The 72089-nt window shown below is 35.7% G+C and overlaps 1 protein-coding gene across 1 annotated transcript; it reads right to left on the minus strand.

Annotated features, from left to right (window-relative positions):
- Nucleotides 1-20906: 20906 nt before the first annotated feature.
- LOC129241438 (knirps-related protein) lies at nucleotides 20907-40542 on the minus strand. Its single transcript, XM_054877739.1, has 2 exons — nucleotides 40465-40542; nucleotides 20907-23155 (listed from the first exon to the last, which is right to left on the minus strand). The coding sequence occupies exons 1-2, from the start codon at nucleotides 40540-40542 to the stop codon at nucleotides 20930-20932; spliced, it is 2304 nt and encodes a 767-aa protein (XP_054733714.1). The 3' UTR covers nucleotides 20907-20929.
- Nucleotides 40543-72089: the final 31547 nt, after the last annotated feature.

A 72089-nucleotide genomic window follows, 5' to 3' on the forward strand; every position in this document is an offset into this window, starting at 1 on the left:
CGATTGTTACACATTTTTAAATTGAATGTTGTATTGAGAAAGTCAATTGAAGGAACCGCTGTGTCTAATGCAAAATTTACGTTAAAATCGCCACTTAAAATCATTGGAACTTTATTGTAATCTTTTCTAAGTATCCGCGATACTTCTGGAGTATACTTTATTAAATTTTCGTGAATGAATTCCGTGATGCTATTTATTGATTTTTTTTCTGTCGATATTCACGACACTTTTCTGCATTATTTTTCGGCATAATTGCGGTAAATATTTAAAAATGAAAATATTTACGAATATAAAAATACACACGCGGTTGCTATTATGAGCGTCCCCAGCAAAACCTGCGTGACCGAAACTCTAACACAATTACATTTTTTTGAATACATATGCACGCAGGTTTTGCTGGGGCGTGACCGAAACTCTAACACAATTACACATATGCACTCGTATTTGTTTGAAAATCGACTTTTTTTTTGGTTTTCCGTCACCTTTGGAAAATGTGTAAACAGTAAGCATATATTTTTCCTCATTTTTGCATCAGTAAAATTAAACAAACGCCGTAGCCGAATGGGTTGGTGCGTGACTACTATTCAGAATTCACAGAGAGAACGTCAGTTCGAATCTCGGTGAAAACACCAAAATTAAGAAAAACATTTTTCTAATAGCGCTCACCCCTCAGCAGGCAATGGCAAAACACCGAGTGTATTTCTGCCATGAAAAAAAGCTCCTCATAAACATATCATAAAAAAAAAAAATAACTGTATAAAAAAATTTTTTTTCTTGTGATTCGAACCAAGGATTTTGGATCGGAAGCTCACATTGCTAGTCGCTCGGCTACCGCGCCATGCTGTCGGTGCTGGCCTTAAAGTTATTTAGTTCGTCGCTACGTTTATATCAACATATAATATAACGCTTCGTAGCTAAATAACTTTTAGGCCAGTGCCGACAGCATGGTGCGGTAGCCGAGCGGCTAGCAATGTGAGCTTCCGATCCAAAATCCTTGGTTCGAATCACAAGAAAAAATAAAAGTTATTTAGTTCGTCGCTACGTTTATATCAACATATAATATAACGCTTCGTAGCCAAGAGGGTCGCTATTTCCGTTTCACTTTTTCTCAAATCACTCCCAACGATTCTAAAGAAGTTTTCACTTCAAAAAAATTTTTTTTAATGAGTTTTGCTGAAAAGCTGGCTTCACAAAAGACGTCCATAGACTATATAAGTCGTCTGAAACTCCAAAAAATGTGCCGAACATATGACAACGAAAATCACAATAGTAACGCAGAATTGGTAAAATGGCTACTAGCAGTGTTTATTAAGCACCGAAAAGAAGCAATCAATGAGTTAGACCAAAATTCATCGTCTAAAAGCTTCTGAACCCATATTTCAGACACTCAATGGCGAAGGTCCATTTAGTCTAACTGACCTAGCAGTCATTTCCATGTCGAACATGCCACTTCGACGACTAGCCTTTGGTGTTGTGTCAACACAAAAGCTATGAAATATGTATATATGTGTATGAATGTATGTGAGAAAAAAAAACAAAAAAAAAAAACAATAAAAAAATAAAAAACAACGAAAAAACCTAAACCAATTTGCCTACTATTGACGGCCAGCCTACGAGTTAGTGACGTGAGCGAGTTGAAAATTGCCTGCAGACGGCAAAACCCCAAATACAAAAAAAGAGTCCGAAATGTAAAAGAAGCTATAGTTAAAACATTTTTTAATCTAATTTTGTTTTTCAAAGCAGTGCAGTATTTTTAAAGTCGAAAAATGTTTGAGGAACAAAAAATGCTTAGTCGCTTACCCAGCGGCACTGCGCTCAGCTTTCAACCGTGTTTTGATTTCAGTTCAACTTATATGGCATTAGTAGCCACCCTAAGGCTATGACCACAACCACAACCACTAGCACCAGCACAAACACCACTGCTATACGAGTATGCCCCTTTGAGTAGCGCGCGTCAGCGAAACAGAAGCGTTACCGAATTGGTGGAACGCAGTGGGCAGTCCAGCGTGCGTGCGTGTGCATGTGTGTGTATTTCTAATGCTCGTATTCATTTAAGTGTAGCTTTCGAGACGCGGTCATCTTTTTATTGTATTGTTAATTTTCATCTTTTTTGTTTTGGTTTTCTTGTACATTAGATTTTTCGGTAATTGTGATTAATGGCTTTGGTCGCACCAGAAACTGCCGCTGATTGCTACTAGTTGCTTCTATTATTATTTTTAAAAATTAGTAACCAGGGGCTTTCAATTTAATTTTAATTTTGCTACGATTTTGCCATTTTGAAAGCAAGTACGTACTAATAAAATGATATTGTTGTAGCGCACATAGCCTTGGTAGGTTCTCGCTGATCTTCCGCGCTCCGCCGTATAATACCACATTGATCAAAAAATTGGCAGAATATATTCAGAAAATTCAAAATAAAAGTTTTATTAACGCTTCAAAGTACTCCTTATCAACTGCAACGGGTTTTATTCAGCTCTCGAAATATTTCTGGAAGTTTATTTTTGGTATAGCCATCAGAGCCGATTCTTCCATTTTTCCATTACTTCCCTTTGGCTGTCAAAATGCATTCTTTGAAAAGGTTTTTTGGCCCAAACAAACAGAAAAGAAATAGTAGGGAGCCATATTAAGTGAATATGATGGCTGTTGAATGGCATTCGTTTCGTTGTTGTACAAAAATTCACGAATAATGTTGGCACTGTGCAACGGTGCGTTATCATGGCGTAAAATACGCAAGTGGTTTTCCTACAAATCCTTTCTTTTTTGTCGAATTGCTTAACGTAAACATCTCATAATGCGCAAATAATAGTCTCTATTAACTGTCTGGCCTTCTGGAAAAAATTCGGCGCAAACCTAAATCATTCATTACAATATCTAGAAGGAATCCACAAGCAATGTTCAAGCTTTCTGTCAGTTCTCTAATGGTTAATTTGCGGTTATTGATTAACTTTTCTTTCACTATATTGATGAAACTGATGACAGTTTTCAATGTCGGTGGCCTGCCACTCTGTTCATCTTTTTTCTTTCATTCAACATTTTTAAGGTTTTCGCAACATTGAATCCATTTGTAACTCAAAATTTGATACAAACTCGTTGTTGCAAGTTCAAATCCATTTTTGAAATTGTGAAAAATAGAAAACACGTGCAGAATGCTAATCGCCGATAAGGCAACCTACCAAAAATAAAATAAAAATGGAACTGATATCTGAACCTTAGAACGTCACCTGGCGGTTGTTCCGGGAACTTTTTGATCAAGGTGGTATTGTGACACTCCAAACTAATTTAAGGTCAGTTTATATTCCTAGTGGAGGCAGAGAAGCCAACGCTTAAGTACTGGCTTAATGACATTTATTATTGGAGACTTCGGCACACCAGGTTGTGAGATTGTACGCAGTCATGATTAAAAAAGGTAAAATATTATCTTTGCTCATTTTATTTTGTATAACAAAAACAGTGCATAGGCATAATCATAAAACGTACATTTCAATTTCAGTACTCTAGAAATTTGAAAATGTATAGTGTGTTACTATCATTGATCTGAGGGTATAAGAAATTAGACGAGGGAGAAGAGTGTATCGCAAGTACAACAAATCTGTTTCTAAGTTGCCGAAAGATAAGTCCACCCTGGTTTATTACTTGTTCCTGGTATAGCCACTTAGTGTAGTTTGAAAAGAAATAAAAATATCTTATGTAACCAAGCTTTTGAAACTTTCAAAGCTTTTTTTTCTACTTTTTGTTTAAGTCTGGGAGCAATATTTCTCGGAAACGCCTAAAGCGATTTGTCTAATATCTCAAAACACTTTGGAAATAACTTTTTAGTAATTAGTTAGTTAACCGATAAATATTTTCTATTTTGTTCTTTATTTGAAGCTAAATTTAAGAAACAGTTTTTTAAAAATCCTCTTTTTGCCCTGCTGCCTACATATAACCAATTAAAACCAACTAGATGTGGGTGAGGCCGCCAAGAAAAAGTATCTGCCGCAGCCTGTTAACATGCATTAGTCTTGAATAATACGTCTCGAAAGTTTCTGCACATTAACTGGTACAAAAACTTTGTGCCTCGTATTTCTAATTAATCTTAAAAAGCTAAAAAGTAGAAGATATATTTTGTCGCTGCCTTTTTTGTTTAATATCAGGCCAGCCCGTTCGTTTGTAAAGGTGATTTTAAAATTAATAAAAATATATTTAAAGTATTTATTAATCAATCATATATGTTCCTTCATTATTTACAATATCTTCCCAACGTTTAAGCACATTTTTGATTCCCTGCTCAAATAATTTTTTGTCCTTGGAGCCAAAATACGGTTCGATATCCTTTTTTATAGCTTCTTTCGAGGAGTAGTTCTTGTTACTCATATGGGATTGAAGTCCAAGGAGATGGTGAGGGTGCAATATCCGGAGAGTATGGTGGATGCGGCATTAGCTCCCATCCGAGCTCGTTCAGCTTACCTAATGTTTGCCCTGCGGTATGAGGTCTTGCGTTGTCGTGGTGAAACAACACTTTGCGTCTATTCACTAAAGACGGTCGATTTTTGTTAAGTGCCTCATTCAGGTTTAATAGCTGATGGGAATAATAATCAGCAGTTATCGTCTGGTTTGGTTCCAGAAGTTCATAATAAACAATACCGTCCATATCCCACCAAATAGACATGAGAACCGTCTTGGGGTAAAGGCCATCTCTAGGGGTCGGTTCTGGTGTTTCATCTTTATCTAACCATTGGCGTTTGCGAACAGGATTATTGTAAAGGACCCGTTTTGTATCACCAGTAACGATACGGTTCAAAAAACTTTAATTTCCAAGCCGCTGCAGCAGCTGAGAACACACATTCACTCTCTGCTGAAGTTTGGCGACGGAAACTCTATGCGGGACCCATTTCCCCAGCTTTGAAACCTTTCCCAACTGAACCAGGTGCCTGTGAACTCTTCCATGCGATGAATTTAACCTCTGAGCTATCATAACGACTGTCAAATTTGGCTTAGCTTCCACGAGTTCCAGCAAGGCGTCGGAGTTAAAGACTTCAGGGCGACCAGCGCGCGGGGCATCCTCCACGTCGCAGTTACCACTTCGGAATTTTGAAAACCACTTTTGCGCAGTCCTTACACTCACGGTATCCTCTCCGTGAACGGTGTTTTTTTCTGCAGCAACAGTTGTTGCATTTTTACCACTTTTATAACAAAAATAGAAAATATGTCTCTTATACGCGTTCGATAAATCCATTTTATTTTTTAACAACACGTCGCGGATAGAAGCGATTAAAATCACTTGTTGAATGCACAATATACCAAAAAAAATTTAAATAGTTCCATTATATTCGGCCAATACAAAAGTGAAATTAGGGGTAAAATACGGACAAACTTGTGGACTGACTTGATATTATCATGGGGGAAATCGGTCCCTACCAGGTCTCTACGTAACAAGTATCCGTTCCATTTGAATAGGTTCGGATCAAATTAGCCAATGTTTCTATTGCTCGCTCTCTTTATGAACTCAATGAGGTCTCGAATTCTATGTAGTAAGTAGCCAGTAAGAACAACTGTTTTCTGATTTCAGAATAAATAAATAAATATCGATAACTGAACTCTTTCTTATTTCCTAACACCCATTTAAATGTAAAGCTACTAATGTAAATCTACGGAGTAAAGCCTCGAAACTCTTTGCTATAATATCCTTATGGTTTATCCCAAAAATAGTAATATTAGTCGCATACGAAGTGAATTATTTTCCACCATTTTCCAAAAAGTCTTTAAATTCTATTATGGAAGAACGTCGATATATCTCCATTCGCTGAAAATGTCATCACACGCACTTCATATATTACCTTAGACAGATTTGCATAATTTGAACGCAGAACCTCGAAATTTACCTAATCCCAAAGCCTTTTAGAGATTGTAGAATAAGAGAATATCTCCATAGCATCAGGGCACTCGAAGCTGCTGCTTCCTTTGTGAGCAGATTAATGACTTCTGGCAGTTGATTGTGTATAATGGACCAAATTTGGGGTGGAATACTTTTGTGGTTCGAATAGTGACATATGACAGCTGAGAGGAAATATACTACATTCAAAGCTGAGTACTTTCGTATGCTGCTTTCTGAGCGACTTTTTGTTGCTACGCAAGTAGAACGCTGCATTCTGTGGAACACAGTTGCTATATGTTTCATCTCAATAGGCTTCATCCAGACCAACCCAATGTAAGATATTATAGAAAAAACATGCCTCCAGTAGTTTTGAATGCTAACTTCAATTCTCAAAGAAAATTTCAAGAATTCCAAGAGTAGAGAATACCGAGACTCTCTCAAACCGTGGTCCAATATTCGATGCTCAAAAGAACAAGGGCTGACCGAGGATAGAAAACAGATTCAAGTTCAGAATTTTCATTTTGATTAAATTTAAGTAAAAAATGGGCGTTTTTTTTGTTATGATATTTGGGTAGATAAGATGTGTGGGAGAAATAAGCAGAAAATGTAAAAATAGCGAAGATTTGTAAACAAAAATGAAAAGGTTGGTTTCGTTAATCTATTTTGATTTCTGACAGGGTAGGTGATTAGCCCGCCGCTACCAGTCCTAAGTAGTGAGAATAAATGCCCACCTGTCGATGCTTAAGAGCAACGCCTTCTAACTGTTTAGCGCGCCAACTGTGTTTCACATTTTTCTGTCAGAAGGATCACACAGATGGTTGAGGACTTCGCTAAATTTTGGTGTCTGCGCTATTACCACGATTGCCCGCTTCCTCTTGCTGGCGCCACTGATGCAATCTGTAACTGTGTATTTTTCTTTGTTTTTTGCTTATTTTAGCAGCCACAATGCAAGTAATGCGCTGACTTTTGTACAAGGATTGGAAGGATACGGTTTTTGGGGTTGAAGAATGACATTTTTTTTGTTTTTTAGAAACTAGAAACTAGGAAAGTAGGTAAGTTTGGAAAAGTGCGAGGACCGTGCTTTATGTGGGATTCGAACCCACAACCTCCTGGATGACGGGCTACTGCACTTACGCTACACTACCGAGGCCGCAATGTAAATAGGTTAATGTAAACAAAGAAGATGTAATCATAAAAGATAATAGCAATAATAGCAAGAGAGGAACTATGAAATAAAATTTGTTAAAAAAAATTATAAAATTACATCAGCCCTCAACAGCTTCTTCTTCTTCTTGATTGGAGTGGTAACTGCTTTAGTGATTTTGGCCGAGTTTAACAAAGTGCGCCAGCCGTTTCTTTCTGATACTAACCGGCGCCAGTTGGAAACACTAAGTGAAGCCTAAGTGTCGACTGTTTGCCCGAGCTCCTCCTTCTGTTTGTGGTGTGGTGCATCTTTATGTTTTTCCACATGTGGAAGGACATACAATTTTGTGCCCCCTCCGATGGTAGATGGTTGTGTTTCGGTGAGAAGCTTTTTCATGGCAGAATTTCGTTCGGAGGTGTGCCATTGCCTGTCGAGGGGTGACCGCTAGTGAAAAAAAGTTTCTGCTATAATTTGGTGTTTCATGCTTGGGGTTCCGAACTAATACGCCATCGAATAGAAGGCATGCCTTGACCCATTCGGCTACGGCGGCCGGCGCAACAGCTGATTTTCTCAAATTCACTGAGCGTCGAGTGGCGCCCCGCAAAATGAACAACCTTCTATATGTTCTCAACCGTGGATCGGTCTTTAAGGGACTTACATTCTGTTTGCAGCTTTTTGATTTGTTTAAGGTGGCGGCGAATCTCTTCTACGTAGACTGCTCTCCAAAAATTTTAAATATTTAAATTGCGATGGCGAGTAATAAATTCAATTAAAGCCATAATTTTCACGAATTGAACTAAGTCGTTCTTAAATTATAATAGGAAAAAACTAAATTTTTATTAATATTAATAGCGAAAAAATAAATCAGTGTACTGAAGGCTCAGCCGATTTTAGGTATTCCATATTTCTATATCCGATTTCACTTGTTTTCTGCAGCATTGCGACAGCATTAGCTTTGTAAAAAATTGCACTGCAAAGCCATCGATGCGCAAAAGAAATGAAAATTCGAATGCCCCACAAGGCTTCGCACAGCTCCCAGCTGCCAATGAGAGTTACAGTAATTGCAGTTGCTGGTGTCAATATTTGGCATTGTTGTTGCAGGTCTGCAATTATTATGCTGTGCATTGTTGTTATTGTTGTTGCCCATTCCACGTCGCTTTACTGCACTCACGCCAATCAATCGCAAATCTATTTCAATCAATCTTCGCGTAATTGCAAATACTTTCAACATTTTTGTCAACAAAGCGCGCCCTGCTGCCAATGCAAAGCACACAACGATCAGCATAACAGCTACCATTAATATTGTTGCTGACTGTTCTTGTTGTTACTGTTGTTGGAGCCGTAGCTGCTGTTTGCTGTCAATGTGCTGCTCCCATTGTTTGTTCAGCTAGGCGATGGCGAAGACGGCGGCTGGCAGCTACTTAGTAGAGCTGCTCTTGATCTTCTCAGCGCACAACCTCCGCATTCTGCTAAACGCCAACATGCTGCTGGTGCTGTTGCTGCTGCTGCTTGCGAACTCATTGCTGTTACACTTCTTTGCTTATTTTGCAATGTGATTGGTTTGCTACGCTGACTTGCAAATGGTGCCAAAATTATAGCAGAAAGTCGACTGCTCGAATTGTTCACATTGCGCTTACGTACTCACTCTCCTACCCTCGACTGGCTCAATCGTCGCACACTCATCATCAACCCACCCAACTGTCGATGTCGTTTGCATTTTCACACTTGAATGATGCGACTCGTCGCGATTGACATTTGCAAATGCGCGCCTGCGCACTAGAAAACCCAAATCCAAGCAAATGTACCAACAAACATACAACATTCAAGCATTCACCAGCAAAAATAAACATTCGTACAAACGCCAACAATGACAAAATGTGACAGCAACTGATGTTGAGGACGTGCGCGCGCGCGGACTGTTGACTGTTCAATGAGCAATTGTTGCAGTGGCGTTGAGAAGCAGTCGCACGCTGGGTGACGTGCCCATTTGAGCCGTAATGGAAAATGAGCAAAGGAATAAAAAGATTAACCTAAACTGAAAATAAGTAGCAGCGGCAGCTTTGCCAACAACAAAGTAGTCCAATAGTATTGTAGGCAGTGGCAGTTGTTGCTTAACGGGTGTAGCAGTCGTAGCAGCAGCAGCAGTGGCGGTAACAACACCAGCTTTGGCTGCGTCAATCTACTTAGTGCAACAACAAGAAGAACAACCAACACAGCATTGATAGCAACAACAGCTATGCAGCGACATTCACTTTTGTTGCTACGAAATAAATCGCAATTGGAAGACACAATTGCCGATGTTGACATTCCGCTGACACTTCACGGAGCGAACAGTGAGCTGTAAGGTTGGCAATTAATACTTGGTTTTCGAGTGGGTATTTGCGACTGGTTAGGTTAGGTTTGGCAGCGACATCGCACATAGAGGCAGCGATGTCACTTAGACCACGAAATGGGTCCGTTGTGAACTGCAGGGGTTGAGCTACATTTCCCCTTCCATATTGAAGGATCCTGAGATTTTGACGAAGCGCAAAAGGTTGTTGATACTTAAAGTGTATAGATTATCTATATTCATTAAGAAGCTGGATCTTAAATTTCGGTTCCTACTTCTGGCTAGTGCCGGGCATGTCAAAAAAGTATGGAGTTGTTTTCAACTCCTCCTCATTCCGGCAGCTACGACAGAAATCAAGCATGTAAACGCCTAATCTCCTTGCATGATGTCCTATGAGACAATGTTCTGCGAAGGCCCCTATTAAGGTCATAATTTGAAGTCTACTCAATTTTATAATATTCTTGGACAGACGTAGATTTAGCTTTGGCCATGTTTGCTTAGCAATTTCATAGGTATCGATTTTTGATTTACATAACTGATTAGTGCGTCCATAACAAGAAGGTCACAAATTGCAAGAGGTACGAGAAGTAATGATGCGCAAGTAAAAATTAAAAATTCGGAAACAACTGCAATTTCCTAAAAAATTACTAAAATTAAATAATAAACAAATGAAATGTAAGAACTTGTCCATAAGTCTTGTTCCTATAGTTATTTAGTGCAGAATGGAAGAATAACGCCTTCCAAATTCGCTGTGACGTCAGGCTCCGAGAATATACAAACAAAAGTTAGGGGAATTACGTGTTTGTGAAGAGGATGAGGGTTAGGTTTGGTTGTAATGGTTGCCCATAGAGTAGGGCCCACTTGGACGAAATAGTTTGGTTCGTCCTTTGTGATACCGTTGAAGGAAGGAAAGGGATGGGGAGTGGTGAGTGTTTGTGGACTACGAACGGTGACTAGTCCGCGGTTGTGTTAACCTCATTATGCTGCTGATGTAGTTCATCAGATCTTTGTTATCAACACCTGCTATATCAGCAGGCGCAGAAAAGAAGTGAGAACCAAGATACCTGAATCTTAGTCCCGCGAAGGCTGGGCAGCTAAGGAGCAGGTGCTGAGATGATTCCACCTCATCCTCCATACAGCTGACGCAAAAAGGACTCGAAGTAATTCCGAGTCTCACGGCATGTGTACCTCGCGGACAGTGCCCCGTGATGATGCCCACGAAATTTGAGAGATGACATTTTGTCATCCCCAGGATATCCCTCGAACGCCTCCTATCCAAACGTGGCCAGAAGGACTTCGCGACCCTACACGTTCGTGTACTTGCCCAGCGTTCGCTGAGTTGGTGCATAGCCCATCCTTCCAGGAGTAGAGCGCAGGTTGTCAGGGGGATCCCGATCCTCTCCTTTCGCGGACACATTGCCTCACAGGTCCCCTGTCTGGCCAGCTCCTCGGCTTCGCAGTTTCCTGCAATTTCACTATGACCAGGTACCCAAATTATCTTTATGTCGAAGAATTCTGATGCAATCGAGAGTGAGACCAGGCATTCCCTGACCAGCTTCGAATGCATCAAAATGAAGAGGATGAAACAAACAAGTAAAAAATTATACACAGAAATTATATACAAATACAAGAAAGTATACACACACACAAATTTTCTTGCCACGGCGTCAACCGCATAAAATCGTAAAAAACCGCCTTCATTTACCGCTTTTATTCATTTGTGTGTTCACAATTTAACACGCCGCACATCATTTTCATTAGTTTATTTAGTTTGAATGTCACAAATCACAACATTACTAAGCGATTCACTGGACGAAGTTTCAATTAAATCGGTCTACTTCTTTGTGCTTGGCTTTCGTTTGAATCGAAAAAGTGATTTCAATCGAGTGATTTTCCTTTTCCACCACGACAACACACCACCTCTCGCCTGAGCAGTTGTAGTCGTAAAATTGATGAAAACAGAGTTTCAACTCATTTAGCATCCACGCTATTCTCTAGACTTAGCTCCCATCAATCCCACGGACTACTATTTGTTCTCCAATTTGAATTCATGTTTTATTCAAATGATGAGGTGATTGCAGGAACTAATGGCTAATTTTCAGACTTAGCGAATCCAATTATTCGGAAGGGACCAGCAAACTAGAATAGCATTGGACTTAGTGTATATGCCTAAAAAGAGGCTACGTCGAAAAAATAAGGTTTACCTCAAATAATTAAACATTTTTATTTTTGCACGGCCTTTTCAAACAACCATCCTAAGACCAGCTAAGATCACATGATTTTTATTGAAATTTATGCGTTAAGGCAAGATTGCTATAGCCTCAGACAGGGGCACTTGCCGTTTGCTATAAAAAGTTTGAGTTATATCCCTTGTCCGGTATTCTCATCCATCTGTATTGCATATTCGTACATATCTGGAATGAAGTGGTGGAAACCCATTCGATCAAACGTCTCAACCAAAAATTTTGGCTTTGAGCTTCCGAAGCAGATTTCTCTAATTATCCATTTCGATGATTTCACCCAAAAGTCCACGTGTAACAATCAGTGAGTCAATCGCGTAGCCATGTACCTGACAGTCCTTTCCTTCTCATTTCTCTTTTAGCCCCAATTTGAAGTGCTCATGTTGAGTTAAAAGTCCAAATAATCAGAATCTTTTTCTATTCTGAGTCCTACTGTCATTTAATTTCGGACACTTCTCATTGCCGTTCAACGGGTTAAAGCTGCTTACGTAAGAAAAAATCTTGACATTTTTTTCTTTTTCTTTCATTCTGATTTTTTCGCTCTCTTTATACCTTTTCTGCTTTTATTTTTACCCCAATGCAGCACAAACTTTTGTTTTCTTCTTCTTCTTCACTAAGGTTTGGTTCGCTGTGAAAATTTGTATGCAAATGCGTTTTGACGCAATTGCGTTACGCGCCTCGAAGCTACAAACGTATCACTTTGTTTTTGTTGCTGTTATTTTATATTCGTAGTCAAGATTTTGTTTCCTTGTGTGTAAATGTGTAGGAGATCTACATATTTTTGCCGTGGCAACACCCTTTGCCGAAGCAGCAACAAAAGCTGCAAACGGAAGTTGATTTGTAAAGTAGCAGCAACAACAAAAATTAAAGGTATGACTTTTTGCACTTAAAAACTATGAAAATATGTAAATGAAAATAATTTGCATAAGAAATGATTTTGATGGCGTCGCAAAGATAAAGTGTAGAAGTGTTTTGGGTTGATTTATATCTCTGATTTGTTTTTGCTTTTTTTTTGTGTACCAAAAGGGGGCATAAAAGTGAATGAACGAACAAAGAGTAAATGAAGAGTTAGTTACATTTTTTAGTTCGGTTAAAATATTTTGGATTATGGAGACATTTTTTGGTAGTCTAGAAGAATTTTCCTTGTATGCGTAAAATTAGTCACCGTACCAGACGATTTATAATTTTTGTAACTGGCGTCCTACGTCAATCCTATTTGACACTTGTGAATTAGAAAGCTAAGGGCATACAAACAGACAAGCAATAGAGCGCATAAAGGTCAAAATAAATATTTTCATCACTCAAAATATTTTGTTTATTTATTTTGTAAAAAAATTATTCAAACTTAAAACTGGATGGTTAATTTTGCGTCTTCTTGTATCAGTGGAATTATTTTTTTTTTTACTATTTATCAACGACTGAAATTTACTTGAAAAAAAAACAAAAAATGTATCGTTCTTATGTTAATTGAAGTGCGATTTACACGATAAAGAAATTTGAAAAATTTTCAAACAATTTTTTTTTCAATTTCAAAATTTTCCAAATTTTTCAATTTCAAAATTTTCGAAATTTTTCGATTTTAAAATTTTCAAAAAAATTTAAAAAAAAAAAATACATATTTTCAACTAAAAAATAAAAGAATTTTGCAAAAAGTAAAAATAAAACATTTGCAAAAACATATAATATTTTTTAAGCATTTTTAAAGTAGAAAAATATAAAAAGGTTAAAAAGAACTGCACACATTCCACTTAAAAAAAATTTTCAAGAATTAAAAAAAAAAAAATTTTGTCTTAATTTCAAATTTTACAAAAATTAAAATCAAAAAAATTTTTTATACAACTTTTCGACTAAAAACTAAAAATAAAAATGTTTGCAAGAAGAAAAAATGAGACGTTCCCAAAAAAATGTTTTTTAAGCATATTTTACCGTTAAAAAATCACCACTTCAAAAATTCCACAAATTTCAATATTTTTCCCAAATTAAAAAAAAAAAATTTTTTTTTCAATTTCAAAGTTTTTCATAAAAATTTTCAACTAAAAAATAGAAACTTTTACAAAAATTCCAACAAAATATTTTTTAAGCATCTGTTACCGTACAATAATATAAAAATTTAAAAAATAACCGCACACATCTTCAAAAATTCGATACCACAATTTCAATATTTTTCCAAAAATTTATTAAAAAAATTTTATTCCAATATCAAAATATTCAAAAACTTTGAAAAAAATTTGTTTCACAAAATTTTCAACTACAAAATAAAAAATTTTTCAAAAAATAATAGTACAAATTTTTACAAATAATAAAAATAAAAATTTTTGCAAAAATTTTTTCTAAACAAAAAAATTTAAGAAAATGTTAAAAAGAAAATGTTCCACTTCAAAAATTCTATACCAAAACTTCAACATTTTTCCAAAATTTAGTAAATTTTTTTTTTAAATTTCAAAATTTCCAAAAATTTTCAAACAAAAATTTTTCATACAAAGTTTCAACTAAAAAAAAAAAATTTACAAAAAAAAAAATAAGTGTTTACAAATTTTTTTGTTTTTAATTTTTTACAAAAAATAAAAATAAAAATGTTTACAATATTTTATTTTGAAGCAAAAAAAAAAATCTTAAGATGTTAGAAGGAATCTCATATATTCTACTTAAAAAAATTCTGTACCAAAAATTTCAACATTGAATAAATTTTAACTTTATTAAATTTCAGTTTACTTCTTAATACGCCCGAGCCTACAAATAAATAAATCTTCAAGAAAATTGGCAACAATGTGCTAAATACTTGAACCACCTGCTATGAATCACTCTATCGAAACCCCTCTCTATCATGGAACCCCTTTGCAAAATTGTCCGCCGAAAAATATTTCATAAATTTGAATTTTAACAAAAATTATCTAAAACCCTGTGGAAATAATCAAGCACAGTACCTACCTGTTTCATGTTTCCCTGTGCCCATGGTTGCCATTTCCATTCCCAGAAAGAGAGTTTTTACTTACTTTCCCTTTAACTAAAATATCAGTGTCTGTTCTGTTTTAAATTTGTCTACATAAATGTGTGTTTATTTAATAATTTAAGTGCAGTTCAACTAAAACAAGATAAATATATGTATTAAAATACCATTTTGCTTGCTATTTGTTTGCGTAATTTTTCAACTAAAAGTAAATTTTTGCAGTAACTAGTTTTTGCAAAATAATGGCTAATAATTTAGGCTAATAAGTTTACAATAATAATATCTCATTTATTACAAAATTCTTACGTCTATGGGGCAAATTTTCATAGTTTCAAAATTACAATTGATTAAATATTTTCTAAATATAAATAGAGTGTTTTTGCGTACATCCTAAATTTATTTACTTATCTACAAGACATTTCAAATTTTTATATCTTATTTTTGTTAAATAAGCAACTGTTTACATATTAATTTTTATTTATATAATGTAACATATTTTATATTTAATAAAATCATTTGAAATTCCATTAATTTTAATTTATTTCAATTTATACGCATTTATAAATATGTTTACAAGCATTTCACTAATTGACTAAAATCAGTTAATAGTACTTGAAAGTTGAAATGTTTAAGGGAGAAGTTAATTTGGATCACAAAACTTATGAGAAACTTATACTCGTATATAAAAAGTGATTTAAGTAATCGCTTAATCATGAAAGTCGAATTCGAGTCACATTTTCGCGCGAGATGAAAATTACTGCATTTTCAATGTAGTTTTAGGCATTGCATATGAGTTAGAAAATTGTTTGGAAACCAAGGTGAGTATTGTAGAATTTTCAATATCACTTTCCAAATAAATTATGCGTGGTGTTTCAGATAGAATATTCCCTTGATTGATCTGAATAGTCAGTTCATTCTTAGGTCAATTGATAGGATTGGTTAATCAATTTGCTACCTAGATTCTTTCAGCTCTAACCTGAAAACCATAGAGTTTATAATAAGAAAGATGGAACGCTACTCTGAAGTAATGCGAAAGCGGTTCCAGTGTGGGCGACGATCTTAAACGAGAGGGAGTGTTTTAGTCCCATGATATACCACTGCTGCGGCGGCAGCTTTGATGATGCATTAAGCATTTTAAGCCCCTTTTTCCACAAAAAAAGAAGACCCGAAAAGTATGCACGCTTTTGAGAATTATGCCGCGAAATAAGTTGACGATCATTAATTTCAATTTGAAGGTGTTTTATAAAATTTCTTGACACAGAATAATAAACTTAATGCAACACTCTTTATCTAGGGCTCTTATGTCACTGTCAATAGGGAATGGTTCTCATGTGTTATGATGAAAGTACTTATTAAAATGTGGAAAGTGGTTTGAGATATAGAGAGCAGGTTTTAGCTATGATAACAGCTCCAATAGTAGCAGAGAAAATTGTACGGGTAATGGGTATTTCGCACACAAAACAGCGACTAAGTAGAAAGTCTTAAAAAATTCGTTTTTCTTTCACAACAAGAAATAACTAAAAAGAATAAACGAAAATACTCCGAAACTCATAATTTCTATCTTGTTTACTTTAAAGCGCACTAAAAATATATTAACATTAAGCATTCGTCGTTTTAAGCCATTTCCATAAATAATTTTTTACGACACTTTTGGCTGCCTCAAATTATTTGTCATTTCGGTAAGGTCATATAAACTTTTTACATTTTTCCATTTATAACTTCCCCACATACCAAATATGCCAATTGATACCAGCCCAGCAGCGTCTTCTTGTGTGCCGCGAAAAGTAAACTGCTTTGAAAAAATCCAAAAAGAAAAAAGTTTGTATTGCGAACGCCATAAATATATTAATATTTTGTTATGCCATAAAAACGAAAATTATAGCAGCAGTGACATTAGCGCTAAATGAGCAGAGCACAATCGGCAAGCAGCAGAAGAAATATTTACCTATTATAAAAATTAAAACAAAAAAAAAAAAACACAATAACAAAAAATACCTGCATATATATTAACAATAAATTTGTATACTTCACATATTAATTTGGACAAAGCGGAGCAGTGGAACAACTCAATATACGAACGAGGCGGAGTACAACCAACACTACGGCGAAATGAAACGCTTCGAACTGATTAGGCCGCCTGCTGTGCGCATAGCAAATTTGGCATGCAAATCATCGTTCGCCTGCTAGTTCACCATCATCGTCGTCACTTGCTAGCCACCGCTGCTCGCGCAATTGAGCTGTTCAGCTGTTTGTATGCTGGCTGTTGTTGAGCTCTGCTGTTTTTGCCCTTGCCTGCTTGCTTAGAGTTGATATTCAATATTTCTTTATTTTAATGGCAATGAAGTGATAACATGACCGAAAAATTCGTTAATTACCAACGTTTGTTCGAATTTGAATGCCGCGCATATGACAGCCAGCTGAACTCGATTTTGTGCGCGCGCAGCTACGTTGCTATGTCTTGCAGTATTGATGTACATAGCGATTTATGAGTGCAAAACGCGACGCTTTGGAATTTACATTTACGTTGATTCGAGATCGAAGATGATCGTTGGTATTAGAAACTAGACAGTAGTAATTAATTTTGATCATTGTAACCCTAATAAAGTGATGCGTAGCATTTTTTCGGCAGCAAATTTGAATAGTTTTTTATGTGGAACAGTTGATCAGTGATCGGCAAAAACAATTTGGTGATGTTATGAAATTAAACTATGCTGTTGCGTTTTTTTAAACAAATTTTCTACATATCAAGTAGTGTGTGCAGTAGTCCAGATTCCAGGGGTTGGCGGTGCAGACTACCAGAAAAGGGAATAATTTTGAAAATTTTCAAAAAGAACAAAAAAATTAGTTATAATCGAATTGTGCCAGAAAATAAACTTCAATTCAACTCCAAATGCGTTGCAAAGTGGGGCACTAAGTCTATAAATCAACACCATTTTTTGCCAAATCAATGAAATTTTGTCCATTTAGGTACACATGCAGCCAATCAAGAAGACGAAGGAGCTACGCCTCCATATATATATATAAATATATTTGGCTCTGGTAGCGGTAGCTACCCTGCTAGAAAGCAAAATAGATTAGCGAAACCAAGGCAAGACGGAGTCCTGTCGAGGCCCTATGCTCCCGAGTGGAGTGAACAAGGGAAAACAAAAAAAAAAAATTTTTTGCGCTATGACCGCGCTTTTCTTTCTAATTATGGCATGCTTTGGTGTTTTTCCACAAGTGGAGAAAGTTACAGTTTTATGCAAATGGTTTTCTATGAGGGTCTTTTTCATGGCAGAAATGCACTATGAAGTTTGCCATTGCCTGCCGAAAGACGACTGCTATTATTAGGTGCGCAACTAAGTTCCCGCTGCTTGTCAATAGATGTCACCAGCAGTGCCTGCTAGTCGATTCTAACATAACCTAAACGTCATAAATCAAGCTTAGACATATGGTAAACAAACTGATGGGCAAAGAATGTTGAACGTCGTTTTTTCGCCTGTAAACAACTGCTCCAGCGGCAAAGAAGGAAGGGGTTTCTTCATCGCATCATGGCGAGTGATAAAAAATGAATTCATTACAGCAATACAAAGAAAAGAAAGTCATGGCGACTGGCCGGACATACTTCTACGTCGTCGCCTCGGCCGAAGATTCCCACTACGAAGGTTATGCTATGTATTTGGTGGGAACAAGTTGGTGTTATTTATTATGAACTGTTAAAACCAAATGAAACCATCACTGGGGATCGGTATCGACTTCAACAGATGCGATTGAGCCGAGCACTGCGCGAGGAGCGGCCGCAATACGCGGAGTTGCATGAGAAAGTGATTATACAACATAACAACACTCGTCCTCACGTTGCCAAACCCGTTAAAACCTACCTTGAAACACTAAAATGGGAAATCCTACCCCACCCGCCATATTCTCGAGATATTGCGCCACCTGTTCCGATCGATGGCACATGGTCTAGCTGACCAGCAGTTGCATTCATATGAAGACGTCAAAAAATGGGTTGATCCGTGGATAGCCTCAAAAGATGAACAGTTTTACCGCGACGGTATACGAGATCTATCAGAAAGATGGGGAAAAGTAGTAACCAGTGATGGGCAATACTTTCAATGATTCACTTGAAACCATTTTTTCAGAATAAAGTTGTATTTTCATCAAAAAAATAGCGAGAACTTAGTTGCGCACCAATAAAAAAAACTTTTTGTATCATTTGGTGACTCATGCCCGCTTGGAACCAGAGCACTGCCGAATGGTGGTCAAACTACAACTCCTTCGATAATGGCGACCCATACTTAAGAACAAAGGTCATAAAATTATTTTTTTTTTTACTTTTTCAACTGCTCAGGACTGTAAAACTGGCTTATAAAAATATTTCTGAAATATAATATATAAAATACATTTCTTTTATTAAAAAAAAAAAAAAAGTCAAGCACAACTTTTGATGTCATTTTCACGTTTAGAATAAAATAATCTATTATGTTTTTTGGCAGTTTCATGGAGTTTCAGATTTTTCCTGAAATATTTTTGAGATATTCGTAAAAAAATAGAAAGTTAAGAAACCTTTTTTCTTTTTCGTTTTTTCTCTTGAAATTTCGTTCTATCAAAAGGCGTTCAACTCTATAAAATTTGTAAAATAGGCTATTACCATATTTGTAAAATAAAAAAAATAAAATGTTTTGGCTATTTTAACTTCTTAGAGTCTTAAAAGTGGCTTCCGGAAATTTTTTTGATGCACGCGTAGTTAGAAATTTTTAATTCAATTAAAAAAAATCTTAATTATATTCTCAAACTGCATGCAGCTTATTTTTATATTAATTGGTCCAATTTTAGAAAAATTTTGACATATTTTATTCGTTAATATGGTAAAACAGGTTACAAAAAATTCTCAGGAAATTAGAAAGAAATATACATTTTTTCGTGCATTTTTTTAACTTTCTCTATTTTAAGCTTTTTATGTTTTTATTATTTTTATTGTTTTCTGTCAATTTCGGTGAATTAATGAAACCTGCCTCTTTAATGGCTTATAATCCTTCTGCTGTCTTTTTAGTTTTGGGAATAATCATCCGTCGAACAGTAGGGATTTTTTGAGCGCACGATTTTTGCAACTTCTAAAAAATAACAGAAAAATCAGAATAAAAAGAAGTTATTTACTCTCGGCAAAGAAGTTTTTTTATTAAAAAAAAAAATTAATGTTTTTTCTTAGTTTGTTATAATTTTCTTTCTTTAGTAGGGATTCAACAAATCAAGCTCGACTGCTGAGTGAGCTTACAGGCTATCGTAATCTTCAAATTTGACGGGGTTAGAAGTAATGTCACGTGTTTTTTTTTTGTGTTTTGAAAAGAGTTGGGGTATAATTCTCAAACTTTATACAGTATGCATTAGGGTGGCCCGAAATTTTTTTGTATAAAGTATTAGTTTTTGCTTAATGCTTGCGATACAAAATTAATAAAAAATCGAGATAATATTTTTAATTTTTTATTTTCTAATTTTTTTATATTTTTTTTAATTTTTGGTGGTTTCTGGGTCTATAGAATGTTCGCAATACAAAATTAAAAAAAAAAAATTTAGGTAATATTTTTAATTTTTTTATTTTGTAATTTTTTTACAATGTTTTTTTTTTTTTTTAATTTTTGGTGGTTTGAGGGTCTATAGAATGCTTACGATACAAAATTAAAAAAAAAAAAAACAAAGTTAAATTTTTAATTTTTATTTTTTAATTTCTTTACAATTTTTATTTCATTATTGTTGATTTTAGGGTCAATAGAAATTAGTTTAACAAATTATTTTTTAATACAGCCTGGAGTAACATTTTTGGATGTATGTGAAAGGAAATTAAAAATGGAGGTTGAATATTATCGATCTGTAAACACTTTATGCTAAATTTAAGGAAGAAAGAAGAGCACTTTTCCCATGCGAATGCAAAAGTAATTTGAGGTGCGTTGGCAGCACAAGTAAATATTAATAAAAGCAAAGTAAAATAAATAAAGAAAAGTAAAAAGTATATGCCTAATTTTTAGGGACAAATCATACTTTTAGAGAATAGTCAAAAAATACATTTTTTGTTTTGGGCCGTCCTAGTATACACACATTCATATATCGAACGAAATGTGAGCTTTTTGCGCTAAAATGTGTCGATTGCTTTCTAGAAAATCTTAATAAAATGGAGCTTAGTACTTAAAGTATCAAGCGCTGCGTAAAAAATATGATTTTCTGTCTTTTTGTATACCTCGAAATATGTAAAGTTTTTCTCATGAAAGAACCTTGTGAAATATTTAAAAAAGTCAAATAGCAAACATAAGATAAGTGCGCGCAAAAGTTGAAGAAACTAATAAAACTAATGGAGAAATAAATATTTTGAAATTTTTTGCTACTACAACTAATTCAATAAAAAAGAAACGTTAACTAATATTTTCACTTATAAATTAAACTAAACCTTCGTAGTCAAATCCAAAGGCGTTGTTGGGGTCGCCACTTCAGTGGACGACGTGTCGCTGGCAATCTTGGACTCTGTGCTTCCACCAACTCCCAGCCTTACATTAGCGGCGCACTCTAGCGTGGTTGCGGTGGCTAATTTCAGGCGTTTGGCATTTTGCACTTCACTTTCAGCTTGTTTACCTGCAACGGCATGCACTTTACGCTTTACCACATCCAACTTCAGAACGCTTTCCTCACTGTCGCTAGAGTCCAGGCGCTGTGATGCATGGCAATAGCCGTAGTTGTTACTGTTATTGCTGTTGCTATTGTTGTTATAATTATTACTGCTGCTTTCATTATTGTTATTGTTATTTTGCTTATTCTTGCCGATATCAGCGCACGGATTAAACGTAACCTGCTTATCTGCCTCCTCCAAATCCACTTGCAGCAGTTCTTCTTCCGTGTTTTCAGCTGTCAGCGCCAACTTTTCTTGTCGTCTCTCCATAGCATCGCTGAGTTGCGGACGCTGCATTTGTTCGTGTTCCACTACGCATTCCAACTCATTGTCGCTGTCAGTTGCTTGCACTGAGCCCGTAGAGCTGCATTTGCTACTTAGCGAGCTGCTCGCCACCGAACTGCTGGTCTTCATACTCAAGTCGATGGGATTGTCTTGCTGCAGCGCTGTTGGCTTGGCGGTTGGCGCTGCAACTGGCGTTGGTGTGGTGGCGGGTGTGGTGACAGTGGTGGCGTCGGGTTCGCCAATATTAGGCGCACGACTATTCGCTGGCGATCGAGGTGGCGTCATCGATACAACCAACTCCTCCTCGTCATCGTCATCGTCTTCGCTGTGGTCTTTTGCGGTGCGCTCGCTGTCACCACCACCATTGCCACCATTCGAGTGTGTGTTACCAGCAGCAGTGGTTGCACTCTTTGTTGTAGCGCGTCGTACATCGTTTTCTCGCGCGTCGCCGTCCTCGTCATCCTCATTGCTTTGTCGACTGCGTAGTCGTTCACGGCCGCTTTCCGAATTTGGTGTCACCAAAGCCGAGATGGAGTAGTCATGTTTCGGATGTTCGGGCAGCTTTGTTGTCGCCGGTGGCGGACTGTTGCGCTGTGATTTGAGTACTGCGTCTAAGTAAAAACGCTTCGTGAGCTCTTCGGCCGCCTTGCTGCCATTGGGTATGTGATTGTTGTTGAGCGCATCACCACTCTTCGGACTTTGCGCTATGCGATCAGCATCCTTACTAGCGTCCAATTTGTTGCTACTCGCAGCGGCAATTGCTGCTGGTAGCGTCGTCGTGGGTGTTTGTAGTGCGGGTGGGAAACGGTTCGGCGTGGTATTACTTGAATTGAAAAGCTGGTGCATGGCAGCGGCGGCAGCAGCCGCTTGTTGTTGTTGCTCAGCAGAGGTTTTTAGCAAACCTTGATGGTGCGAATAGAGCGCGGGATGATAGCCGGGAAAGAGCAGGTGTGAGTGTGGCAGAAATGTAGGCGGCGGCATAACTGACATAGAGCCGAGTCCGGGGAACGGCAGCGGTAGGAAATGTGGCAAGTCTTTGCGTAGTTGTGGTGGTGGCGGCGGCGGAGCTGGGACGCCACCCGTTTCAGCGGCATGATGTTTCCCACTTATATGTAGTAGCGCATTCGCTCCAGCGTTGCCACGCGTACTCACATCCAGTGAGTTATCCGAATTGTGCGAATCGGGCGAGCTTACCGATGGTGAAGCAGTGGCGGGATGTTTTGCAGCAGCTGCAGCAGCGGCGTACTCCTCGAGCCCCAGCATCAGTAACTCCTCTTTTGTACGTGGCGGATAGAGACCAGGATATGCGCCTGCATGGCCCAGTATACCAAGCGCAGCAGCCGCTGCAGCGCTGGAGGGTGGCCCATGCGGCGACATTCCAAGAGGTGGCGGGGGCTTTTGTCCCGGCATGAGTGGCGGACAACCGTGCTGTGCCGCAGCGGCGGCGGCAGCAGCAGCAGCAGCCTGATGTTGATTATTGTGATGCGCTGCCATGGCTGCGGCTGCCTGTTGTTGTTGCTCTTGCAGTAGGCAATGAATTTTAAACCAATTCGAGCGACGCCCATAACGCGAGCCACTTTTCGACATGCCTACCGTCAAACACTTCGCCAGGCGACACGCTTTGCAAGCGGTGCGATTCTTCTTATTGATGATGCACTCGCCGTTGTTCTTGCAGTCGTTTATGGAGGACAGATTGTTGTAAGAACGTCCGAAAAAGGACTGCAATGAGAATATGAAAATAAGTGAAAGTGTTAGGGTTAGTTTTGAACTGAAATAATTTACTAATTTTATGATGTACTTAATCAAAATATTGATAATTTATTCAAATACTTTGAAAATTTTCGAAATTTTATATTTGGCTTATAACAGGACGGCATTCTTAGAGCAGAAAAGCGATTTTATGATGCTGAAAGTTCTGCGTGAGGAGACGAGAGTCGAATTTTTTTTTTTTTTTTGTAGTGGAATAACATTTCCAAATGTTCGGGATGAAAATTTCTATATATTCTGTCGAGAGGCTTAGAAGTTTATTTCTGGCAGGAAAAATTGTGGTTAGTAATGAATATTACATTGAGTGAATACTAAGGAAAGGTATTTCAGGTTAGGATTTTATTTAGTTTAAGTTAGAATTTTACAAGTTATATGTACATACATTCGGATAGCAAAAGCAAAAAAAAATTTGGTTTTTCTTAATGCCACCTCCAAGGTGAAATATACAAAATTAAAATTAAAATAAAAACCAATGCATAAATTTTCTCTTTTTTATTTTTGTCACAATTTTGTGGACATTTCCAAAGAGAAATTTAAAAAAATACAAAATAGAAATTCAAAAGGCGTAGTTTAAATAAAATCGATCTGTAAACATTTTATACCAAATTTATAAAAAATTGCATTTTTTGCTATGCCAAGTCAATGGTAATTTTCAAACGCGTTGGCGGCAGGGTTATATTAGAACACAAAAAAGAAGAAAATAAAGTAGGTAATACAGTTTTTTGGACATAGAATAAATCTGGGAGCAGAATCAAGAGAGAATTTTTTTTTAACCACCCTAATGTACATATACCGCCCCTGAAACTGTTATAAAAACTCCACATATTGACAATATATACATGTTTTTGGACATAGAACCAGTTTGGGATAGCATCAAGAAATTTTTTTTTTTAACCACCCTAATGTTCGTATACATCCCCTGAAAGTGTTATAAAGACACCACATATGGTCAAGTTTTGACTATTTACTTGTTTATTTCTTGCAAAAATATAATTAATTCTTTTATAAAGTTCTTAATAATCCAAGTTTCAAGCTTTTTAGTCAGAGAAAATGAGAAAAAGAAATAAAAATGTTAAGAAAAAAAATATCGAAAAACAACGAAAAGTTTAAGCAGCTCAAACTTGCAGTTTTTTATCCCAAAATTTAATGAGTTTTAAGCCTGCCTTTTTTATTCTTACGAAAAAATTTTTAAATTTTGATCAAATTTTTTCCAAACTTGGAAATAGTGAGCAACTGTTTTATAAAAAAATAATTGAAAGAAATAAATAAATATATAAATATTAAAAATGTGTGGTTATGTGTTGCCTTCGTAATAATTTCCAGCGGTGCATTTAACAATGGGTAGGCAATGATTTCTGCCAATTACGAGCACAAATGTTTATGTTTGCGATTTACCAACTTCGGAAGCCAACACTACAATTTTTTGACAAATATTTTTGCAGATTATTTTAGTACTCAAATAGCCTATTTAAAATGACTGCCTTCGCTTTTCTTGAGGAAGTGTAAAATTTCCCCTTGAAAAGAGAAGCTGTGCGGTTAAAATGGTCAGAAATGTTCAGAAAAAGGCATAACCCTAACCCAGCCAATAGTTAGGTAAACGCACAACTATGTAGTACGAGTATTTCTCCGCCACATACTACTCAAGATACGTAAGTTGCAAAGAGTATTTATGTATGTTGATAATATTCGGGTATTTGCATCATGAAAATGGCATTATGGTCTTCATTTCTAGCCTTCCTGGCCAAATGAGGATGTGCTAACTGATCGCGATTTAAAGACCTGTTTTTTTAGTGTACGAGTAATCTAGTTGTTCGATTTGCAGTTAAAAATCATCAAAGTGAAATCAATAGTGTTCCGAATATACAAATTCTCAACCAACTGAATTGTGTACAAATGCTCCAATTACCTTCGTAGAAAAAATTGAGTACCCAGAAAAAATGGAAATAAATAATGAACTTGTGAACACACCTTGCTCTCAAAACTTGCCCTTTCCTGCAAATCTACCTCACTCTTCGAAAACTAATTAATGCCAAAACAAAGCTATTGTTGTTTTTGTTGGGTTTTTTCTCTTTTTTCTGCTTCAGTTTTATTGGAGCGCACTAATCTTCTTCACACCTTCAAAATTGACAGCCACGACATTGTCAGCTGTCGAAGTGCCGTTGCAGTGTACAGTGTGAATGTCAAAGTGTGCCAAGTCAGGCAACAAAACAAATACACTGTGACAAATCGCAAAACAAAAAAAAAAAAACAAGAAATGCACAAAAACTCATTAATTGCCAATTGAGACAAAAGCTGCAAGCAAGAAGTAGCAAAAAAACCAAGGCAAAAAAAAGAAAAAAAAAACAAAAAAAAACCGTAAATAAAAGAACCCAAACACAGCGCCAAATGCGCGTTTTCGTCTAGCCCTTCGAGTTGTTCCGCGCGCATATCATCTTCTTCTACTTCTATTATAAGCAAATAATCCACAAGATCACTCATACGCCACCTGCACCCACTTGCGCAGCGACGCTCAACGCGCGGCGTACATTCAATGCCACACGCCTTCCTACTTATGATTGTAGATATGTAGACCTAGGTATGTGTGAGTGTATGTATGTATGGATGTATTTGTGTTTGCATGTTTGTATGTAGTCTTGTATGGAGTATTCTTAGTCGTTTGGTGAATTACTTGTAAATACTGACGTAATTGTGGCGCATTGCATGTCTTTGAGTGCCATCGTTGCTGGCAGAATGCAGAGTTGCAACATACTACATTTGTATACTTAGCGGCACAAACGAAACTGAAAAAGCGCATTTCCGACCTAGTAATCTTGATGCCCAATTAACCTTAAAAGCGACGCTACGACGCTGGTGCCGGGTCGTTGATTCAACTGCAATGCTTGGATTTTTATTATGCACTTCTCGGCTGTTGTTTCGATGAATTCAATTTGATTGTTTTTTCTTTGCACTCTTTAGAATGCTAATGTTGGGTTGATGATTTATAGAATTTGCTAAGGGTTCACTCAAGATTTATCCTCATACACGGATTTATATAGATGTAGGGATTTTTCGTTTTTTAAGCATAATTTTTTTCATATATTTCAAAGACTAGATTTTTTTGGTTTACTCTTAAAAACAATTTCACTCTGTATTCATTACATTCCTATAAGAATTGTTGTATCTACCCAATAAAATGTTAATATCTGTAAACTCTTGCTCTTGAGGTATTGGCACATATCAACTGCAGCATATTTTTATAAAACCAAAGCCTTTAAAAAATAAAACAATATAATTAACAAATAAAATTAAAAAAAAAAAATATAATTTAAATAAGACCATCTAAAACCGCCGTTGGACATCTTTTTTTAAATTTTCGGCTGGGTTTTCATCAAAACCAAACAATGACAAAAGCACTGGGCGGGAATTGATTTTTCGTTTTTCATTTCTGTTGGAATGCAGCGTTTGTTGAATTATATGGTGCCAACTAATACCACGTTCTGTATTCGCAATTAAATTGACTGAAAATTTTGGAAACAATTGGACATTTTTTGACGACTTTATCGAACTCATTGGTCCTTGCTATTATCGTTTGACTATGGTATCATTTTTCAACAAACCCAAAACCAACCCTGGGAATATTGCAGTCAACTAGCCAACCGGAGCCGGTACACCCACAGCGAAGACAGATTGTCATCTTTGCCTACAAGAAGGCGAAAACCTTCGTCGAAAAACTTATTTCTATTGTATTGTAAGCAAGAATTCAGTATGTCAAGAGCACTCAAAAATCTCCTCTACATATTTCTCTTGCCTAACACCGAATTCATAAATAAATACCATTTCATATTTTATCATAAATTACCATTAATTGCAATCAACTTTTTTTTCTTGAACCTGCTTCAAAATGGGTCAAAATAAGTAACAAAAGGAAAAATTCTTTTGTTCACAAACCAGAATAGTTTCAGCGTATATTTTGCTTCTGTAGATAGCTCAATGCATACCAAAACCAATAAAAAAAGATAAGAAATTAAAAAAATACCTAAAATGAATAAAAAATATTGCGCATTTGCCACATACCCCCATAAAAAAGTATGTGAATATATAGGCGACCAGCCAAACCTGGGTTGACCAACCGAAAAAGTAACTTTTGAAATCCCCTTTTTGCTCTGCTCGAGGATTCTTTTTAAAATGTTACAACTATAAATCGATAGAAAATTTAATTTTGGTGACCTACCTGGGAGCTCAAGACGTTAGCAATAATATATTAGAAATATGTTAAATTCACGACCAAAGCCGAAAAAAGGTCTGGCCAGAGCGGGATGCCCAACGGAGTGTTAAAAAAATGTATATCACAGGCACGATATATTTTTACAAATTCAGACTATTTGATAAAACTAACTATATTAAAAAAATGTATTAAGAATATATTAAAAAAAGTTTATCTGCTTGATTTTCTCCATTAAATATGCGGTTTTTTATAAATATAAATATGAAAAAAAGTGTCGCAAAATTAATCATCCAATTTTGTTTTTGAATACTAAGTAATAAAAAAATATATTGAGTGATTCACATCTTTATTTTGACCTCTACGTGACCCATTGATTCTCTGTTTGTATACCCTCAGCCTTCTAGTTCGCAAGTGTCAAATATGACTGACGTAAGACGCCATTTGCAAAAATTATAAATCATCGATAGGGTGACTAATTTTGCGCCACTTTGCAATATGAAAAAATTATAAATATTCGATAGGATGATTATTTTTGCACCACCTTGCAATTTGAAAAATTTATAAATATTCGTTAGGGTGATTATTTTTGTGCCACCATGCAATTTGCAAAAATTATAAATATTCGTTAGGGTGATTAATTTTGCGCCACCTTGCCATTTCCAAACAATTAGAAATCTTTCGATAGGGTGATTAATTTTGTGCCACCTTGCAATTTGCAAAAATTGTAAATATTCGTTAGGGTGATTAATTTTGCGCCACCTTGCCGTGTTCAAAGCTTATAAATCTTCCGATAGGGTGACTAATTTTGAGCCACCTTGCCATCTGCAAAAATTATAAATCTTCGACAGGGTGATTAATTTTGCGCCACCTTAAAATTAGCAAAAACTATAAACATTCGATAGGTTGCTTAATTTTGCGCCAATTTATAGAAATAAAAGTATATTAAAAAAAGTAGCCTTTTACCATCACAAATACTATTTTGTGATGAAATTGAAACTACTTTATAAAACTGTCAAAATAAAAAAAAAATAACCTAACCAATCTTCATGAAGGACGTAAATCTAGGAGTAAAATATAATCACCAAAAAAATATTTTTTTTTCTGATGCCACACTCTATTTTTTTGTTTATTTAATATTTACCCGCACCGCTCACGCTTCACTCAAAATGTCATTAAACCACCATAGAAAAATGCACTATTTTGTAAATTTGATGAAAAATATTTAAAGATCAATAACATTTAATTTTTGCTTTTATTTTTCCTTAAAAAATGTAAAAAAAATTACTTTGTTTGACACAAAAAAAGAGGATTTCAACTAAATTTTATAAGAACCCAGAGCTTGGAGCGCATCTGTGTTTCACACTTTTCTGCCAGAAGAATCGCATAGATGGTTGAGGGCTTCGCTAAATTTGGTGTGTCTACGCTATTGTCACGGTTGCCAACTTCCTTTTGCTAGCGCTGCTGATGCAATGAGTAACTGTTTGTACATATCTGCTTGTTTTAGGCGCCACAATGCAAATAATGCGCTGACTATCCTGTGGCAGTGAGGATGGAAACGATAAGTTTTTGGCTTTGAAGAATGATTTTTTTTTTTGGTTTTTAGAAACAAGGAAAGTAGGTAAATTTGGAAAGTAGGTAGCTTGTGGACCGTGCTTTGCGTGGGATCGACCTCTGGGATGGCCGGCTAGTGCTCCTACGCTAGACTACCGAGCCCAGACAAAAAGACAAGAATATTTATCCCATTTTTGTAATTCTTTTTTTTTGCTAACATTTTTGTACATATCTGCAGGAAAGGGGTCAATAAAAGTAATACATTTCGGGAGAGCTGAGAGTCGTCAAGCTCCATAAACCAAAATAATTATTAAAGGGTAATTAAATGCAAAACATTAGTGTGCGCTAACGAATCTTGCGAGCTTTCAAGTTCTAATAGATAATGCCACAATTGAGTTCCCCCTAAAGCTCAGCTAACACTCCAAAATCTTCAGCTCCTCCACGCTGTCTAAGCTTCTCATTATATGAACCATTTTGCTCTATAAAAAAGCTACCACAAATGAAATTTTTTCTACTACACCTCACCAGCACAATGACAGTATATTTTTATCAACATAAAATATTTTGGAAAAAAGGATTAGCCAAGTATTATTGAAAATTCACAGCTTTTAGAAAAATAATGTATCTTAATGGACCTGAAACCAAAAATAAAACATAGCAATAATACGACAAATATTAAAAACATTTTTCCAAAAACAAAAAAAATCTTTACTGAGCTTCAAATCCTATATCCCGCCCTTGTATTGGCAGTAAGTTTTAAATAAAACCAGCATATTCATTTTTTCAAACGCAACAAAAAAGTCAAATCCAATCGAATTGCAGCCATTGCACAGCACTGGCTCAAAAATTATACTAACCCATAGATTACAAAAAAAAAAAAATTTTTTTTTCAAAAACTTAACCCTGCAAAAAAAGTGCATCCAATGTACCTAGAAAAACTTGCATTCAGCACTCAGTAATGACAGTCAAAGCGGCAATCAACTCTTGACGATGCTGAGGGCGACCTCGCCTGTTGCATACAACAACAACATGTAGTGGTACTTTGTTGCATGTGCCGCTGTTGCTACATCTACACTTTGCTGCGTGTTTTTGGTTTTTGAATTTTTTCTTTTTTATTGTTTGTTGTTGTTTTGCTGTAATTAAGTATTTCCACTAAACTAGTGTTGTTGGCTTTTGCCATTTTTGCTCAGTTGCATTGAATTAAATTGTTTGTTTGCTTAGTTGGCAGTAAAACAACAGCAACAAAGACAAGAAGAAAACAATTTTTGTTGACTGTGGCAATGGTTAATGTTGTAGGTGGCACCTTTACGTATAATGTATGTGTACGTAGCATGCCACAAATCCATCCGACTGCAGCGGTGTGCAAAGGTCGCCGCTGACAGTGATTGTTGGTAAAATGAATCATTGTCAAGTGGATGGGTTGATTTTAGTTTTTTTCTTTAATTTAATTTTTTCATGCAACTTCAAAATTACTGTTTGTATGTGTTGAATGAAATCGTAAGTGGAGTTAATCTTAACAGAAATTAATTATTTTATTTGTAAATTTTTTTGAATTGAAAAACATTGATTTTTTGCCATTTCTGATTAGTTCGGTTACAAAATATTATGTACAAAACCTAACCGTTTTCGAGATACTCGATTTTAAAAATTATTTAATTTTTTTTCTGCTTGTACGCCTACTTTTTTCTTAAATATTAGTCCACTGAACCTGAAGAGAGGAAAACTCTTGAACTCTTTCTACTTTCTTGCCCTGCATTGGCTAGAACCCGAATGAAATGCTTCGCAGCTCTACAATATGAAAGGTTAGAATGTCTCTCGGGGTTAAAACTTCAGAGCATACTTAGATTCGCAAAAGATGCAGGTTTATAAAAAGAAAAGGAAACATGAGGGTCAAGCTCCATCTGGTACCTCTAAGGACCAATAGGACTATATGATGGCTTTCAGCCAGTTAACTTTAGTTAACTGATCGATATTTTTCTGTTTTTAGTTAAAGAGCTTGCGAGATGCTTTGCCATGGCTTGATATTTGGGATTTAAGATTTTTAAGTAAGTTTTTTCTACTTTATATCAAGCCAAAAAAAGATGATTTTGTTGATGACTTTTATTAATTCATATACCCTTTAATTAAAATGGAAAAAAGTGGGCTTTTCAAGTAACATGTAAAAAAAGTGAATATACAAGCATATATAAAAATATTTTAAAAAATTTAAAATTTTTTAAAAGAATTTCTGAAATTAAGTATATCGAAAATAAGTTTTGGACATCATATTATGTAACCAAATTTATCAGAAAGGACCAGATATTAATTTCATTAAGTATCCAAGACACCTTTCCCGGTAACCGTGTATAATTTATGAACCTGCTGAATTTTTCTTCTTCTTCTCATATGAAAACTCGACATCTTTGCAGGGCGCTGGACAAAATTTTCATGCGCATCTGTTTACTAGTTGGAATTGATTTCAGGGATCTTCTACCCCATCTTCGGCATCCCCCTGACTGTTGTTAAAAGGGATTTACATTACTTATTTATCCGAAAAGCGCTGAACAGTCAGAGCTCCATTTCCTCGGAGCTCCAGAGTTCGTGTCTAGAAATCGGCCAAGAAGGTTTAGCAGCAATTTTTTGGAATGCGAAAGAAATATTGTTTATGGATTACTTGCAAGCTCGTAAAACAATAAATTGTGAGTATCATCGTAACTTTTGACCAGATGAAGGAAAAAATTCGTGAAAAAAAGACTCAGTTTGCCAAAGAAAAAAATATTTTTCATCAGAACAATGCACCGTATCACAAAAGCATTTTTATAGTGGCTAAACTCCATGAATAAAAGTTCGAAATGTTGGAGCATCCACCGTATTCAACAGATTCGGCTTCTAGCAACTTTCGTCTGTTTCCAGACCTAAAGACATTAATGCGTGGTAAACGTTTTTCATCAAATGATAAGGTCATGACAGCTTTAGAAGCATTTTTTGCAGACCTTCCAGATTCTCACTTCAGGGATGGAATTCTTAAAGTGTATTTTGCAGACCTTCCAGATTCTCATTTCAGGGATGGAATTCTTAAATTTCAATCTCGTTGGAAAAAATGTATTGATGTTCAGGGAGACTATCTTGAATAATAAAGTGTATTTTAAACTATAAAATTGAGGTTTTCCTATCAAGCTGCTAAGATTATTGAACAGCCTATTACATTGAGTTTTTGGAACTGGTTTCATACAAAAATTTGAATACTTTAAGGGGGAACGCCACTGTGGGGGGTCAAAAAATAATCGATTTTTGGGAATTTTTTTTTGTAAGTAGGAATGGTTATTCGAGGATCGGACAAAAAGCAATTTATTATATATGTATTAAACTGTGTTGATGTTAATTTTTATTAAAAAATATTGAAAATGTATGTTATGTAAAAAACGTAACGCGTTAAAAAAAAATTACGTCATCTGGTGGCAGCGATACAGGAATGAATAATCATGTGAAGTCAAAAAACCAAAAATTTTATTCATCTACACAATTGTGGCTATCGTTGTACGTAGCCGTCTTTTTTTGACAAAATGGTGGTGATTCGAATTTCGATGTGGGTTTTTCCCCATTTTTTTGATTTTCAACAGGCCTAAAAAAATAGTTATTTTCAAAATTTAAAAAATCGGCCAATGCGATAACAAAAATTTTGAAAGAAAGAAAATTAAAATCCGTTCATTAGTTTTCGAGAAATCGTTGGCACCGTATCAAAAAAAGTCGTTTCGAGAAAAACGCGTTTGAAATAAAGCATCGTATCGTAAGCGCTACGGCTGACGGGCGCTCACTTAAGTGCACATAGAACCGGGAATAAAGCGGATTTCGCTTTAAAATTTTTACCACATTTTCTTGAGTAGTTATATGTACTAACAATTTATGCAAAAAAAAAATAGATTTTTCGGAATTTTCACAGTGGCGTTCCCCCTTAAATTTTGACTGTGGTTAAAATTTATTTATTTGAAATATTAATTATTCTAACTCCTACTAAATTACAAATTTTTTCCTAGATGTTGCCCATTTTTTACGAAAATCAGGCGAAACTATTATATGACTCACAACTAAATATACACATCAACGACTGCAGTTATCTGGCTCATAATTTTCCTTTAGAAGATCTCCGCTACTATCTCTGCGGTTTTACTTCTTTTATGTAGGTATTTTAATCACTAATGGGACCAAAACAGCTTCGTCGCTTTTAAAAAGTGAAAATAAAGTAATTAATCTGGCAAAAAAATATAGTTTTCGAAAATGACGAATGAAGGTGGCTAACGTGAAATTTTAAGTAAAATTCCCCGAAAATATTTTTGTGTGGCCAAGCATACTTTAAATGGCTTAAATTAAAGTCATGGGATTTATTCATTTTCGGGTCAAACACACAATTTTTTTTCATATGGAGGACGAACGCAATACTGTAAAAAAAAAAAATTATTAAAAACCAACTGTAATTTTTAGCAATTTCCACCTTGCACTTTGTTATACTATCACAAATTAAAGATTGTCTCTAAAACTGCATATCCGAATTTTTCTAAAAATTCGTTTTGCCTCGGAGTGTACCACTTTTTACCAAGTAGTTGTAAATATTACATTACTTTATTTATTAAAAAAATAGTTCACAGTAATTACGTAATTTTTTCATTAACCAAGTACAGTTAAGAGAACATAAATACATACATATATAGCTTTTTTAAGTGCTTACAACAATAAATCAACAGTTTCAGGTTTATGTACTAATATACAGTTACAGACACAATTTTATTTAGTTAATTTACCATTAAGCGTTCATCATTACCATTTACCCATTTGAGTAAATAAAAATAAAAATATTTGCACTTTTTTGAGCCGCGTCTAAATTAAAAACCCAACTTCACAAATATAAAGGGCGCAAAAAATTAGAACGTAAGTTCCAGCTATTAAAATCAACTCAAAAGTAGCGTGCGAAATGCCTGCTTCTGATAATCAAACGGCTGTGAACGGTTCAAGGTAGTGCTTATTGCAAATTTCCGCAATATACTTCTCATTCAGGTTTAACCATTTTTAATCATTTTCGGTTCGCTTATTAGTTACTCGCCTTCTTTTATTAAGCAACTTAAGGGCTGTAAAATAAAGTTTGAAAATGAATTGGGTGTAGTATTCCAGCAGCTTACTATTGCACATACTGTACATGAATTTGTGTGTACACGTGTGTGCAAAATATTAGTAGCATGATTAATTAAGAAGTTTTAATAAATTTTTTCTTTTGCATTTATTTTGTTTTTTATGTTTTTCTAAAACTATAATAAATTCTAAAATAAAAGCCACATAACTTAAAGCTGTAAAAAATCCATTTCTGTAATATTCTAAAAAATTTAAGAGATTGTTTAAAAACATGTTTTCAATTTTTTACTCAGATACTCTATAACATTTTTGGGCATACAGTTTTATAGGCCCTTCAGTAAGAGTATAACGAAGTGTAAGTTTGAATTCGGTCTAAATTAGCTTAGATTTTTGAAAACTTTTTTCACACTGTGTTGAGAACCTTCTTCAATTTAAAAAAATGGCTCAGACCGCAGCGAAAATGTTATCAAATTTTAACGAACGTTTTGAGCGCTTGAAATTTTTAGTTTACTAAACTTAGTTTCAGTTACTAATATTAAATGGACAACAAAGAGTATTTAAGTCAAAGCTCCAAACTTAATGTAAAATTCACAAAAATTGAAAAGGTTTTAAATTTAAGTGTTCAGGTTTTTAATCAGAATCTTTATAAAACTTCTGGGTATGAAGTTTTATAGCACTTTCAATGTTAGTATGAAGAAGTGTAAGTTTGAGGCCGGTTAAATTTTGCCCATTTTTTTAGCTTCCGCTGTTAAGAAATTCCTTTCATCCATATAAAGAAATGCTCCAAACTTCAGAAAAAAAAGTTGTCAAAAATCAACGAAAATATTGAGCAACTTCAAACTTATTGTTCCTTATACTAATATTAAATGAGTTATAAAAGTGCATTCTTGGAATTTTTCTTGAAACTCCGAATAAAAATTTAGGAATTTTGACTAATTTTGTAAAATTCGTAAAATTTTTGTGAATTTTGGGGTTGTTGTTGTACGGTGATTGCTTTTATAAAAACAAAAAAAAATTAATTTCAACTTTTTATTTCCTTCCGCTTTTATTATTTCAAACACAGGTGTATGTATGCTCGTTTTTCAGTAGCTGTCGTCATGTGCAGTGCTTTGATCTGGCAGCCACTGGCTCCAAAAAAGTTCTCATAATTTTCTGATGTTTTTATTATCATTATTTTATTCTCATTGCTAAATTGGATTTCTGCTAAAAACTACAAACGGAAAGAGTGAGACGTTCAGTTGAGCCTCAGTAAGTGAGTAGGCCGCTACTTTATGAGTTTGTTCTCCTTTGAATATATGCATCGGTGCATATACACCGATTAGCTTCGTTTAATTTTTATTTACTAGAACTTAACTTAAATGAACTAACGGTACGCCTATGTGATTTGTATTTTCCGCAGAGTAAACCAACATTTCATTATTAAGACGCGTATCGCCTGCCTGTTTCATACACCAAAACCAAGTTCGTGGCTTAAGTCTTTTGTACTTCGTACGATGCACCCGTGGTTCGTGGCCAATTGTACGAATATTATGAAATCAAGCAAGAAATCAAGAATAAACAGAGCTGAACTGACTGCAAGAAGTGCCAAATCGGAGCGAATTCACGAAAAATAAGCAAAAAAAAAAATAAAACTAAAACTCTTAGCAACAACAACAATCAGCAGCTAACGACGTAAAAGTCACATAAACTTAAAGCAAAAAAATCTACAAAAACCGCGCAAAAATATTAGCATTCATGCAAAAAAAAGCAACAAGAAAATGGAGAAAAATGTAACTCTCAGCACCACAAAGTACATAATGAGCTCTAAGGCAGCAGCAACAACAATAACAATAGCCAAATAAACACAACATTAATTGTTTTATTTGCACAAATACATTCGCGCACTTGCTTACATATACTCGCATCTGCTGGCATATGTGCATAACATTAGCTAATGATGAAGATGAGTTGAAGGTCGTTCGCAAGTCGCATTAACTAGCCGAAAGCAACAACAACAACAACAATTGTATAATAAAAGCAATCACTAAACAAAGCAGAAGAAAAAACAAAACTCAAAAAGATAAAAAAACGTAACAACAACAACAAGCATATACTTAGTGTACGAACTGCTTGTAAATATCTACGCTGCACGAATTGTCAGTGCAGTAGGTTATACTCCTATGTATGTGTGTGTGTGTGTGTATTATTATGCACTTATACATATATTATTGCTGTTATACAATGGAAAATAAGTTTTTCTTTTTTCAGTTGAAAACGAATACAAATAATGAGCTAAGGCGATGGAAGCACAGAAATACACATAAGTTACACTGAGATTGACAGTCTACTAAACTACTAATAAAATCAAGATAGATGTTGTGGCCTCTTCATATAAAGGGTGTTTTTTAAGATGTAAAAGATTACACATTTTTGCGAGTCTCATTAATTTTCACTAATTTGGTGCACGATGCAAGTTTCCATAGCTACTAGACTTAGTTTATGACTCGCTCCATCAACGACTTCGAAGGGCCACTAAAAGGGCTGCTGGCTTCACGTCATGTGCGCTTGAGAGATTGTGAGATCATATTCTGGTTATGGTCCTTAAACCGGCAAAACCTGAAAATCAAATATCCTCTTACAGACCAATCAGCTTATTGACAATATTCTCCAAAATATTCGAAAGACTATTTTTGCGCAGAGTATTTCCAATACTGAAAGAAAATAAGGTCATACCCGAACATCAATTTGGTTTTCGCCGATACCATGGTACACCTGAACAATGTCACCGTGTTGTTAATTTCATAACCGACTCCTTTGAACGAAGGGAATATTGTTCAGCCGTATTTTTGGATGTACAAAAGGCATTCGACAAAGTATGGCATCAAGGCCTGTTATATAAATTAAAAAAAATACTTCCTGCACCATTTTATCTAACACTAAAGTCTTACCTCACCGAAAGATCATTTTACGTTAAGGTAAATGAAGAAATAACTGATATTAGATACATAAAAGCTGGAGTACCACAGGGTAGCGTACTCGGTCCTATACTTTATACGATTTTTACATCTGACATACCCGAAACCGAAAATGTCCTAATGGCTACATACGCTGATGACACCGCTATACTAGCTTCAAGTCCGTCCCCAATTGATGCAACCAATCTAGTTCAGATAGAACTAAACGAGATACAGACGTGGCTGGACCGATGGAAATTAAAAGTTAACACAAGCAAATCTGTGCATGTTTTGTTTTCATTGAGACGGAAAGAATGCCCTTCACTCTATCTAAATGGTAATTTAATTCCCAAACATGATACGGTCAAATACCTTGGCATACATTTGGACAAACGGCTAACCTGGAAATGCCATATTCAAGCAAAAACAACCCAGTTAAAGATAAAAACAAACAAACTTTACTGGCTACTAGGACCAAAATCAACACTTAATCTAAATAACAAAATATTAATATATAAGGCTATACTAAAGCCAGTATGGACCTACGCAGTACAACTGTGGGGAACTGCTTGCAATTCTAACATAGAAATTCTGCAAAGATATCAGTCAAAAACTTTAAGACTTATCACAAGTGCACCCTGGTTCGTCACAAATAAAGCCATACATACTGATCTAGAAATTTCCTTTATAAAAGATGAAATTAAAAAAATTACCACAAAATATTTACAGAAATTAAGTTATCACGATAACCTGCTAGCAATTACATTACTTGATGAAACTAATGAAATTAATAGACTTAAAAGACATCATGTATTAGACATTCCATTCAGAACCTAATAGATAAATCTAATATTAAAATGTATTAAAATCTAACACATAAGTCTGAATATAAGTGTACATTAATCGTAGAATACATATATATTATTATTGACCTCAATGGAGCTCAATAATATAAGTCAAATTGTTAATAGTTAGATAATTTGCTTATTATTTTAAAAATAGATTGCAAATAAACGAAAGTTAAAAAAAAAAAAAAAAAAAAAAAAAATATTCTGGTTAATTTCTGGAAATTTTCTAATAATTTAAGATAAACAAGATGCTGATCTGGCATTTAATAGTTTTTATAGCGGACTGCCAATAATTTTTAACCCATTTTTTATTTTAATTCAAAATTTCATGAATTTTATTGAAATTCTACCAAATCCCATTTGCTATCATCCTACTTATTATTATTACATTGAAATGCTTCAAACTAGAAGAAATATTGGAATTAGTTAAAAACACCTATAGTGGTATTGGACCTTATTTACTGGGTTGCCCATAATCGATGGACCCATGTGTTTTTTTTTTAAATCAAAGAAAAATACAATTTTTTTGATGTTGACGATAATAATAATTTTATTTTGTTCAAGTAGATTTGTTGACATTACTTTTTGAATATGATATTTCTCAAATGGCCGCCTTCAGCCTATACGGCTTATTGTGCCCGTTTTGTAGCATTTTCCATAGTTTTAGCTAACATTTCGGCTGGAATAGCGGCTATTTTCTCGCGGATGTTGTTCTTGAGCTCTTCTATGGTCTTTGGGTTATTAAATATAAACCTTTGATTTTTAATATACCCACAAGAAGAAGGCAGGTGGCGTTAAATCGGGCGAACGCGGTGGCCAGTCAAAATCGCCATTTTTCGGCACCAAACGACGAGGAAACAATTTCTTCAAAAAATCGATTGTGGTGCGAGCTGTGTGTGGTGGAGCGCCGTCTTGTTGAAACCAGCACTGCCTCATACGCTTTCGACGAATAATTGACATCACAATTTTCGTTTTTTCTTCTTCTTCTTCTTTTCACAATTGACTTCTTTTGTTGAATTCAAATTTCAACAATTTGGGAGCGCTCACGAGCCGTGCACTGTTCCATGGTAAAAATCTGCTTGGACTGAAGTTTCCAACGCGGCATGTCATTAAGCGATTTGACGTCTCTGTCCAAAAGATACAGGGTTGCCAGATGGGTCGGTCGAATATGGGCAACCGTGTATAAAGTATGCATATAGATCATATATACATATATATATATATTGTATATTCCCGTAGTTACTAGGCGAAGCTAAGGCCCTCAATAAAAAAGCTAAAGTTATATTTATTTAAAGTTAAGAATTTTATATGCCGCCAGGTGCAACCTGCTTGTAGCGCTTCTACTACTCGCTTCTAGTGTTGGATGGCCTACCACATCTGCGACAGCCTTGCTAGGGCTACTTTTGTGATATCTCCAAGTGGTTTTCACAGTGTGTGACGGATCCATTTCCACGGATTTCAAGTTGCACGGTTATCTGCTTCGTTAGAGCCCAGAGGTCAGTGTTAGTAATGGTATCTGGCCAGAAAACTCGCAGAATTTTGCACAAAATAAATACCTGGATTGCTTGTATATCACGCATTGTTGTGTTCCATGTCTCACATGAGAATTTGATGCGCAATGTATAGCCACTCCTTGACAAGCTCATTCACTACAAAAAGTTGATGCCCCCTGTTTCATTCGCCAACAAGGCTCTGTCGACCGAGTAAAAGGCGATATAACCTAATCATGGGCAAGAAGGTAATGCCACGGAATGCCAAACGGTTCTCAAGGCCTTGAATAGCTTCACATTCAAGTCAAAAGTCCTAATAGACAACAAACTGCCCAAATCAGGTCTCATTGACATGAGGGACACGAAGGAACGAGAACGCAGACTTTCATGCAAAAAAAGGGACAGAAGGGTTATTTATTGGACCAACCCCATACTTCGGCTTTAACAAAAATAATATAAAACAGGAAACCAAAAAATTAATGCAAACTAAAATCAGTGAGCACTGGAACGGCACAAGCGGCCGTAATCACTCCAAAAAGTTTTTGAACTTTAATGCCAACAGAGAAAAATCTGCTCTAAGCCTAGATAAAAAGGGCCACAGATTACTCTGTGGAGCACTTACAAGTCACTTTGCCTGTAATAAACACTTTAACACAGTAGAATTACCTACACCACTAGATCATGCAGGTTCTGCTGTGATGAAGAGGAGTCTATGGAACAGTTAATTACCAACTGTGAGACACAGAATCCTAGGTTCATACCTACTAGAGGAGGAATACCTACAATTGCTCCTTCCTAAGAAGCTGGTTCGATTGCTCGGTACACTAAATAATTATAATTAAGTAATTAGGAACACACAGTGCATAAACACCTAATCCAACTCGTACAACCATTGCCATATCTTATACTTACTCCATTATACAACTTTTCTTGCAACAGTTCTAAATAATATAAAAAAATATTAGATTACATATTGGAATGAAAGTTTACACCCGTTTTCGAAAATTATGATTTATAGCCATATAGGAAATATAGAAAAATGGAAAGGCAATATGGAAAAATATATCCACTCTCCAAAGATTGATTTTTCTTATGCATTAAATGATTCTCTATAGAAAGCTAATTTTTAACTCACCTTACAACCCTCGCATGTAAATGCACCAAAATGAAAACCTGCCGCCGGTTCGCCACAGACCTTGCAGGTCTGGTTCATCTGAAAGAAAAAAGTAATCGTTATAAAAGTACAACATAAATAAAAAAAGAAGAGAAATAAGCAAGTTGCAGCCCCAGATTTCATGACTATAATGAACTTGCGATGAGCCTTCAGTTGCATAATAAAACCATTAGCTAGCAAAATAATAGGTCAATAAAGTATATAGAGGAATTGAGTGAAAAACACAGGAGAAAAAAATTAAAAAAAAAGTAAAAATACTGAAAATAATATATATATGAATAGACTACAGTGAAAATAAATAGGAAAACAAAGTAGCTCATACAAAAAAGTTTTGAAACCTAAAAAGAAAAATATATAACTTCAGCCTATATTAAACAATTGCAAACCACGCCACATAAGCATAGAGCACACCCATCCCACACCTAAAAAGTAAACATTTCAATAAAGCAATAAATCCCACAAGTGCAAATAAAAGTAAATAAAATTTCAATTAAAAGCAACAAATGCAAAGTAAATCGAGATTGAAATCTGAGCGTGCTGCAAACTGAATCACCACGCGAAAATTCACACGCATGTTTGTGGGTAATAATCGAGTGCGCGTCGCCGTTGTTGTTGGTCCTTGCCAACCCAGCTTTTATTGAGCATGCTTGTTTTTATTGTTGCTGTACTGATTGCGCTTGCACAATAACGCATGTTTGGCCAAAAGTCATAATCGCAAGTGAACGGCGTCCAGCAATAGGAGTCTAGAATGGAAGCGCGCTGGTCGACTGCCGACTGCCAAGTGCCGTGTGCCGAGTTCTACTGCCTGCAATACATATCATAAAATTCATATCAAATGCTTAGCAAGCACACAGAAAAGTAAGTGCATAGGCAACTAGGCATCCGCATGCGCAGCACTCGAATGTAGATGGAGTTCACTGATGAAATCTCGAAAGTAACATATGAAAAATTGCCCCTGAAGCGGCGCTGAATAGATTAGAAGAGCAGCGCGTAGAACAGCGAAGCGACAAAGTTTATTGCCTACATACAGTTGTGTGTATATATGGGAATGTACGTGTATGTAGAGCTAAGTGAGTGGCAACAAATGCCATACAAATGCGCCCGTACACACATACATCCATACATGACTACATACATCCGTACATAGCTAATGTTTATGTTTTTATTTGCTTGCACTCTGTTAGTTCAATTGCAATCATCAGGCACTGAGTTACTTTCTCATTCATTCGCCGATGCGCCAACCAGAGCATTTACATTTGCCAGTCACCTTTGAATCTTGCGAGTCACCATAGAAATCTTCATTGCATGTTAACTTTTACATTTGTTCATTTCGTTTGACTTTTTGCTGCTTATTTGTATTTATATCAATAAAAAATATTTGTTGATTTCGTTTTATTTTATTTGCTCTCTGTTTTGTGTATGTTCACATTGAATTTATTGCAATGCAAATATTTATCAACAAATTGCAATCGGACAAGGCCAAGGACTCGTGTTACGTCGCTGCTGCTGCTGCTGCTGGGAAGTAAAACCATTTATGTTCCGGGTACAGTGAGGCAAAAGTTCAGATAGTGGAGAAAATTTTGACACATTGCACTGCTTATTATGAATCTTTAAGTCTCTATTTCTTTAAAAATCTTTTCAAGTAGTTCCAGTGTGAATAAAATAAAGTCTTGTGAACAAGTTTTTTTTTCGAATTTTAAAATAACTGCTGAACTCGATTTTCAAAGTCATGCAGCTGTCATGATTACATAGATAGACTTTATACATATATATATACGGAAGGATAGAGATAGACTAGAATTGAGCTGATATTTTAGTTCTGTAAATAGCTAAGGGCAAAGCCTGAAGAATTTAATGATTCGGCAACTATACGGGTCAACTTTTGGTCAACTCAAAAAGACAAGAAAACTAAATAAATTTAATCCTTTTTAAAATCAAGGAGTGTTCTTATTAAAAAATTAAGACATTTCTGTCGAATTTACTTGACGAAATTCTTGCTGAACGCCGCTCTGTTTAAGGGGACAGATACCTGTAAATGGCCATATTTTCCCAGATTTTTATTAAAATTTTTTAAAATGAAGAAGTCAATATATTTTTTTTTTAATTGGCATACAGTTTATTTAAACATTAAAATAATATAAACAACTTTTTTATTTTAATCATTTAAAATGGCGGGTGTACACTCAATTCTTCCAAGAAGGTCGCAGCGGGGCTTATCAATCGGCGGGCATCGTAACATCGGCGTCAGTGACCTGAATACAAAAATTCTAAAAATTTTTTGTTTATTAAGGTTATATTTTTTATATGAATTAAACAAAAATGAAAAAAAATCGCGGAATAAAATACTTCAAAAAAAAAGAAATTAATTTTGGGGTGAGTTTTCCTACTATTTTTGCTTCGAAAAAATTATTTTTTCGAAAAATTGTCGAATTGTAAATTCACATAGAAAGTAATATCATAAAAAAGACGTGTGCAAAATTTCACGGAGATCGATCAATAACTTTTGGAGTTATCGAATACGCCAATTCGAAAAATATAGGTTTGAGAAAAATTAGTCTAAAGTTTGATTACAGGAAAATTCAACCTCTCCCAGCACTCGAACGCAAAAAATAGAGTCTTCACGGTTGACGATCTATAATATAATAAATACTTAAATTTACGTTCTAAAAGTTTTTTGACATATTCTTAAAGGATTATGTTAACATTTTATTAGAAAAATATTTTTTTTCTAAATTTTATAGGTATCTGCCCCTTAATACGTTGGACTGAGAGAAATAATTCGTAATTCGCTCAGAAAATCTAAAGAACTAACTGGAAAATATAGATGAAGATATCAAAGTTCAAGGTAAAGAAGAATTTCTGGACGAGTTTGTGTTTTCCATCTTTGCTCATCCTTTTGAAAATATTCGCTAGATTGATCAATTAGCTCGTGGCTGTCAGTTAAGATTCAAGTCTTATATTCAGTTACAGAAATCCTCAATTTGTCGCAGTTAAAGCGAAGATATTTTGAAAGAAGTTTAGTGTTTTTAGAATCAAATAAGTTCAATAATGTCCAATGCCCAATTCAGGTAAAGAATAAGAGTTACGAATTATACAAATTTGTATCAATAAACTAAAAAGCTCACGGCACCCACGCCAATGTTGACAGTTAAATATGATTTTGAAACTGGAAAAAGCTTCGTTTATTTAGGAATCATCATTAGCACCGACAATAAGGTCAGCAGTGAAATCCAACCAATAATTACTCTTACCATCGAGTACTGCCTTAGACTAAGTAGACAATTGAATAGTAAAGTCGTCTTTCGACGAACACAGCTAACACTCTAAAACACTCTCATCATACCCGTCTTTTCGTATGGCGCAGAAGCATGGGCGATGACAGCATTCCATGAAGCGTCCCTTGGGGTGTTTGAGAGAAAGTTTCTGCGAAAGATTTTGACACCTTTGAGAGCTGACGGCAACGAATACTGTAGGTGATGGAATACAGAGCTCTACGAACTTTAGGACGATATATACATAGTGTAGCAAGTAAAGAAACCCTTGGGTACGCAGGGTAGATGCTATCGGCAATGAAAGTATTCGATGAAGAAGAGAAAAACCTACTCTGCGTTGGAAAGGTCACATAAAAAAGGGACTTGGTTTCGCTTGGTGAGCCCAACTGGTGCCGGTGAGCACGAGAGAGACACGACTGATGCATTTTATTAAACTCGGCCAAAATCGCCAATGTAATATAATACTTTGGAAATAATCAAACCACTCGATGGTTAACACGAAGTTAGATGAAAAATTATGCTCATAAATCTAATTAACAAGTAATGGTAGTCCTCATGGGATACCAGCTGGAACCCGTTATTTATTTTACTTATTTATTTGAAGTCTACAGTTTCACAGAAGCTTACAGACTAAGTACATCAAATCGGATATAATTTTTCTGCCAGCAATTCCGTGTAAATTAATCAGTTTGCAGGGAAATATATAATGGAATTGGCAAGCCCACCTTCGTTTGAGGCAAGGCGAATTTAAAAGAGTTATTTTCAGCTTATTCTATCATTCTAGACCAAGAATTTTAATATTGATTCCAGGTTATAGTGGCGTATTCCAATGCGCGCCTAACATTATAAAGAAATTTTTTGTTGAAGGGTTTTAAATTCAAAACTGTTCCAATTTAGTTTTAATATTCGTTTATTATTTTAATCATAAATTGCAAATGAAATGTATGAAAAAAAAAAATTGCCTACAAAATCAGAAAGGTAATACTGAGCGACCGTCATAGCCGAATGGGTTGGTGCCTGACTACCATTTGGAATTCACAGAGTGAACGTAGGTTCGAATCTCGGTGAAACACCAAAATTAAGAAAAACATTTTTCTAATAGCGGTCGCCCCTCGGCAGTCAATGGCAAACCTCCGAGTGTATTTCTGCCATGAAAAAGCTCCTCATAAAATATCTGCCGTTCGGAGTCGGCGTGAAACTGTGAGGGACCTACAGGGACCATTTGTGGAACAACATCAAGACTCACACCACAAATAGGAGGAGGAGCTCGGCCAAACACCCAAACAGGGTGTACGCGCCAATTATATATATATATAATACTGATGACTGTGGCAGTACCGCCTACCTATAATACTTAGTTTGAACTGGGAAGTCAAATTTGATTAGCAAAATTAGCTGTAATAAATTATCTTACAACTATGCTCAGAATTGGACCAACGCTAGTAGGCTGCTGCACTTTCGTGGGTCACTGTAGTTTATGAATGGGAGAGTGAGGCCTTTATCTGCTTCATCAGATCCCTGGTACTATTAAGTAGTACGAGTAGTAGGTGGCGCAAAATGAATCGGAAAGCTTATAATTTTTCTGATCTAGGCTGCTGCAGTAGTGGAGTGCGTAAAGATCAAAATAAATACTTTTTTTTTTATTTAGTAAAAAAGATAATCAAAAGCAAAACTGGATGATTAATTTTGCGTCACCTTGCTTATGTAATGAAATTGCCTTGTAATTCCAAGAACTTTTCGCTACTTGACTCTTCTTGCAGTTAAGGCATTAAGGGGGGAGCCCGGTTTAGATCGATCAAAAAATCGATTTTTTTTTTGTTTGAATAATTCGTTACTGTAACTACTCAAGAATATGTGGTAAAAACTTTAGAGTTAAATTCGTATTATTCCCGATGCTATGAGTACTGAAGTGACTGCCCGTCGGTTAGGCCCTGTAGCGTTTACGATACGATGCTTTATTTCAAACGCGTTTTTCTCGAAACGAGTTTTCTTCAACTGGTGGGCATTCTAGCTTAAAAAGTTATCGACCAATCGTTCCAACATTTTTCGGGATTTTTATTAAATTTTATTCAATTCTAAATTACATGAACCTAATTCTGGGATTATATTATTATTTAAAATATGGTTTTTTAAGCAAAATAGATGAAAAAATATGGTATAAAAAACTACTTCGTGTTCAAGCGCCTCAAAGCATGCAATTTTTAATACTCTTTTACCACAATTAGATTTATATTCTTAGGAAATATGTTGTTAATAAAAAAAATTGCTGTTGATTTCAGAGAAAAATTGCAACTTCAGGAATTCCCACCAGCAAGATACTCGGATGGCGATCGTCCATGGACAGCACTCTCTAATGCCACTATCTCCCGCGGAAATAGCTTCAAAAAAATTTAAAAGTGTACCTAAAAATATAAATAAAATATCCTCTAAACTTAAAAAATTTCTGATAATTCCTTCTTTGTTCAAAAAATTCTCGAAAAACACCGAAATTTTGGCTTCCTAAACCGGCTTCCCCCATTAATGTAATTTTTTATAAGAGAGCGATTCAACGGCATGTGATCCAATTACTTTGGATATTGTCAACAATTCTTATAAAGATTGATTTATTTGTCAACTTGAGTATAAGTGGAAGAAAGTGGACAATTAATTAATATTGAAAATGTTTGATATGGCTTTCTTTAAAGTAAAATATATCCACTCCTCCTGATTTGCTGCACGTATTTGAATATAACTAGGAAAGTTATAGCAATCCCATTAGGAAACTTGAAGAAATTACTGAGCATAGCCTCTGTTATTAATAAAAAACAAAAATTAGAAAAAAATCTGTAATGAGTAAGTTTTAAAAATTTCAAAAAAAAAAAATAAAAATAAATAATGTGCCAAAAAATTTTAACAAACAAATAATTTGCCAAAAAATGTTAGCAAAAAAAAAAAATTTAAGTGCATTTTATCCTAAAAACTACCTTCCTTTTTTTTATTGTAAATGTTAAAATGAGTCGAAGATATTTCACTTTAAAAAACTCTAGGCTAAAATTTTTGAATGTTTCATAAATCTGAAAATAATGAAATTTAAAAAAAAAAATTTCAGTTTACTTCTTATTATATAATATGATATTAAATCCTACAAATGCACCAATTTTTCAAAGAATTGGCAACCAGGCCCAAAATAGTTGGATAACTTGAAATGCAATCGCCCATTAACTAATCCTCTCCCTAGTATTGCACTACTTCATTTTGTCTCGTGCGCTTAATTGTTACCTCTCCAATATTGTGGTTTACAATTCTATGCCCTCTCCGAATGGCAGATGATTTTTTATGAGAAGCTCTCTCATGATATCAGCACACTTAGGCTGAGCAGAGGGAAACGCTGTTGGACTTAGTCAGGAAATATTCAGTAAAATTATTTAATTGCCACTCGCTTGTTTGTGTAAGTAATTAATGTAATCGGTGTTGTAAAGAAATAAATGTTGTTGTTGCAATTGGTGCGCTAAATTAGCATTTGTATGAAATCATCCAAATAACCGCGATTTTCAAATTGTGTTTTTGCTAATAATAATTGATGTACTAAAAATTGTGAAGCAAAAATTTTAATAGCCATTGATTGCGCTATACGCTCGCATTGATTGCTGCATTCCGCTGGTGCAACATTCTTCAGCTATGACAGTGGGAATTGGTCTTTACGTGGTGCGATAGTGTAACAGAGTTACGACCGCAGAGGAAATTGCCCGATACAAAAAGATTCATTTTCGATGCAGGAAAGTGCATAAAACTTTTGTTTTTCAAAAATGATTTTTAGGCAATTGGAAATGAAAGCAAGTGACTTGTAAACACGAAAATTTTTTTGAGCTGTGAGAACTGAGCTTTACGGGCATAGTTTTTGGTTGGGTTTACCTATGACTGCTATGGCTTGTATAGCGCTGTACTAAGAGAAGTGTACAGATACAGAACAATAAATTTAATAAATAATTACATAAATTTTCTACCGAAATAAACACGGCATACCACTGTGCTGCCTCAAAACATTTCTTGCTGTGCACAAATTGTGTCCTGTTTGTTGCAACTTGTTTAATTTCGCGCGAAACTTTTAAATAGAGCAACACAGAAAAAACCTTTGCCATCACAACAACAACGACACAACAACAAAAACACGCCTCCCAGCCGATATTCGCAACGAGCGTGCGAATTTTCTTATTTATTTACCTAACCGCCGGCTGTTTACCAATGTTTTCTGTGTTTGCCGCTGTTTGCTGTTTATTTTTCCATTTCGTTTTTTGTTGCAACATTTATTTGTCAATGCAAATTTTGTTGTACCTTATGACTGGCAAAAAATAACAAATACAAATATGTCCACAAGCACTTCTGCTGGAACCTCATGACGCTCTCTTTTTGTTTATTTCTTGCTTTGGTATTTTGCTGCTTGTAAGAGATTTTTGCTGCAAATTTTATTTATGGCATCAAGATGATTTTTTCAATAAACCAAAATAACTGAGAGAAGGAAATGGATTGAAAATTGGTGAAAAAACTATTATTTATAAGCGGCGAGTGGCTGCGAGATTGTGAAGTCGACACGAAAGAAATTTTTAATTTGAATATTTATGAGCTTACAAACTGTTGCATGTTGCATGCCACGACAGCAACAATGGCAGCTAGCGCAGCAGCAGCATGCTGTTACGATTTATTAGCGCTGATTTGTCGCTGCAAAATTTATTGGCACGCCGCTGTGGTGTTGACAACTATGAGTACACTGGAGTGACAATAATCGCTGCTAAGCGTTTGGTGGGAAAAGTCGAGGGAAAAATGTTGGAAAATTAGGGGTTTAATTTTAAGTCATTTTAGTTTGACTTGTTTAAATGCTGATAATTTGAACTCATAAGAAAAAAGGTATTTTATGTTGCGTAACATTTCATAAATAGGTTGAAGGGAAAGATATTGGATTTGGGGAAGTTGGAACCACGAAGAAAATCAGGACTTCTGATAATGTTGTTTTAAATTATGATAGTCCAATTTATTTTATAAAATAATAATAGAAAGCTATAGTAAAATACTTTAAATTTACTTAGAAAATTCAAAACAAAAAAAAAGAAACAAAAAACAAAATTATTTTCAACGTAGTTATTCCCATCCCGCTAGTTATGCTCCCCGGTGCGTATCAAGGCCTCGTACTATCCCATTCTAAATCATACTTAGTTTAGTAAGAAATGTAAGCTTTACACAAAGGTTGTTTAAGAACTGTCTTACCACCGAATTTTCATAAGAAAACCTCGTTGCTCAATTAGTAGTTCCTTCATGCCTTCAACCAGCTGCACAAATATCATTCAAAGCCTTTGAAAGGTTCTTGAATTTTAGTGATTACCGACTTCAAAAAAAATAGTTTTGAGAAATACGCATTCTAAGTTTTTGGCTCGGTTTTCAAATATTGGAAAACATGTTTTCCCCACAAATTTTCAACGACATTTTTTGTGGAAAAAAACACAAATTTGAAAAAAAATTAAAAAGAAAAAAAATCTAAAAGGCAAATTTTACAAAACAAAAAAGAACGAAATAAATAAAACAAATAAATATAAAATTTTCTAAAAAGAAAATTTAACAAAAAAATAAATCCTTTTTCGAAATAAATAAAATTTTCTAAAACGCATATTTAAGCAAAAAATTACAAATAAAATTTTCTAAAAAGCAAATTAAACAAAAAAATTTAATTTTTTTCTTCGAAATAAATGCACTTTTCTGAAACGCATATTTAATAACAAAAATAAAAAATTAAATTTGGTAAAAAGCAAATTAAATAAAAAATTTAATTTTTTTTTCTAACAAAAAATTTAATTTTTCTTCGAAATAAATAACTTTTTCTGGAAAGCAAATTAAAAAAAAACTAATTTTTTTCTTCGAAAGAAATGCAATTTCTAAAACGCGTATTTAAGAAAAAACTAAATTTTGTAAAGAGCAAATTAAATTAAAAAAAATTATTTTTTTTCGAAATAAATACCTACAATTTTCTAAAAAACAAATTTAACAAAATATTAATTTTTTTTTCAAAAATAAAAAAATATAATTTCTTAAAATGCATGCAAAAATTTTATTTTCTTTTCAAACGCATATTCAAAAATATATATATATCAAAACGCATATCTTTAACAAAAACAAACATTTTTTTAAAAGGAAAACTAACAAAAATTTTTCTTTTCGAAAAAAAACAAAAATTCTAAAAAGCAAATTTTGCTTGGAAAAATTAAAAATGTTAAGAACAACACAAAATTGTTTCATTTTCAAAAGCTTCATAACCAATGTTTTAACATGTCGAGATTATAATTTTTTTTTTAAATATACCCAAACCCACAAATAAACCAATTTTTAGAAGAATTGGCGACAATGTCCAAAATACTTGGAGCATTTGACGTGGCATCGCTCCATATAAGTTTCGCCTAAATTGTGATTAGAAATTACGCCGAGGATGAAGAAACGGTAAATTTGGTTTTGGTTGGCATTAATTATAAAACAAAAAATTACAGATTAATTTTGAGACCAAAACTTTGCATGGCAAGGCAGTTCTGAAATGACAGGCAAGGCGTGAAACCAAAGCTTTGCATGGCAAGGCAGTTCTGATCTAAGATAGATGAAAAAGGTAAAAATATGTAGGCTATCTCGATCTCCTATCCTTTATTAGGACGGTGCTATAATGGTATTTTCTCTAATAAAAAGCACGGCAAATGGATGAGCTTCTCTCAAATAACTTTGAAGGCAGAAAAAGTTATGGAAGGGGTCGATTATTACAGATCCTACTGCACAATTCTGACTAGGTTTTGTAATGCCTAGCAGGGCTATATGTAGCCATCTTTCAATGTTTTGTCAGCAAAACGCGGTGTAGCAGGCCGATATGAAGAGATTCTCAAAATTCAACTAATATCCGCACGGCTTAAGAGTGGCTGCGGCAGCTTTTGCAATTTCCTTCTATCCCTGAAGTGCCTAAAGTGGTTTTAAAATCCGTCAACGCTATTTTTATTCGAGCAAGCAATTTATTTTGCATAACAAAACCTTCTTCAATATAATTTGAAGACTGCATGTTTTCTTAGTGTTAACAAAAAATGTATGAACTATAGTTTGGAAAAAATCAAAAAAAAAAAAAAATTCGAAATTTTTTTATCAGCAATTTATTGATTTCACCAAACTTGTATTTATAGAAATTGCGCTAGAAAGTGATGTATTTTTTTATCTTATTATCTCTTTTGATAGCTGTCAGCTTAAGCTGCACGCGCTGGCTTCTACTCGCACTCCCAGCTCCTTTGCATAGCACGCAAGAAACGGGTTTTGATGTTTTTGCAAAAAAAAAAAACAAAAAATATTAATAATAATAGTTAAAACCATAGTAATAATAAGCGAACATGAAAATGTGATTGTGTGTGAAGAGTACTATTGATGTGCCTACAAATTTAGTCAACTCAATAAAATCACCTCCACTTTTAAATTGGCGCAAGAGTTGTGAGGAAGCGAAGAAATGCTAAGAAAAATTTTATTATTACAATTAAGCTACGAAAAATGCATAACATTTAGCATGCAAGCAGAGATATGCTAAAGTTAATTATTTTCTTAACTAATTAATTAAATGAAAATAATAACTAACATTTTTGAGGTTGGATCATATAGGAGACTATTCAGCCTGCTTGTAGCGGCTCTAACATTCTCTTCAATTGCTGAAATTGTTATAAAGAGCTCCAAACCTAGTGGTCATAAAGTGAATATCAATTCTTAGTAATATTTTCAGAGCTCTACACAAATTTTTGATAGGCTCGAAAAGATCAGATTTCTCATTTATGGAGTTTTGAACAGAGTGTACGTGATTTTTGTAGGTGTTTAGTTCAGTCAACCTGCTGGTAGCAGCTGCTCAACTAGGGGATCATGAAGCCAGACTCAACCTCCCTTTCAATCCCATCTGCAGAAGCTGTCAAGCGGAAGGAGTGAAGGAAAGTCTTGTCCACTACTTATAGGTATGAATGTCCAGGGCTAGCTGGGGCAGGACTTCGCTCCTTCGGTAAGCCTTTCTTACAGCAAATTAATGAGATCTCTAACATCGAGATAAAGAATTTGCTGCTATACTTGGACCTCACTAAATTGATCTGACTTAGAAGAGCAAAAAAACGACATCATCACACGAGGTCAGTGCTAGTAAAACGGTGCTGGTCACTAATTAGGATTATTTCAGTGCAAAACACTCAACCACTTTAACAACAACAACTTCTCCTCAACTTGTGAAAAAAGTTACCAGCAGATAGGGAACTCAATTACCCAAGACTTGTTTCATAAATTCTTTTCGCGCAGTTTTTTTTCAATTTCTTGAAGATATTTCGTGTTGGTTACTTAAGAGTCGGCCGTGAGATTATCTGCGAAGAAGATGAATTTTTGATGGACCGAAATTCGTCACACTTGCTAGCTGTAGGGTCCCGAAAATTGGAAAGATATTGAAAAAATTTCACTGTCTTACTTTGGCAGAAACCACAAGTAATGATTTTTTGAATTTAATTTATTGTTTTTTGTTTTTTGCAATTAACCCACCGCTGAGCACTCGGGTCTGGCCCCCAGACTTTTTCGACTTTGGGTGTTAATTTAGCATACTTCTGTAGCTAACGACTTGTGCTTTGAGGTAGCTTCCTAAAATTTTATTTTCTATCGATAGACATTTATTCATTCATTCATGTTTAAAAAGAATCCTCGAAAAGCACGAATAAAAGCCAGATCCGGATGGATTTAAAAAAGGTGACCAACGGAGAGTTAAGTAAATGTTTACCTTGAATAGATTGCAGTAAATATTTAATAAATTTATTAGTTCATTGTTAAGTAAATTTTGACCTCGAATAGATAGCAGTAAATATTTAATAATTTTTATATTTATTGCTACATGAGCGACACTCTGCAAAAATTTTGTATTTTTAATTCTGCTAAACATTGCGTTAAATAACTGTAGTATTAAGTCTTATTGACAAGTTTTGATAATGGATATATTTTTAATTTTATTTTGATAATTTTTTATGAAAATATGACTAATTTTTCTGCAAAGCCATGACATCCGACTTAGAACCATTGCGTTAATTTACAAAAATAAAAAAAAATCATGAAAATATACAATTTTTCATCCAACTTTCTTTCTTTAATTTCAGGTATGCAGTTTTATATAAAAGTGCAAGTTTGAAGCGGTTCAAAAATCGCGTTGATTTTTGAAAATTTTTTTGCTGACAGTTTTGTGTGTTTGCTTCAAATAACGAATGCTTGAAATTTTTTATGAGCGAAACATCCAAGACCGTCAGAAAGGAAAGATATTTAAAAAGTGAGCGTGAGTTTTGAACTATCATATAGCTTTAAGCGCGATTTGTTTCTAAAAATTCTGATTGGAAAGTCGAAAATTTTAACGAATTTTGCTTGTACTAAATTTTAAATCAACAAAAATTTAAATTACATTTAAATTAACACAAAATTTGCAATATGGATGTGAAGGCTTCTATAGGAAAATTAGCTATATTTTTGTAAAAAATTATTAAAATTAAATAAGAAACAAATAAATTGCCAAAACTTGTCAGTAACTTCAGGTGGGCAAAAAGTAAGGTGAATTTGGTTGTAAATGAAAAATCTTTATTTATTCTTGTAAATCAATTTCATCAGCTTCAAAATAATCCCCTCTCGATGAAATACACTTATGCCAACGATTTTTCCAAACCCCGAAACATGCCAAATAGTCCATTTCCGGTATAGCCATCAGCACCTTGTTCGATTCAGCTTTTATCTCCTCAATCGACTCAAAACGCGTTCCCCGGAGTGGTCTCTTGAGTTTTGGGAATAGCCAGAAGTCACACGGAGCCAAATCAGGCGAATACGGTGGTTGCGGAACGATATGCGTGGAATTTTTGGCGAAATGGTCACGAAGAACGAGTGCAGCGTGAGACGGTGCATTATCGTGATGCAAAAACCAAGAGTTGTTGGCCCATAATTCTGGTCTTTTTAGACGTATTGCTTCACGTAAACGACGCATAACGCTCAAATAATATTCCTTATTAACAGTTTGGCCAGATGGAAGGAATTCATAGTGCACCACACCACGAAAATCGAAAAAACTGTCATCATGACCTTTATTTTTGAACGACTTTGACGTGCTCTTTTCGGTCTGGCCTCGCCTTTAGCACGATATTCGCTTGATTGGTCGGTTGTTTCAGGCTCGTAAGCATAAATCCAAGTCTCATCTCTCGTAATGATGCTTTTGAGCTTGTCCTGATAGTCTGAAAACATTGTTTCACACACATCAACGCGACGACTTTTTTCCAAGAATTGAGAGTTTTCGGTACCAAACGAGATTTGACTTTTCGTAGGCCCAAATGATCTTTCAAAATGGTTTTCACAGATCCTTCTGATATTCCAATCATATCAGTAAGGTCTTTAATAGTCAACCGACGATTTTTGAGCACTAACTCCTTCACTTTATTGACGTGTTGGTCATCTGTTGACGTCGATGGTCGTCGGGAGTGCTCTAAGTCATCAACATGTTCTCGACCCTCTCTGAAGTCTTTGTACCACTTATAAACATTTTTCTGCGACATGGTCGAATCACCAAATTCCTTCTGCAACATGCTAAACGTTTCCGCGGCCGAAATTTCATTCCGCAAATAAAATTCGATTGCACTTTTCAGCTCAATCAAATCAGACATTGTAAAAATCGAAAAATTCACTCTTGGTCGTTTGGTAAACACAAGCGTAAATATATTACTGATAATGACATTCACATGAAAGTTGGCCCAGATGTTATTAACAGTGCTGCCAACTCATGAAAAAAATAACTAGAGCGAAATTTTAATCCCGCAAAGTTTGACAAATAAATTCACCTTACTTTTTGCCCACAATAGTATTTAACGCATTGTTTTTTGCTCATAAATTATTCAGCCAGTTTGCGGCATTTAATCGCTCGAAGGCTCGAGCTGGTTGTAGCGCACCCAAAAAAAAGCATTAAATATCATTGTAGTTTTAAGCAATCAGTTTAAAGTGATGTTAACTGACATCCAAATGGACAGACAGTAAGACAGCAATGACAATGCCGCTGCAGAAGTAACAACAGCAGCATTAGCAAAAACTGCAACATCAACAGCAGCCAAGTGGCAGCGCTTGCTGGTGCAGTGGCGGCAACAACTGGCTTAACTCAGCTCCCAACTCCAACCACCACCAAAGTCTCAGCAATAACGCTGAAATCAAATTTGTTGCAAGTCATTCAACGCGTCCCGCTGTGGTGCAGCCAAGCAGCTACCAACGCCACCAATTCCTTCAGCCTTGGTGTGAAAATTGTGCGCATATCAGTAAGATTTCTTGAGATTTTATGTTTTTTGTAACAGCAGCGGCAACGGCAGCACATCCAGCTGCCCAGTACAAATCATAGTAAATTGAATTGAAATCACATAAATCAAAAGGTGGCAGCACAAATCGCTTATGAATCAACATAATTACTGTGAGATTTGAGATTTGATTTGTCTGCGATTTCAGATTGCTACATATTCGTATGTGATTCTGTATGATTTACATGCATTAGTTGCGAGTGTGTGTGTGTGTCTGCTCGAAATTTGCACTGTAGGTATTTTTCGGAAGCAGCCGATTCGTTTTGTATTTGTAAGTATATGTCTATGTGTGTGTAATTGTGAAACAAATCTGTTTGGAAATGCAATATAAAATGAATGATTCAAAATAATTTGTGGCAAAGATAATTTGTTGCGAATTTATTTAGGAATGTGAATAATGAAGCATGAAATATGACCACAAAGATGAGTAGGAAAAAGAAAATTTAACAAAGTTTTAATTTGAAGCAGGTGTTGCGCGCACCTTGAACTAAAAATGTGGGTACCAACTTAACGTAGGTGAAAAAATTTGTGAGGAAGTGACGCATTTCTTTGAAGAACTGTGTTTCTGTGGTACTGATGATTGCAATTTTTTTTTCATTTCTTCTCTTTCATGAACCATTTAGCATTATAATATAAAATCTATGACGTAGTGCCTTTTTAAAAGTGAGCGTCACATATTTTTTTAGCTGTTAGATGAAGAAAATAAATTTTTTTTTTATTACATCATGCACGCCATGTCCTCGGCCCTGTGCTCTTTATACTGTCAGCAGATATCAAGTCGCTTGCAAATACAACACTAGAGAAACTTGAAATGATCAATTCTGAGTTATACGCAACCATTTGATTGTTAGAAATTTTCGGAAAATTAAGACAAAGCAACCACCGAAGACGTATCCTTCTGCACCAACGCAATGCGAGCTCTCATGTATCGGCTCATACAAGAGATGTTTGAGCATTCAAAAAATCGAATGGGTTATTCACCTTATAGTCCTGACTAGGCACGTAATGACTTCTTTTTGTTCCCGAACATCAAAATAATATGCAAAGTCAAAGTTTTACAACGCCTGTGAAAGGTGCTGAAGCCTTCAAATAGGTTTGGAGACATCCACTTTTGAGTTGCAAGAGTCCGTTAAAAATTGCTTCAAGTAAATACAGAAGTATATTGAATTGCAAAAATTTTATTTTGAAAAAAAAAAGTGAAGCCATTTTAATTTTTACTTTGTAATACAATTTTTCATTATTTTTTGCAAAGTGTAAAACACAACCCTCCTTACACTACTCCTCACGAAGTTTTAAGAAAGTTCCTTCAAAGAGCAGTTGTGGGCTTAGATATTCGCTGAGAATAGCTAAAATAAAGGGGTTTTCAATTGGCGCGGGTCGATTTTGGCGCCCTGTGGCAGCCATTTTGTGTTGGTGACATCTGTCAAATCTTTTGTTTATTATTCAGTTGTTTATGCCAAATCATCATGGCAAGTTACGCGATACCAAAATGAGTGTTCATGAACGCAAACGTTGAGCGCATTGCGCCCATTTTTCGGTAGACGTGGTGGCCCTTCCAATTTCTTATGGCCCATATTGAACCATATGGACCTAGACGACATGTGGTTCCAGCAGGACGACGCTACGTGCCACACAACAAACGTCATTTTATTCCATTTCAACATCTACCCGCCCTTATTGAAAAACCCTTTAGTATAAAAACTGCATCTGCTGAAAACCGACTAAAACTCTTCCGAGTTGTTAAGAGCGAAAATCTCTTGTATTGCCTATCCCAGTATGCAGAATCTAAGCCACATTTGCAATAGATTTAAAATGACGGTTTAATGCTGAAATTGCTATTGAGAAAAGGGTGTCATTTCATGCATGCGGTGATGAATTTTTTTATTTTTAAACCCCACGGCGATTGATTTTTTTCCATGCCGCCACTGTTTATTGATAAAAAAAATATAAATAAGAACTCTAAGCTTATTTGATGCACATTAGGGGTTAGGGGTAGTCAGAAATTATAAAAAATTGTATTTTTTTTTAGATTTTCTTAAAGTACCTATAATATCTTGAAAATATTGTGTGAAAATTTGAAGTGCATCCGATAAATACTTTTCGAGTTATCCAATAATTAACAAAGTGTGCTAGGGCGCTCCGAAGCGTTCGCAAAACTTTAAATGCACTTTTCTCAAAACTATGTTGTTTGAACTGGTGATTACTGTAACTTAAAAACCGCTTGGTAGATTTCAATAAACTCCTTAGTGTTTTTGAAAAATATAAAAACATCGTGCTTGATCAAAGGATTTCTTTTTTTTTCAAAAATTCCGATTTTTTTAAACAATTAACTGTCGGTTTTTTTCTCGAAAATCTGAAATATATTTTCTGAATCCACCATATTGTTAATTCTGAAAAAAAGAGCCTCGATCAGGTACGAGATTATCTATTAATAGAACTAATTTCTTTTGTCCGATTAATTTTAGATGAAACCACGCGAACAGCGATGACTTTGACAATTATTAATTTTTTTTTTTTGAAATCTATCTAAAGTCATGTACTAATGGTATGTTTTTATTTTTGTAAAATAAAGCAATTGACTAGCAAAAAAAAAATTATTGAAAATCATCATTTTTTCGGGCCTCTGACTTCTCCTAACGCCTTATAGTCCGAGAGCCAGGGGTCATTTTGACCTCATCGTTTTATGCTGACTGATTTTAATACTGAAGGCAGAGCCATCTGATGGATGACGAAACCAACCGTCAGCTGGTCCAGTAGCAGTGGGTACGTGCGTGGGATGCTGCGAAATTTTTAATAACTCATTTAATACCGGCTGAAATTTTTTTTGTGTGTTGTTGACATTTAGTAGAATAAAAAAAAATAATCAGCTGCGTTTATAGCGGTGTAAATACCGTCAGCCGAAGCATTAAAAATTCCGCGTGCCGCCGAGATGTATGAACGCAAAGATACATTCTTGCTTCGGCAGACGGTCTTCCCACCGCTATAAACGCAGCTGACCATCATTATTATATTTTCATGTGTCCAAAGTTATGTAAAAAAATTTCAATCGGCATAAAGTAGTTTTACTTTTTAATTTATTATAAAAGTTCGCCTATTCAGCTGACGTATTTCCCCCCCTCTACGGCGCAGCTGACTATTTTATTTTTATTCTACTAAATGTCAACAATACACAACAAAAATTTCAGCCGGTATTAAATGAGTTGGTAGAAATTTTTTTTCGACACGTTTCGTACCCTCCCACAATCACACCCTCCCACAATCACACCCACACCCCAATCATTCATGAAAGCTAAGTCACAAGTATAGTCAAGAATTTAACGGTATAAAAACGCAGTCCAAAATTGACCCCTGGCTCCCGGACTATTAACTATAATACTTTTAGCTTTTCTACTGGCAGCCTGATAAGTTATTTATGTACAAAGGAAATCGCAGAGTAAATCAGCCAACCCTACAAACAACAACAAAAACAAAAAAACAAGCCCCAATGATGGTGTAATTATCTATCTTTTATTACCACTTTAACACTCACATTTATGGACTTATTTTTATTTATTTTTTCTTTTCTATTTAGAAAATAAATTCTTTTTATAGCAATTAATAATTTTTTTTTAATAAGCTAACGGTTAATTTGAAATTTTTTTCGCATTGCAAAATTAAAACTCGCGCAACTAAAATTCAATCTTTTTCCTCCCTCCAGTATTAAAACCAACAACAAACAAAGAGAAACACTAAAACAGAGTCACTTAAATACAGAGAAAAAGGAAATACTTCGCATTAATTCAAACATAAAAACAAACGGAATACAAAATGAGCAGGTTAATTTGATTAGATCTCGAACGAAAAGCTTACAGAAAAGCTGAAAGAAAAAAGTCTAGAAAAAATTAAAATATATAAGGAAATGATACGCGAAATGTTGCATGAAATGAGTAAATACACCCAAAAACCCAAAATGGGAGGAAAGCAACTATTGTCTAGCAAGTAAATATTATAAAAAGCATGTATGCATAAGCGCTTCTAACTGTCAATATATGAGCATCATTTGAACTGAGGAACTAACTAGCATTTGAACTGAGTTCAGTTGAGCTGAGCTGCGCTGTATTAAGGAGTAGCCAAAAGGCGTGCAAATTGCATTAACTATGACTATGAAGCGTACTAAATGCGCTAAGTGATGCGATAACCGCGAAAGAAACTTAATTCAATATTTGAATTTTGGATTTAAACTTAGCACGTAGCAGAAAAACAAATAAGAAAAATATATTAAAATAAGACAAAATGCACAGCTCTCAAGCGAATGGCGATAGGCAGATGGAAGCGCCTCCCAAAGGGCGCCAATGATTTAAGTATAACCGGAAAATTCGCGCATTTACAAACATATATGTTTTTGTGCCGTGTAACTGCCACAAATGCGCTTAATTAGAAAAATACCAGTTTCTCGCTTAAATTACGTTGAAATTGATTGATGGCAGGCAGGCCTTACAACTTCCCGATACAGTACATTCTGCCAAAAAGGTACAGGGAATTGACAAATTAAATACAAAATATTTATAGCTAATGCAAATTTATTGCTTCACAAACAAAGTAGGTCCCTTCGAAAATAATAGACTTATGCCAATGAGCAAATAACCAAATTATCAAAATATTTTTCAGAAACACTTTGCGAAATTGACTTGAGTTCTTGCATTTGATTTTCTTTTTAAGGAGTCAGATACGTCCAGAATTCTCAAAAAATCGATTCTTTCTCTTGCAGATGATTATTCTTTATAGTAGGCGTATTTCTGTGGAAGTCGATTGTAAAAATTCACCATAGATACAAAGTTATGGTAAAAAAATAACTGCCCGACGACCTCGAGCGAAGTGTTTTCTCTATAGTCTGTCGAGCCGGATTTTTTATATTTTTATTAAAAAATTAAAGTGTGACATTAATGACGTAAAACGTGTACTTTTTTAAAATGCCGTATAGTGCAAAAATTTTCTTAATTCAATTCAATTCACAGACTATAACTACAACTTTATTTTACAATACAAGATTTTTTTTTACTTCTTACAGATCCATTAACATTTCAAGGAGAAGGGATGTAGACCGTAGAGCAACTTTTTTTTTGGGCAAAGCAACTCTTGGTCACGTGATTTTTATATACTAATTTTTATAAAGAAAAATTAAAATACATTTTTTTATAAAGTTTAAGAACTAATAAAAGAGGTATATATTTTTGTATATTTATTTCTATTTTTATTCCTTCTAAAAACAGTTTTTCTCTTAGTGCATTTTGGCGCTGCTGGACGTATGTAACCCCTTTATGGACTGAAAATGGATGCCTCGAAATAGTATTTTGAGCTTTAGAAAGAAAAAAATATCAACGAACAACAGGTTAGTTTGCAGTAGAAGGTGGCGAAAAAAGAGTTATCCTATTGAAATACTATTACATATTTGATACTTTTGAATTAGGCAGTTGCAGTATGCAACCATAAAATCAATGGAGCACGTAAGGGTCAAAATAAAGATTCCATTACTCTTTTTATTTAATGAAAACTTTATAATTAGATTTATATTTAGCGGTTCGCCATGGCATCGGCCTTTTGTGCCCTCTACTCTTTACAGTATCTCACCCGGACCCAGTTCCCTTATTAAGCTTAAGATTGAGCTGGGTTGGGCAGAGCTCTATCATTCTTTCTGCATTTTTCCCGGCTGCAAATGCCCGAGGTCTCCATGCTATAGCGCTGAAGAGAAGGTGCATTGGAGTCTCCGAGGATTGGTCATAGAAACCACAAAGATCAGTGGACTATATCCCGATCATGTGCATGAAATAAAAAAGTAATCAGAAATGAAATTGAATGATTAATTTTTCCATTGAATGATTTTTTTCCATTCCTATATATTTTTTGAGCTCTTGGTTAGAAATTTTTCACAATTAAATGAGTTATTGTGGTGGAAAATTTATGAGTTTTTTCCACAATTCCTACCTTTTGGGGTGGTTTTCTTTCTCAAGCGCCAAATAATTTTTCTGCCTTGCCATTTGTACTATTTTTTTCACTTTTGACTATCCCTTTGAAAGCGTTTTACGCATTTGTAAAGGCAGTCCTTATTTTGACAGAATGCATAACTGTAAACTGAAAGCAGCTAGTTTTTGTTTTTAATCACAGAATACTTTTCACTTATTTAAGCTTAGCAATCCCACACGAGACATTATCATTAACAGGATGTTAAGGTCAGAGAAGCAAAATTGACAAGGGAGTTTACTGAAGAATCGAATATGCACTGATCAGTGTCAGCTGAAAAATTTAAGCTGAAAAATTCGGCAAAAATATTTGTAGCATCTGTTCGATTACTACGAGGGGTGGGAATTTTGCACTTCACGAACATTTTAGCGATAGTTAAAATATGTGTTTCAGTATCACAAAATCTTCAGCTTTGTAGTATCTTAACTATCCGCTTATTGCGTTCATTATTTAGTGCACTATGCCCAACTCTGGTTACTACCAAAATTTTCCCTCGAGAAAGGCTACTGATGGTATACTACATAGAAGTAGATTTTTTGGATTTCTCAAAACTCAAAAACGACTTTTGGTTAGCTTTAATATTCACACACAGATAGAGCCCATGAGATGCTTCTGATAGATTTTTACTTCCTTGCAAAATTTTTGAACCCACACATAGCGCATTTAAAAGTTTTTCTTTTAACAGACATTTTTCTTTTCTCGGACATTTTAAAAGTGATTTCACAGATTTTCTGTCAAATTTTCTATTACAATTTGACTTTTCGTAAAGCCGTATTTTAGTTATTTTTTAACTATTTTTTAACTATATATTTATTTCCCAACTAAGGTAATTTTTTTGATGCAAATATAATTGATGTTGTAGGAAATTTAAACTTTTTTAATCGGGAATGAAAAAAATTGAGTCCGAGTTTCATAGCTTATTCAATTCTGGCCAACTTTTGATCATTTTTTCCACTCAAAAAAAGAAGTGCATTTGTTATATGGGAAAAATGCGCATTACCGTCAAGGAAAAAATATTAAAAAGCCAAAAGATCATTTAACCATTTCAAACTTGCAATATATTATACTAGAATTAAATGGGTCTCAAAACGCATACCAATTTTTTTTCTAAAATTCCGACATACAATTTTTATTAAAGTTGTCCTGTTATGTGTTTGGTCTAGCATCTCCTCCTGTTTGTGGTGTGCGGCTTGATATTGTTCCAGGAATAATTCTTATAAAAAATTTAAAATTTGCACTACAGGGTGACAAAAAATAACTGTATACAAACTTCTCTGTGCAATTAGATGAATGTAAAATTTTTTTAGCGAATGCTCTTATTTTGTGATTGTTGTGTGTGTTCTGAAGTACAAACAAAAGTATTCGTTTCTATTCCAGCTCTTTTTAAATACTTTGTCTAACGATGTCAAGTAGTCGCCCAGCTATTATAGCCCTGCATCAGCTAGGAGCACGCAACTGCGAGATAGCGCGGAAGCTTGGAATTAGTTTCTCGTGCAATCAAACGATTTAAGGAGCTTGATAATGAAGATGACCGTCCTGGAAGAGGAAGAAAACGAACTGCTAACACTTTCAACAACCGAAAGATCATCAAAAAAAGAGTTCAACGAAATTTTATGGTCTCGATGAGGAAAATTGTTCGTGAGACAGGCGGAAAAAAGAACTTGGACTTAAGCCTTATAAGCTACAAAAATGCCAGCTGCTCACGGATGAAAACAAGAAAGTAAGACTCGAAAAATGTCGCTCGCTCCAACGTCGGGCTGCAGGTACGGTCTGGAAAAAAATCCTTTTTACGGATGAGAAGTTTTTTACCGAAAAAACAACAGAACTTGGTTTACAGAAGCTCCTGAACCTTCGGCCATTGTTGAACATCGTCAAAATCCGCGATCTGTGATGGTATGGGCAAAAACAACCCAAGAGTGGTGCAAAGCCTATTTCCCCTCTTGCAATACTGCCCAAGAATGGCCACCCTACTCACCGGACCTGAATCCGCTAGAATACAGCGTATGGTCGATTTTGGAAGCAAGGGCCTGTGCAAAATGCCACAAAACTTTGGAGTACATGAAGCAAGCGTTGCGTCGAGAGTTGAATTGCATACCGGTAGACGAACTATGGCCTACAGCGCAAACATTTTGGAAACGTTTGAGCTTGTGTCTTCGTGCTAAAGGTGGCCACTTCGAAACTGACTGAATATAATGTTACTCAAACATTGTCTATAAAAATTTTACAATTTGTTTTGAGCTACTATCAATGATAATTTTTGACGTGATAACGTCTTATAATTCGATTTAACAGGCTGCACGCACGAAAAAATGTGTCGTTACCTTGCTCATATGTAGTTACCTTGCTCATTAGTGTTACCTTGCTCATATTAGTGTTACCTTGCTCATATTAGTGTTACCTTGCTCTTTAGTGTTACCTTGCTCATTAGTGTTACCTTGCTCATATTAGTGTTACCTTGCTCATATTAGTGTTACCTTGCTCTTTAGTGTTACCTTGCTCATTAGTGTTACCTTGCTCATATTAGTGTTACCTTGCTCATTGCATTGAATGAACTGCAAGCGAAAGCGCGGAAGGAACGACAAAGCAAACAAAACAAACGAACGGCAACGTTCGACATCTTGCTCTCCCCTACTTAAGTGAGCGTATATATGTATGTATATGCGCATATGTACATATTTAAATTCACGTATTTGTATTTGCATATGCCTTCTTATTGATTATTATTAATTTGATTTACTTGAAGAATTTAAAATAAAACCAAGTTTGTTAATAATACCTGTTGTTTTAATGTTATTATTATTATTTTTTTATTATATATGAAGGAAAAAATGTATGGTAATATTTACCATATACCTTATAACATATGTTGTCTATACTAATATTATAAAGAGGAAAACTTTGTTTGTTTGGTTGTAATGAATAGGCTCAAAAACTACTGGACCGATTTTAAAAATTCTTTCACCATTCGAAAGCTACATCACGAGTAACATGGATTATATTTTATTTTGGAAATAGGGCTCGAGATATAGGTCAAAACGTGGACCCGGGTAACCTTCGGATGTGTATGTACGATATGGGTATCAAATGAAAGCTGTTGATAAGTGCTTTAATACGGGGTAATTTTCATACCTATTGATGACTAGGGTCTGGAAATATATGCCAAAACGTGGACCCGCCGTGTCTTTGCACCGAATTAAACCAAACTTACACACATTGTTAAGGAGGTATTGAAGATGGTTTCCGTATAGTTTGGATACCTATTGGTAGATAGGGTCTCGAGATACAGGTCAAAACGTGGACCCGGGTAACCTTCGGATGTGTATGCACAATATGGGTATCCAATGGAAGCTGTTGGTGAATGCTTTAGTTCAGAGTATTTCCATCCGCTCCATGACTAGGGTCTCGAGATAGAGACCAAAACGTGGACCCTAGAATGTGTTTGTACAATATGGATATCAAATGAAAGCTGTTGATAAGTGCTTTAATACGGGGTACTTTTCATACATATTGATGACTAGGGTCTCGAAATACATGCCAAAACGTGGACCCGCCGTGTCTTTGAACCGAATTAAACCAAACTTACACACATTGTTAAGTAGGTATTGAAGATGATTTCCGTATAGTTTGAATACCTATTGGTAGATAGGGTCTCGAGATATAGGTCAAAACGTTGACCCGGGTAACCTTCGGATGTGTATGCACAATATGGGTATCAAATGGAAGCTGTTGGTGAATGCTTTAGTATTTTTCAAGCCGTTCCGTGACTGGGGTCTCGAGATATAGGTCAAAACGTGGACCCGGGTAACCTTTGGTTGTGTATGTACAATATGGGTATCAAATGAAAGCTGTTGATAAGTGCTTTAATACGGGGTAATTTGTTATGTTATGTTATGTTATGTTATGTTATGTTATATTATGTTATGTTATGTTATGTTATGTTATGTTATGTTATGTTATGTTATGTTATGTTATGTTATGTTATGTTATGTTATGTTATGTTATGTTATGTTATGTTATGTTATGTTCTGTTATGTTATGTTATGTTATGTTATGTTATGTTATGTTATGTTATGTTATGTTATGTTATGTTATGTTATGTTATGTTATGTTATGTTATGTTATGTTATGTTATGTTATGTTATGTTATGTTATGTTATGTTATGTTATGTTATGTTATGTTATGTTATGTTATGTTATGTTATGTTATGTTATGTTATGTTATGTTATGTTATGTTATGTTTAGTTATGTTGTTATGTTATGTTATGTTATGTTATGTTATGTTATGTTATGTTATGTTATGTTATGTTATGTTATGTTATGTTATGTTATGTTATGTTATGTTATGTTATGTTATGTTATGTTATGTTATGTTATGTTATGTTATGTTATGTTATGTTATGTTATGTTATGTTATGTTATGTTATGTTATGTTATGTTATGTTATGTTATGTTATGTTATGTTAGTCATGTTATGTTATGTTATGTTATGTTATGTTATGTTATGTTATGTTATGTTATGTTATGTTATGTTATGTTATGTTATGTTATGTTATGTTATGTTATGTTATGTTATGTTATGTTATGTTATGTTTATGTTATGTTATGTTATGTTATGTTATGTTATGTTATGTTATGTTATGTTATGTTATGTTATGTTATGTTATGTTATGTTATGTTATGTTATGTTATGTTATGTTATGTTATGTTATGTTATGTTATGTTATGTTATGTTATGTTATGTTGTGTTGTGTTGTGTTGTGTTGTGTTGTGTTGTGTTGTGTTGTGTTGTGTTGTGTTGTGTTGTGTTGTGTGTTGTGTTGTGTTGTGTTGTGTTGTGTTGTGTTGTGTTGTGTTGTGTTGTGTTGTGTTGTGTTGTGTTGTGTTGTGTTGTGTTGTGTTGTGTTGTGTTGTGTTGTGTTGTGTTGTGTTGTGTTGTGTTGTGTTGTGTTGTGTTGTGTTGTGTTGTGTTGTGTTGTGTTGTGTTGTGTTGTGTTGTGTTGTGTTGTGTTGTGTTGTGTTGTTTTTTTTTTTTTTTTTTTTTTTTTTTTTTTATGAGGAGGAAGCATCGAAAGCCTTACCCCGTCAGTGTGGGACTTTAACCCGAACTAAACCTCCTACCGTCAAAGTACCGATCCCCCCGGTACTACCGTCAAGTAATTCGTCGGGAGGCGGTTTGAGCGTTGCACTCAACGTCAGTTACTGTTCTGATGCAATATGTCACAAGCTGCATCTGCCTATTACCACCACTGTTAGGTCATATCAGAAGACAACCACCCCTGTCGGATCTATACGCCCCCTCCCCCCATGTCCCTGTTCGTTACCATAGAAAAGCTAGTTTCTAATAGTGGTATCGTCAGTTTACCTGTGTTTTCATCTCTGGATAGGTGTGCTGCTTCACGTTCTTATTTGACGTTCGCGCATCCTCCTTGCCTGCTCGCTATTTCGAAGTTGCTGCATTATTTCAGCAGCCATGTTTTGGACTTTGCTCCAATTGTCCTGGCTCATCAACATCAGTGGCACTAAATTCTCGGGCGTGATGCTGCTGCCAAGGTCGCCTTCTAGTTTAGCCCTTACTCTTCTGAAGCGGGGACACGTGAGAAGCACATGTTCTGCGTCCTCCTCAACTGCTGGTGTGCACTGCTCACAGTATGGACTTTCTTCGTGTCCAAAGCGGTGAAGGTACGCTTTAAAGCAACCATGGCCACTTAGGATTTGGCAGACATAGAAGTCTACTTCTCCGTGCTTTCTCTGGAGCCAAGCTTCAACGTTGGGGATGAGACGGTGGGTCCACCTGCCTTTATTTGCACTGTCCCATCGCGTCTGCCATTGGTCCACGCAGCGGTGGTTTATGGATTTTCTCAGTGCCAGCTGATCGCATTGGGCTTGGTTGTTCCTCATACGTCTCATTTCATACATCTCCTGCGCTATCAAGTCGAGTGGGCATAGACCGGCTATGATGAGCGCCGCATCCTCTGAGACTGTCCTGAAGGCAGAGCAGACTCTAAGAGCACACAAGCGGTACGTGGAGTTACTACTTCGTACGTATGAAGCGTGTTGGAATGCTTCGCGCCAAACTGTCGCGCCATATAAAAGGATAGACCTCACTACTCCAGCCAGGACCTGTCTTGCCTGCTGTCTTGGTCCTCCAATGTTCGCCATCATTCTAGCCAGGGCTGCTGTCGCAGTCGCAGCTTTGTTGCTAGCGTATTCCAAGTGGTATCGGAAGCTAATTCGGTGGTCTACCAAGACGCCTAAGTATTTTATGTATGGCTTTGACTCGATAATGCTGTCCCCAACTCTAATCTTGACCTTTTCAACTCTCTTTCGGCTGCTGATGAGTACGGCTTCTGTTTTATGCGTAGCTAGCTTTAAACCATTCGCGCCTAGCCATCTTTGAGCCGCGCCTATAGCTTGTTGCGCGATATTTACAATTTCCGCGAGCGTTTTCGCGGTTACAACGATTGATATATCGTCCGCGAAGCCAACGAATGTTGCTCTCTTGTGTACCTTTAGTCGCAAAATGCCGTCGTACATAATGTTCCACAGGAGGGGCCCTAGTACAGATCCTTGTGGCACACCAGCTGTGACCTGGTAGTCAACAATTCCGCTGTCGCTGTCGTAACGTAACACCCTATCAGACAGGTAGCTGGATATGATACGCTGTAGATAGGTAGGCACTTGCATCGCGCGGAGGGCGTGTAGTATGTCTATCCATCTGGCACTGTTGAACGCATTTTTGACATCTAATGTTATTACTAGGCAATATTCTTTTGCACCACCTAACCATCGCTTGCCTTCAATTGCCTTTTCCGCAATTACTTTTACGGCCTCTATCGCGTCTGTGGTAGATCGCTTCCTCCTAAAGCCAAACTGGTAGCTTGACAGCTGTCCGTCTACATATATTTCCAGCCGGTTTTTAATCACAAGCTCAAACAACTTACCAATGGAGTCCAGCATACACAGTGGACGGTATTCATTTGGAGCGCAAGCACCTGGTTTTTTTGGTACAAGTACCAATTTTTGTAGTTTCCAGATATTTGGGAAGACGCCTTCTTGCAGGTACACATTAAAAATTCTCGCAAACAAGCACGGGTTTTGCAGCACGGCTTTTTTCAACGCAATGTTTGGAATTCCATCTGGCCCAGGCGCTTTTCGAGACGATAGTTTGCTACTTAGTTTGAGCACTTCGGCTACATTTACCGCCGGGATGTTGGTGGCTGGTTCGCTATCTATCTTTCTCACAAAGTCAGGCTGCGGAGGGAAGAGTTCTCGTACAATCTGGTCCAAGAGAATTGGGCATGTTGGTTGTACCGTCTGTTTCATCTTGTTCCGCACTATTTTATAGGCTGAGCCCCATGGGTTATTATTGACGTCGTCACATAGCTCTTTGAACATATTGCGCTTGCTATCGCGAATGGCCAGTTTAAGCGCTTTACGCTTATTTTTGTAGTTGAGCCTGAGTTCTACAGTGTTGGTTGCATTCCGTGAGCGCTGACATAGCCTTCTGGCCCGATTGCATTGTGCTCGCAACTCCGCAATCTCGTCGTTCCACCAGTATGCTGGCTTACGTGTTTGGTGTCTTCCTTGTCGGACCATAGCGGTATCGCATGCTTTGGTGATGGCTGCCCTTATCTCCGACGCTGCAGTTTCGACCGTGCATATTACCTCGGTGTTGTCGAAGGCTATCTCAAAGAGCTTCTCGTCGAAGCTTTTCGCTTTCCACCCATTTTGCCGTTTGTAGGGTATCGTGCCTACTTGAGCTTTTTCGATGGCAATGACTATTGCCTTATGATCGCTATGTGTGTAGCAGTCGCTGAGGTACCATCTTGTAGCTCTACTTAGTCCCCTGCTTATGAAAGAAAGGTCTATGATGGAACCAGTACCATTTTTGCTAAATGTGTTCTCCGTACCACTGTTGAGTAGAACAAAATCAAGCGCTGCTAGTGCATTTAAAAGCTCCCTGCCTTTCGGGTTTGTTCTCTTACATCCCCACTCTGCTGCCCACGCATTGAAGTCACCTGCTATGAGTGCCGCGCTTCTTTGCTTAGCGTCATTAACCAGTTCGTCCATGATACTGGCAAAGGTACACAAATCTGTACTGGGTGGTATGTAACAGCTGTATATGTGTATATTACCTATTTTGGCACGCACATAGCCGGTTGTTGCAACTGGTTTCCCCAGATGGGTTGGGTTACTCCCGCAGCTCCATATGGCACACTTGCCATTTACGTTGCTGGCCCATGACGCCTCGTGCCTGTTTCTATATTGCTCGCTAAGTATAGCAACATCGATGCCCAGTTCGTATACTGTTTGGGTAAGCAGGCTTTGCGCTGCTTCGCAGTGGTTGAGGTTAAGTTGCAAGACCTTCATACTTTCTTCTGTTGGGCTGCTCTCTGGAATGCGGGGCATGTTCGCCCTCCCGACACATGGTTAGTGTCACTTTCACCGTGCTGTAGACATAGCGCACACCTCGGCGTATTTACGCAGTTTTTAACCTTATGGTCTTGCCCTCCACATCTGAAGCACTGAGTAGTGCGGTCATCTTCGCTCTTGCAGTTCCTTGCCAGGTGGCCAAAATCGTGACATTTGTAGCATCTTGTTATAGCTGCCTTTTCCCTAATGCGGCAGTAGACCCAGCCAATACGTATTTTGGATAGGCTTATCAGCTTTTGGGCGGATGCCGGTGGTAGGCTGATGGTGCATGTCTGCGTGCCACCGTATGCTGTATGCATTGCTCGAATGACTGATAGCGTAACTTTTCCGTCCGGGAGGCTATTTTTTATCGCCTCTAACACTTCTTCTCTGGACGTCACTTCATCAATATCCTTTATTTGTAAGGCCGTTTCTTGGGTTAGTGAGCGAACCTGTGCACTTTCGCCAAGGACACATTCTATTGCTGTCTTGAGCTTTTCAGTAGCTGGATCAGCTTGCCGCTTTAGTTCGAATAATAATTCGTCCTTCGCCGTCTTTCTAATGCCCTTTACTATCTGGCTCAGTTCCTTGAGGTCAGGTTGCGATTTAATTTTTTTTAACATTTCCGCGTATGAAAGTTCACCGACTTTCTTCAGGACCAATGCGTCAGGTTTCGCTGGTATTTTTTGAGTGGTTTTGGTCTTACGTTTGACCACTGTTGACCAGCCTTCACGTGATTGGATGCCCTCCACGCCTAGGGGCGCATTCATGCCTATCGCTGCCACGCTTTGCTTCTTTACAGCATCCCCCTCTTTTGGTTGGTTGGGGCAGTGTTGTTGCTCATTGGGCCTGACCTCTATTGCTCCTCTCGGCGATTCTAAGCGGATGCACTTTGCTATTTGCTGCGGCGAATTGGGCGCATCCCGTCCGCTATTGGCCGCCGTGCGGGCTCTCTTTGCATGCTTTTTGCGATCGTTCTCTAATTTGTCAGTTTGTGTGCTTTGATTGGCGCGCACAGTGGGTGGCTTAGATATGCTGTGCATGTCTAATGCTTTCTTATGCAGCCTCTCTATTGCACTCACCAAGTCTTTCATAGGAATGTTTATATGCCTCTGCACTTCCATCATACTAATGAGCTCTTTTATTATTTCTCCCATCACGCGTAGCGGCTCTCCGTTTGGTTCTCGCTTTGTCGCTTGCTCACTTTCCTCTTCCTTCTGCTGTTGCGCGTCGCTTTTTTCCATGTTTGGAGTTTTATGCTCACATTGGTGCTTTTCAGCGCGCTCTTGCTCAGAAGTGAGTATTTGTTTTCTCACAGGTGAGCGGGCGATTCTCGCTCGTCTCAGGAACGGATTAATTGTATCGCTCTTTTCCTTCGATTCTCCATATATGCCCGGAGGCTCGTTCGGCATGTTGTTGGGTGGTTTGCACCGCTCGCTGTATGTATATGTTTTTGTTTTTTTTTTTGTTTTTGTGAGGAGAGTTACGCAGTTGCCTGGGCAGATGTGCTTTTAATAAGCAACTGTTCTCTCTCTCTCAGCAACAACACTTTTCACCGTTTGGTTAATAGTTTCTCAGTTTTTGTTTTTTATTTTCCTTCTTCCTTGTTTTTTCCTTTCTTTTTTTTTTTTTTTTTTTTTTTTTTGTGTCTTTTTCACTCTTTTGGAGTTTGATAAAAAATTGCTGTGTTTACCCTTGGTTGGTCAGCTACACCTGTCATAGGCAATCACTGGGCACTGCCCTAGCTCCTGGGAGCACACTTGCACACTTTTTATCTCTACCGTGGGACTTTTTCCCAAATTTATCGACACTTTTGCAAGAGCACTTGTAAAACACGTCTTTCACTGTACACTGTACACTGTACACTGTGTTGTGTTGTGTTGTGTTGTGTTGTGTTGTGTTGTGTTGTGTTGTGTTGTGTTGTGTTGTGTTGTGTTGTGTTGTGTTGTGTTGTGTTGTGTTGTGTTGTGTTGTGTTGTGTTGTGTTGTGTTGTGTTGTGTTGTGTTGTGTTGTGTTGTGTTGTGTTGTGTTGTGTTGTGTTGTGTTGTGTTGTGTTGTGTTGTGTTATGTCATGTTATGTTATGTTATGTTATGTTATGTTATGTTATGTTATGTTATGTTATGTTATGTTATGTTATGTTATGTTATGTTATGTTATGTTATGTTATGTTATGTTATGTTATGTTATGTTATGTTATGTTATGTTATGTTATGTTATGTTATGTTATGTTATGTTATGTTATGTTATGTTATGTTATGTTAAAGTATATGTTATGTTAATGTTAACTCATTCTCTATATCCATACAAAATATGTATCAAACAAATAAAATTAAAATTTTCTCTTGAAAAATGCAACCATTCAATCAGTATTTTCTTATGACGTTATCACGTTAAACTATCGTCAGTAAATCGACTTTGCAGACAACCTCTTTTTTTCATTAAAAAATGTTGTATACACTTATTTTTTTCACCCTGTAGTATGGTCTTAATTATGGAATGAATCATAATTTTATAAAAAAATAATTAGAATTAAAACAGAAGCCGG

The sequence above is a fragment of the Anastrepha obliqua genome, chromosome 3 (genome assembly GCF_027943255.1).
Source record: "Anastrepha obliqua isolate idAnaObli1 chromosome 3, idAnaObli1_1.0, whole genome shotgun sequence".
NCBI lineage: Eukaryota > Metazoa > Arthropoda > Insecta > Diptera > Tephritidae > Anastrepha > Anastrepha obliqua.

What these genes read in the sequence shown, in the direction of transcription:
- LOC129241438 (XM_054877739.1), bottom strand. Translation starts at nt 40,542, where the DNA reads ATGAACCAGACCTGCAAGGTCTGTGGCGAACCGGCGGCAGGTTTTCAT. An exon ending in TTACATGCGAGGGTTGTAAG is followed by an intron (nt 23,156 to 40,464) that starts GTGAGTTAAAAA and finishes TTCTCATTGCAG; the next exon opens with TCCTTTTTCGGACGTTCTTA.